The following is a 72,089-nucleotide window of genomic DNA, read 5'->3' as shown; positions in this document are numbered from 1 at the left end:
GTTCAGGCAAGACAACCTTACGCTGATCCTTAGGGCACCTGGTCTTTGCCAGAGCAACCCGGCTTTCAGCTATTTATTAATGGCATACACATCCTGAAAAGGGCTGGGCAATACTGGCAGATACAAAACAAGCCTTGAAGGAATAGTGCACTCAGAAATATTATTGTCCTGAGGGGTCGGGCGTGTGCTTTTAAGCATACGTTGATCGATCGTACAAACATTTCCTATGCACCTTACCATAGTTTTCCTCTTTTGTACACATGCGAAATCAGGCAGCAGGGCGTGGCCATCTTGTGATAATCTTATCCGTTGCCGCATTGCCCAAGGTGGACTGCCCTGGCAGCACTAAATCATATCCCCAGCCCGTGAGGCTGAGATCACTAGACGCGTACCGCCCATTTCGCAACACCAAAGCACGTCTCGTGTCAACATTCTCTGCGCTTCAGCTAATGACATGTCTCCATGGAACTGGCAGGACGCCTCTTACCTCAATAAGTATAAACAGACCACTTCTCAACAGACATCAGATTTGCTTTTCCATTGCTTTCACTGTCTTTTTTTGAGTATTCTGTGCCTCGTTTCGGTGCTCTGGTCAGCTACCTTTGTTGCTCGCAGCCCGTGCAAACAGATACTAGTACCATTACTATCCATTTTGTTTGCCCCATAATGGCAACAATACAGCCCTACCAGTACGAGCCAGAGTATTCCAAGGCGGAATTACTCGAAAGAGAAAGATTCGCAAACGATGGGGCTTCAGACGACAGTTGGGAGAACGATTCAACAGATCAAGAGCCTGAGCCTAGTCGCATTGAAGCCGTTTCCACCTGGTGTACCTACAATCGATGCAAGCTAATTCCAACCGAGGAGGAGAACTGCTGCTGCCGAGAAAACTCTGGATGCTTGTCCTACATATCGGACGGCGAGACATAGCCGCAATGTGTTACCGAGCTGCCAGACTTCAGGGCAGCCTGCCTCACACGGACCGTGTTGAGGATTATGATGGTGCTTATGCACAAACTTCGAGCAACAGTTCGCCCTCGCAATCCAAGTAACGAGTAAGTGTACTCTAGTTGTGATGCCACTTAGGCCACTACCATTTCATGGTTGTCTCCTATATTGTCGTAACTTTGATCTATCAATGCCAAACGAATGTAGTCTTGCAATTATATACATCACTCGCAATTTGGGGAAATCATAGTGCTCTCCTTATGTTTATTTCATGTACAGCCATGAAGCAATATTTCTTTGTGTCCCAAATGTAATGGAATGCATAGTCGCTCAATATTGTACAGTGTCTCAGTAACATTTGTACTGGCAACAATGCCATTGGATACAAGATTTGTCATTGGCAACTAAGGTTTAATACACTTATCCTCTTCATTTAAAAACAGTTTGTATCTTTCTCTTTCACAGGTGGTACAGGCTGGTGGCCTATCGTTCGTTTCCATGGTGGCTTCATGGGAGGTTTGGACACCTCGTTCGATGAGTAATACCCGCCTGTTTCGTTGGTGCCATTAGAGAAACTTTCCCCAGTGGCAGCGGTCAGTACAGGGGATTTTCCCTCACTCTGCTGCAACCAGAACTGTATAATGTCTAGTACATTTGTGCCATCAAAATCAGCAACAAAATAAAACACAACAGAACTTTTATCAATGTTTGTTTCAGTTTTTCAGTGAATCAAGCGTGTCTCCATTCAGCAGTGTTCCGGGCCTTGTCTGCACGCCTCAGGCCCAACCATCCCGCTCCATTATCAAAGGCAGTTGGCACCAGTGGATGTGCGCTGCCAAAGGGGGTTGGCAGGGGTGGGAGCGGCCAAGGTGCCAAACACCATGTACACTTCAAAGGTATCTTACGCGCAGGGGCCATTCTAAACATGCCCTCTCCAGACCCTGTGTCTCCAGGCAGGATCCCCTTAAGCAGGCCGCGCCCCTGCTATCCACATAAGAACACGCCACATACACGTCATTCATTCACATACACACTCTCTTTTCTAATTCTTTAGAAACCACTTGATATTTATCATGAGAACAACTTTGAGCACTGCAAGTCAACTCGTGAACGTGCTACCTGAGAACTTCTGTGACCACTGCGAGTCAGCACCTCGTCGTGCTACCTGTGAACATCTCCCTGTTCTCGTGCCACTAACTACCCTTCTTGCTGAATCTGACTGTTTGTTGGTCAAGGTAAGGGCAGGTCACCTAATCATATCTCCTTGATCTCTAAATTTGATCTCTAAATTTCGATCTATTTCGAACGAACGTACCCAGTAGTGTTATGTTCATTCATCCCATTAGGCCTCATTTCGAGGTTAGCGGAATGGGTTTACCGACACCGGTAATGGTGTCGGTAAACCCATTCCGCCCTACTACGAGGTTCCCTTGCGGGACCCAGTCAGAACGTCTGGTCAAAGCAGATGTCCTTGCGGGTCCCGCAAAGGGACCAAGGAGCTAATAACGGGCCCGTTATTAACAGGCCAGTTATTAGCTCCATCCCCATTTCCATTGAGCTCTATGGGGTCTCAAATGGGAATGGGTATGCGTTTTTTGAATGAGGAATTACCGGGTCCTCCAAGGTTGGAATGACCCAGTAATTCCTCATTCAAGGAACCCAGACCCGGACCCGATTTTGGAGGCAGCCATGGCGCTAATAGCACCATGGTTACCTCCAAACTCGTAATGAGGCCCATTGCCATTGACTTGATTTTAATTTGTTATGTTATCGATATATATCAATTGTCATCAGTGTTATTTGGGATTGAATTGCATCCTTCGTGGACCGTGTCTGTAATAATTATTTATTTTTGATGCACGATAGCACATTCAAGGGACGAGTAACATGTTACGATTTTTGTCACATCAATGAATTGTTTATGAAAGTTATCCTATAATACAGCCGACTACGCTAGGAAGTAGACCCCATGAAGTCTTGGGGGACTCGAGGGGTGATCGATTCCGTATCCGCAGCCTTCACTTTGCCACGAATATGTACAACCAATCGAAGTACACAAGAAGAATCGACTCAGAACGTAAATTGCTTCCAACTGCAATTCCGACTCTATTCATGCACAGGCCGCCTCAAGTGAGTCACGGTTCCTGATTTAGCTGTAGCCCTTGGGGTAGTGAACAGGTAACTAAAAAGACGGATTGGTGTTTTAGGTGTAAATGCCCCTTATAACACTTTTCATATTTACAGATTGTTTTGCTTTATAACTAAACCTCATTTTGCTAAACATCTGTCCCTGGTTTTAGGAGCATCATAGAAAACGGGTTATGGGCCCAGATAACTATGGTATAGTGCACTTTGAAATAAGCATAATCTTTTCGTGATCTGTCTCTTTACATGCCAATTTTTAAGATTAGTATTTCTAAATCAAATTGAATTTTCCCTTTACAACTCCATGACTATGCACTGAATATGAAGGAGCAAGATTCTGTATCCATGTCTTACCTGGAGTCAACAACAACTTCGAGCGCGTATCAGGTAGTCTTATTTAGCTATTCAGTTCCGGAAATGTTTTATGCATGGAATTTGAGATAATATGATGATATTTACGTATCGTGTTGTTCATTTATACAATGTTTCATTCATGGTTTTTTATTGATATGTACCATTGTCTGCCTCACATTATGTGTGTTCAATTTCAATTTTTGCATCCATACTAAAACAAGTACTGTGTTACAGGGAGATGCTGAAGCTTCGACTACAATTACATCGTCCCTTGTAGTTGATCCAGAGCCAGAGGTATGCGTACTGACAGTCCCCTCGAATTAAAGAAAGTAGTTCCTAGATCTGATGCTATTAGACAGTGACATTATTATAAACGAGCAGTTTTTGCAAATTGCTTGAGTGCAACATTTCAATCAGTGTGTTTCGCACAGTCATCTTTAATCGAGTAAACTAGCCATCAATCAGGTGAAATTCGAAATGTATTTTTTGACTAAATGACATACACAGTGTACGAGTGTATATGTGTAAGCCATGTGTGCAATGGAATAATTTGAATTCTAATAGGAATGACATATTTTGAATGGATACTCTTTTCTAGGGATGTGTAATAGATTGGATATAGAAGAAGAGGCACGTGGATCCGAGTCGGTGGACCAGCTTGCTGGTGCTGTTGTTACAGTAAAGAAGAAGGTTTCGCAGAAAAGGAAGAAAGATAATGTAATTTACAAACAATTTCATTTTAAAACAGTGTTTTGTGCTGGTGCCTTCATAACATGCTTTTTTTAATGTAAATTGTTCAATACTGTATGTTGGATTTAGATTGAACATCTTTTTCCAACCTGTCTTCTAGTTGCCCGATGGTGTAAGAACTATGCAGACACAGACAGCTACAGAAATCAGAGATGCTGCATGCCAAACTGATTTCACCATGGCGCAACTATTATTTGAGGCGCAGCATGTTCAAATAAATAAGCAGACTCGAGATGCTTTTCCACAATGGCCAGAAAATTAAGTTCATGTGAACGGCGAAGCCAGCAAAGTGTTGTTGGACCATTGCTACAATGCGACTGCTCCACCAGATGAAGATGAAACGTAATGTAATGAAGATGCTTTTGAATTAGTTGCAGACCACTTGACACAATCGACACCCGCCAAAAAAGGGCCCCCCAAAAACCAATCGACATTGATGTTTTCTCTGATTCATGTTCAAGTAACAGACGCTGAAATGACAGAGACTGAAGCATCAATACAATTGACCGAGGAACAAGACAAAGATCTTGACTACAGTATGTCCAGTTTGGCTGATATGTCAACCACAGTTCAGTCAGAAACAACATTAATGCAGGATGATAGTCTTATAAAGGAGCCCAAATACATATTATCTTACAGCAGCTTGATGGAGATTACAATGATGCTGAAATGTGTGCATTCAGTGAGAGGGGAAGTATGTGGGAAGCCATTGATGAATGTGACTCGTGTATCACAAGGCAGTAACCTCAAAATACATGCCACCTGTGAAATGCTCCATGAAAAATGTTCATGGGCCGCTCAACCGATGCTGGGGAAAGTGCCAGCTGGAATCTACTGTGTGCAGCTGCTTTACTTTTCAGTGGCTCTAGTTTCATTAAGTTGTCCAGTTTCTGTCAATTTGTGGGACTCCATTTCATTTCTAAAACGCAGTACTACAAATATCAACGTCAATATCTATTCCCTGCCATTAGTGAAGCTTGGAAAATTGAACAACTGTCTATTCAAAGTACATTCTCTGAAAAACGGTTCAGGCTAGCTGGCGATGAACAGTGTGACAGCCCTGGATTTTCAGCAAAGTATTGCACATACCACTTTCAGGACACTGAAACTAAAACAATTGTGAGTTTGGTGGTCTTGCAGGTGTCCGAATGTAAATCCTCAGTGGCCATGGAGAAACTTGTTTTATAAAATCACTGGAAGATTTCCAATCGAGGGGAATGCAAATCGACCTCATAGCCACGGACAGACACGGTTCAACAGCCAAGACAATGAGAGAGAGCAGTTTCCAAATATTCGCCATCAGTTTGATGTATGGCACTTTGCCAAATCCATCAATAAAAAAATCTCAGCTGCAGGGGAAAAAAAGGTTCTGAAAATATTTTACAGTGGTCCCAGTCTTTCAGCAACCATCTTTGGTGGAGCTCCAAAACTTGTGATGGGTCTGTGGAAATTCTACTAGAAAAATGGCGGTCACTAATGCACCACTGTTCCAACGTTCACTCTTGGACAGAAAACCAACATTTCCACCAATGTGCACATGGCCCTTTGTCGCCGGAGCAGGAACAGAAGAAGAAGTGGTTGATTCCATCTTCACCTCCACACAAAGCCCTTGAGAAGATTGTGTTTGATAAAACTCAAGAGATCTGAAGGAACTCACAGAATTCTGTCACACAGGAGATTTGGAGGTGTTCCACAATATGTGCCTAAAGTACAGGCCAAAGAGATTGCATTTAGGCATAGACGGGATGAAATATAGGACATTACTAGCGGTATTAGCGCATAACGAGAATGTAGGCCGTGAACAATCGAGGACTGCAGGAAACTTTGGGATGCTTCGCTACACAATGGCCTTTACAAACAGAAGCAAAAAATAGGTGGTCAAGCCAATACATGAGGAAATGGAATTTGATTTTGTGAAAGATCTTATTATGACTGTCTTGGAGATACATACTCACGGAATCGTGCACGAGGACCCATACATTGCCACAAAACATTGCCAACGTGCCCTGTCCACCTAAAGCAGAGCTCGTGGAACAGTTCACTTCCCGGTACAAATGAGTACCATCTGTTTTTTTTAATCAACAATTTTTTTATGAAGTGTCCAAATAAAGCATCAAATTTGTTTTTTGAAATCTATCCTCTATGTCAATTTATTTTTCAACAAGTACCATTTTTACGAATGCCATACAATGTATTGCTGTGCTTTCACACTTCCCAGTGTCGTCGAGCTACTGTGGGACCTTCACTGATTGTGGGAGGGTCAGATGGATAACAGTATGAAAGCAACTTTGTGGTTCTGCAGTTGCCTTACCAAACAGTTGCCCAAATAGCTGAATAACTACTCGTCCCACAAAAGGGATGAGACCTAGGATAGATAAGATACTCAGCACGCAAGAACTACTGACTGTGAGCAAACCAGCGCATCAATGTGGGTTGTTGGTGAGAAATAGAAGCACTCTGACCAATATATTCATGGGGGCATGTGTTGGAGGTCGTTGCTAATGTAAGGAAGGAGTGCGTCGGTTGAGCCCCGGGGCCCCATACATTATACGTGAAAGTGACATCCTGCTCTTGCACTCGTGGGGGGCGCCTCCTTTGCCATTCTGCTGCCATGGGGCAGAAGGCCCTGACATAAGCAGAAGTGGGGCTATTGCTAGACACACTTAGGGCCTCATTACGCGGAAGGCGGTAAACCATGGTGCTACTAGCACCATGGTTGCCGCCGGTACCATACCGGTACCACCATGGAGAAAAGGGGAATTACCACCCCATTCCAAGGTTGGTGGGGCGGTAATTCCCCCTTTCTCCATGGCCCTTCCCCATTCCCATTTTTGCCCCATAGGGCATAATGGGAATGGGGAAGGCGGTAATTACGGTACCGCAAATTGCGGTACCGTAATTAGCACCAAGGTCCCTTTGTGGGTCCCAACTTTAACGGCTGGTCTACACCAGGCGTTAAGGTCGGGTCCCGCAAAGGGACCTCGTAGTAAGGCGGTAAGGGTTAACCATCACCAGTACCCTTACCGGTGACCGTTAACCCTTACCGCCTTCCGTGTAATGAGGCCCTTAGACTCCATTTTGTGTACCCTCGACTTTAGCTTTGGACTAGGCCACATTCTGTCATTGCGAAGTTTCCCCTACCCCTCAGCAGCGCCGCGAACAGCGAGCACTGACACCTCCCACATTTTTCCTCCTGTGCCTTTGCCTCACAAGTCCCTTTCTCATGGGTGTGCTGAGACAAGATGTTGCAAACTAAGAATGTATCTTCATTCTGAGTGAAGGTCACCAGCTTTGAATATTGGCTTGCGAGCTGAGGAAGCCCACGCATCGCACACAGTTTATGGTTTGATTGTTTTTTGACTGTGAGTGAAAGGGACCATTGCGAAAGGAATTGAATTAAGGGAGGGGTGTAATAACTTCAGATATGATAAGGTTCACCATTCAAAAACTGTTCAAAGGAACATGTAATTTCAGTTTATGAAAAATCATTGATCTGAACGGAATCTGGGTTACGGTCTGCATTACGCCAAGAGAATGGAAATGCCAAATATAATGTGAGTTTGACTTTCGACGATTTTATAGACCAACGAGTCAATTTATCATTAGACAACCGTTATTACTGGGTTACATTGTACTCATTTGTTCTGTGTGGCATATTGCAATGAAACACAAGTACAACCTTTGTGTGTACTGGTCTTTCTACCGGACACATGGGTAGTCCAGCATAGAGATGCATGTAGACTACCACTCGGTTCCCCCAGGTTCAACACTAATTTTTTTTTTATTATTATTATTACGAGATTATAATCGCCGAAAGTGATTTTTACAAGTTTCCAAAAGAAAAAGTCAGAAGAGTTTGTAAAAAGAAAAAATGTCAGTGATCTACAGGCGAAGTCACTTTTTCGCTTATTTCAGTAGCTCCATGAGAATATTTAATTAAAATGCCGTCTATGTGTTCCTCGAATTGTAGCGTCAGCTTCCGCATCGCATTTCGAGCTGAACATACTCCATAGCACTATCCTCCGAAGCACATTGTAAACTACTTTCCACGTTGTTTTCTCTGTGTTTGTTACGCTCACCTGACTCCCACGGAGGCGCTGGCCTGGTTCGCGCTGCTGTGAACTCTTCTAAGGTGATGCGCAGGGTTCGGAAGACGGACTGGACCGGGCCCCCAAATCTGGCTTGTCTGGCTCGCAGAAGTATCCTTCTGTAGGCGAAAATAGGGGATTAACTGTCTGCGGGGTAATGCAATCGGCCTCCCACTTTCCCCTCTCACCCTCCTTGAAACCCTTCTGTGATTTCTCGTAGCGTCTCACCTTAGGGTCTGGAAGGACGAGCTCTCCATCCTGCTTCTGATGCAGGGGCGCGTTGGTATCCAGGTACTTCACTGGATTTTCGGATTGGTGAGAACCAAACTTGCTTGGCTTCCAGGTAAGTTTTTTGATAAGAGGTTCCCCTTGTGTCCATGCATTAATGTACTAATGCTAGTGTCTTTTTCCCCATAGGGGCCGGGGTACGGAATGCCGGGGAACAGGCACCGACCCGAGATGAGAGGTGAAATCCTTGTAGAAATCAGGTAAGTCTTTAATGAGGGTTTTTTGGTAATGTCTTTTCATTCGCTCATTAACGCTGATGTCTTTTTTTTCCCCTTAGGGGCCGGGGTCCGGAAATGCCAGGATGCGGCGCGGACCCGAAATGAAGAGGGAATGAATCAACAGGTAAGTCTTAACATGGAGATTTAGCTTTCCTTATTCCCTTCTCTCTCTCACCTTTTGTTCTGGTCTTTTTCTCCCTAGGCGCTGGGGCGTGACTGCGAATCCGGATGATCGCTGCTGAACATGGAGGCGCCCTGTAAAGGTGAGTGGAATATGGCGCTGCAGCGATCGACGCAATGAGCTTTTAAGTCTTCCTTTTCAGGATTGTCGGCGAGATGTCTCCGGGATGCGGATTTAGCAGGTAAGGACTTTTCCTTCTTCTGTTCTCTTCTTCTCTTTCTTTGCAGGTGATCCAGGATGCTGGCAGGCGTGGCAGAAGTCAGGATGCAGGAGCAGACATAGTGAGCGTCCAGCTGCTAGATGCAGAACAACGCGAAGCACGTGTGGCTGTTCGGGTGGGGTTTAAATAGCCTTGGAAGAAGTTTCAGGTATGTATCCTTCCTCCAATCAGGTATGTATCCTTCCCCGACCACGCCCGGATGGTAAATTAGTCCCATAGGTAAAGTAGTTCCTTTCAGGCCTCAAGGAGGCCGGGATCCTGCAGCATGGTCTGCATCAGGTAAGTGCACCCAAGCATTCCCATAATGAGCCTGGCGCCTATGGCGCCAGGACTGATGTCTTTTATGAGCCTGGCGCCATAGGCGCCAGGACACTGTCCAAAGGGCCCCTATATGGGGTTGCTGGGTCCTTCCTTGGGGACTGGATGTCCGCTTTATGGGACGCCGGGCTTGAACCGGCTCCCCGGGAGCGGGCATCATGACAGTGTTCCCATTGTTTCATGTCTGTGTTCATTGTTAGTTTTAACACAGGACCGAAGTAATGGGTCAAATGACAAATTGTAATAAAGATCGGCTACTGAGACACATTTCTGTCATGTTTTTCAAACAACTACATCCTGCCTTTCTGCGATTGTCATCGATTCCAGATACCAATAGACAGGTTTTTTAACCGGCAGCTGCAGATACACTTGAATACCTGGATCACAGTGATGCATTTTTGGGACGATCGCCATGGGCCGATATGCCTTTAGGCGGTACCAGCGATTAGGAGAAACCTAACATCGTTTTGCCCAAGCCTTGCAATTCACGGTGCATCCAAAGCGCTTCTTTTACCCAAAAGGAACACCGCCTGACTCACGATAAACATTTGTGGATTGAGACCGAAGAAAAAAATTAACCATTTGATTGAATATGGCAATCGCCAGATGTTCTCGGAGCATTTATTGTGAATTAAAAGTACTTTACAAATTATACAGTCTTGCTATTTGCTTTAAAAGTATAGTTTTATATTCCGAATTGTGATGCGCTGTTTTGGGAGATGATGTGTGTTGATTTCCGGGTTCTGCGTAACGTCACGTAGGTGATGACTGGGCACGTTTGGCTACGCTGCCCAGTAACGTCCTGGAGATAGGCAGAGAATATCACTAGGTTTGGTGATGTCAGCCTCTGGGACGGGGGATATGATTTTGTGCCGCCAGGGCAGTCCACCTTGGGCGATGCGGCAACGGATAATCACAAGATGGCCACGCCCTGCTGCCTGATTTCGCATGTGTACAAAAGAGGAAAACTACGGTAAGGTGCAAAGGAAATGTTTGTACGATCGATCAACGTATGCTTAAAAACACATGCCCGAACCCTCGGGACAATAATATTTCTGAGCACACTATTCCTTTAAAGCTGAGGAAGGACTTATTACATATGGAAGACTGAGCACATAGTCAAAATGTTAGGGATGACATTTGAGATAATGCCGGTGAGAAAAGGCCCCCTACGATTTTTTAAAGGTAAAATGAATTGTTTATGCTTGATAATAACGTGCACTTTTGATTTTGGAGTGACTGAATTTTATTTAAGATGGAAATTGTACACAGTGTTCGCAGGAGTAGGTAATCTTATTATGCAGGCTAGGATTAGAGTTGTTTTTTAAATCTTTTATCAACAGCTGTGTGATGAACTTTGATGTATTCTCTTTGTAGTATTAATAGACCTGTATGTCTTTCTGTTGTTTGTAATATTGCATTATCGCTGTATAGGAATCCATCGGTGGGTTGTAATATTGCATTATCGCTGTATAGCAGTCCATCGGTGGGTTGTAATATTGCATTATCGCTGTAGAGGAATCCATCGGTGGGTAGTAATATTGCATTATCGCTGTATAGGAATCCTCGGTGGGTTGTAATATTGCATTATCGCTGTATAGGAGTCCACCGGTGGGTTATAGTATTGCATTATCGATGTATAGGAGTCCATCGGTGGGTTGTAATATTGCATTATGGCTGTATAGAAGTCCATCGGTGGGTTATAGTATTGCATTATCGCTGTATAGCAGTCCATCGGTGGGTTGTAATATTGCATTATCGCTGTAGAGGAATCCATCGGTGGGTAGTAATATTGCATTATCGCTGTATAGGAATCCTCGGTGGGTTGTAATATTGCATTATCGCTGTATAGGAGTCCACCGGTGGGTTATAGTATTGCATTATCGATGTATAGGAGTCCATCGGTGGGTTGTAATATTGCATTATGGCTGTATAGAAGTCCATCGGTGGGTTATAGTATTGTATTATCGCTGTATAGGAGTCCATCGGTGGGTTGTAATATTGCATTATCGCTGTAGAGGAATCCATCGGTGGGTTCTAATATTGCATTATCGCTGTATAGGAATCCATCGGTGGGTAGTAATATTGCATTATCGCTGCATAGGAGTCCATCAGTGGGTTGTAATATTGCGTTATCGCTGTATAGGAATCCATCGGTGGGTTGTAATATTGTATTGTCGGTGCATAGGAGTCCATCGGTGGGTTGAATATTGCATTATCGCTGAATAGGAATCCATCGGTGGGTTATAATATTGCATTATCCCTGCATAGGAATCCATCGGTGGGTTATAATATTGCATTATCGCTGTATAGGAATCCATCTGTGGGTTATAATATTTCATTATCACTGCATAGGAGTCCATCGGTGGGTTATAATATTGCATTATCGCTGCACAGGAATCCATCAGTGGGTTTTAATATTGCGTTATCGCTGTATAGGAATCCATCGGTGGGTTGTAATATTGTATTGTCGGTGCATAGGAGTCCATCGGTGGGTTGAATATTGCATTATCGCTGTAGAGGAATCCATCGGTGGGTTCTAATATTGCATTATCGCTGTATAGGAATCCATCGGTGGGTAGTAATATTGCATTATCGCTGCATAGGAGTCCATCAGTGGGTTGTAATATTGCGTTATCGCTGTATAGGAATCCATCGGTGGGTTGTAATATTGTATTGTCGGTGCATAGGAGTCCATCGGTGGGTTGAATATTGCATTATCGCTGAATAGGAATCCATCGGTGGGTTATAATATTGCATTATCCCTGCATAGGAATCCATCTGTGGGTTGTAATATTGCATTATCGCTGAATAGGAATCCATCGGTGGGTTATAATATTGCATTATCCCTGCATAGGAATCCATCTGTGGGTTGTAATATTGCATTATCCCTGCATAGGAATCCATCTGTGGGTTATAATATTGCATTATCCCTGCATAGGAATCCATCTGTGGGTTGTAATATTGCGTTATCGCTGTATAGGAATCCATCGGTGGGTTGTAATATTGTATTGTCGGTGCATAGGAGTCCATCGGTGGGTTGAATATTGCATTATCGCTGTAGAGGAATCCATCGGTGGGTTCTAATATTGCATTATCGCTGTATAGGAATCCATCGGTGGGTAGTAATATTGCATTATCGCTGCATAGGAGTCCATCAGTGGGTTGTAATATTGCGTTATCGCTGTATAGGAATCCATCGGTGGGTTGTAATATTGTATTGTCGGTGCATAGGAGTCCATCGGTGGGTTGAATATTGCATTATCGCTGAATAGGAATCCATCGGTGGGTTATAATATTGCATTATCCCTGCATAGGAATCCATCTGTGGGTTGTAATATTGCATTATCGCTGAATAGGAATCCATCGGTGGGTTATAATATTGCATTATCCCTGCATAGGAATCCATCTGTGGGTTGTAATATTGCATTATCCCTGCATAGGAATCCATCTGTGGGTTATAATATTGCATTATCCCTGCATAGGAATCCATCTGTGGGTTGTAATATTGCATTATCGCTGAATAGGAATCCATCGGTGGGTTATAATATTGCATTATCCCTGCATAGGAATCCATCTGTGGGTTGTAATATTGCATTATCCCTGCATAGGAATCCATCTGTGGGTTATAATATTTCATTATCACTGCATAGGAATCCATCGGTGGGTTATAATATTGCATTATCGCTGCACAGGAATCCATCAGTGGGTTGTAATATTGCATTTTATTTTTTTCATTTTGCTTTTATGACCCATCGTGTCCAAATAAATCTAATATTCACTCAGAATTGTTATACAAAACCTGATATTGTAGCTCCTATAATAGTTCCCGTATCAAGGAGCCAATATTTAAGTGGTGGCTGGGTCTAGGGTGTGGACACTTTAGCGGAAGGTTCAAGCTGAAACCCTGTAGCCTTATTGACATTGCATTTCATGCATAGTCACAGGGCATCTTAGGTGTCAGCCAGTCCTGGCCTAATGTAACCCACCTATTATAAACAAAGTACTCTGTTCATTTCAATCTTTGGAATGTTGCCATTGCTACCTAGGAATGTTGTACCCCTCTGTACCCCAACTTTTTTTCCCTAACCCGTGTACCCCTCCCTGCCCCTGCGCCCATGGCGTTTCCAAGCATTGTTACTCTGGATTGTGTAGGGATACACAGCTTCAAAATAAAATGAAATGATGCAGTCTTACAGGCTGGGCAGGCTGGGAAACGGATGAGCCAGTCAGCCCCCCATCACTACAGGCAATGGTTAAGAATGCCGAGCCATTTATATATAGCTGGCTCATGTCGCACTTATCTCGGCACCTCCACCGCATCACCAGAGGGGCTTTCCAACCCTCCCATCACCCGCGCTGAATTCTGCCACCTAATCAGCTTCCATCCCAGAGTCGCGGGCCGTGGGGAAACCATAAAAAAAGACTACTCGTTAAATCAGAGCTGACATGCCGAGGAGTATAGGAATATAGCACGTCTAAAAATACCGCCCTGCCTGGAAAGGATCTCAGCTGCAGCCTCGCACTCCAGCGAGTCCCTAATTCACTGGCCCCCCCTCGCTCTCCCCTTCTCCCCTCACTCAAAAGGTGGCTTCGCTCTCTTTGCAAAAGCACAAACTACACATCGCTTTCTCCAATTACTCATTACTAGAATTACAATAATGTTTTACTTCGGATTAAATACAAAGAAAAACAAAAACAGTAAAGCTTGGATTCAAACATGTTACAAAAGAAAAATAAAATCACTTTTTGGGATTTTCAGCCCAATTGATCTCAGGACAGCTATTCATGACATCTTCACTGATAAGTGACAAAGATTCACCATAAGGGCTCCATTTCTGATCTCGCCACTAGCCATTGGCTAGTGATGGGCTCTTGGCTAGTAAGAAACGGTGTGCTGTGTGTATGTGCCGAATTGAAGGGCCAGTGACTTTTTATGGCTGGCTACTAAGTTGCATTGAACATTTTCACCCCTGTTCACCATGTGGCCACTCGTGCGGAGGCCATAGACAATATCTGTCTAAAAGAGTGAGAATGTTGGCTCTGACCTCATCATGGTGGGAATTGGAGGCGGCTTCTGAGTACGTCCAGTCTGTCTGAGACTCCACTTGTGCCTATACCAAAGTCAGCGCCAGTCAATGATTACACTGACATGGCAGATGGCATCACAAGCACCTCAGGGGTGCTGGACATATGGGTGAGCCCCTGTTCAACCATTTTGACCTTAGATACCCAAACTCATCAGACTGATTTGGTCCACCACATGTCCTGTGGAAATATTCAAAACACAAGGGGGTCCCTCTGCCGGACATTAGTCCTGGTTACAAGAGCCTTACCCAGAGTCTTTAACTCACCATCTTTCACAGAGAAGACATATCCCAAACATATCAGTCTTTGTCCTGCCCTGGGGCAGTCCAGCACCGAAATGCCAGGCAATTCTCCTAAGTACTAGAGGTGTGGGGCTGATTGATGGTTTAGAAACCGATATTCATCACTGGACCACTGCTGCCCCGGAAGTTGATACGTCACAGGGCAGAATTCGCCAACTTTCAGAAAAGGCTTGCCGCTTTGAGACCACAGCAGACGTGATTTAGTGCATTATAAAAGATGCCTAACATAACATATTACATCCATTGCATTGCATTCTGCCAGCTTTAATTGAGGGTTCTTTTTGCAAACTGTAACTCCAGCCAGAGAAGTGTTTAAGGCTGAGAGTATCATAGCACAATAATGCCCAAGCACTCTAGACCGCTTGGTGAAAATATATATATTTTATTTCTTCATTACAATAATGAGCATCAGTGTTAAAAAATTCTTAATCAATTCTATGCAGACCAGGTAAAAAGCATGATGAGTACCTCACCGGGTGGAGTTCGGCACGCGTTCCGCTCTATTCAAAGAGCTTCGTCAGGCTATTTGTAATCCATTTGGTTGCACTCCCGCTGTTGTTTTTAAAAGGTAACCAAGTGGGCGTTAACGTGCTCCGCGAGCGCTCTGTCTCGCTCTCTACATTGGATCATGTGACCACTACTGCCTTTCTGACCAAACGCGTCATAGAATCATGTGACTGAGTGAGCTGTAATCGAGATGTCTCTAAAGCTCTGCAATTATGCACGGAATAATATCCGCCACCTTGGAATGGTCTTAAAGTTTATGTGATATCCTAATAAGTAAAGGCAAGTGCCTATATCATTAGAAAGGACCTCTCGCACTCACGCAGTTAATACCCACTTGGTTGGTTACTTTACAAATGAAATTTCGCGGGAATATTCCACTAGTGTGATTTCTATTGTTACAATAGGCTCGAGAGGACAGAATTCCAATTTCCGTCCTCCCGCCTATAAAGCTCCCCGGTGATTACCATTACATGTAGAAACAAAGGAATGCAGTCTAAGTTACCTTTTTACAGACTGCCATACACCTAATGGCACTAATATGTTAATATCCTGCACTGCCATGTTATAGTGAACTCTTGCATTGCTTCCTAATTGATTCTTGTAACAATAATCGGATGCTAGTGCTCGTGCCTAATGTAACATATGATTCCAACAATTAGTGGAATCCACATAGGTATATGTACTTCTGAAAGTTGAAATCGTTTTTTTATGCATGTTCAATTGTCTATGCATAAAACCGTGCAAAACTGCATTTTAATAAAGTGCAATAAACTTGTGCAAATTAGCTATTTAAAGTGCCAGTGCATTATTCATAATGTCATATACAATGTGAAAACATAAGGGTCTGACTGTATGTTAGAAGTACTTATCTCATTCTCAAAAAACAGGTACACAATATATAGAATTTTTAGGATACAGTTTAGATGTCCATATGTTAAGTCATATTTTTCTAGTAATACATCAAAAAGAGAAGTCAAGTTCATTGTTATTTTCAAATGGCTTTGAACAGATTTAAAAGAGATACTGGTTGTTTCATCAATTTCATTTTTGTTGCATATTTTCTATTCATACAGGAACACATATAACTCTGAATCAATGTTTAATCCATTCGGTTTTAGTGAATCAAGTTTACAGATTAGAGTGGCTTCAAGTTGGCGTAATTTGAGCTCTCTGTTTCCCATTCTTTGATGCTGGGGAACATGTGCCAAACCCACAAAAGACATTGCTTTCACATCACTATTATGTTTTTCTTCAAAATGTATTGGTAGTGAATATGTTTGGCCCTTGTTTTTAATGCCCCGATAGTGTTGCAAAATGCGCAGTTTTAAGGGGCCTATCGTGGATCCTATGTAATGTAGTCCACAACTACATGTAATAGCATATACTACATACTTGGTAATGCATGTTATCTTGTGTTTATATTTCCATGATATCCCTTTACTGCTTACAAACGGTACTTTGGTTACATGATTACACATTTTGCAATGTCCACATTTGTTGAAGCCCACCTGAGAGCTCCTATTTTGAAGCCAATTAGAGTCATTCTTTTCTGTTCTAACCGTACTTGGTGCTAAAATGTTCTTAAGCGTTGGTGCTCTACGAAACGTTACACTAGAGTTTTCACTCAATACTTTATTGAGATCTGTGTCCGTAGTTAATATGTTCTAATGCTTCTGCATTATGGTCTTGATTTGTTCCGCCTGTTGATTGTATCCTGTGATAAATCTAATCACTTTATCTTTGCTTTTTAACACAGGATTAAGTAAGTTGATTCTTTTAACCTTTTCTGCCTTCACATAACAGTCCGTTATAGTTTTTTTAGCATATCCCCTGTTGATGAATCTGCTTCTTATTTTCTTGGCTTCTCTTTGGTAATCTTCTTCTGAGCTACAAATTCGTTTTGCCCTTAAGAATTCACCATACGGTATTGACCTCTTCAGGGGAATGGGATGGTGGCTATTTGCGTGCAGCGTGGAGTTGGAGCTTGTTTCCTTTCTATACAGGCTGGATTTCAGATTGTTGTTTTCTATATTAAATTGAACATCTAGAAATACCAACTCTTCTTTGTTAATTACGCTGGTTAGTTCCAAATTGAAGATGTTATCAATTAGTGCTTCTTCACACCAATTGTCTAGTAGAGAGAGGAATGTTGTTTTAGTCTCATTCACCTACCTATGCTAACCTCTATATGGGATGGTGGGAAATGAATGTAGCCTGGAGAGAAGAGCTTGAATTCTATACCAAACATATAATAGTGTGGTATAGATTTATGGATGACCTATTCCTTGTATGGGATGGCAGTGAACAACTAATGGAGGAATATATTAACATCCTCAATGAGAACATCTTCAATTTGGAACTAACCAGCGTAATTAACAAAGAAGAGTTGGTATTTCTAGATGTTCAATTTAATATAGAAAACAACAATCTGAAATCCAGCTTCTTCCATATTGACTAAACAGATCAAACTCGACATGTCCTTATCTGAGAGGGGCGATATTTCTCCTCTCTGTTTCTCCGGAGGTTTAGCATATTCCAATGAGAATCCTCACGATTCCTACCTTTGGTGACATCGATCCCATGCTTATAGAGGAATGGACACAACACACTAATCAATGTTCCTTTAAAATGCTCGAAAGCCTTGTAAAGTATGCCAAATTGGATAGGATCAAGCTCCTTAAAGACATAGAAGAGATGGAAGAACAACTTTTCTCATCGGAAGACGGAGACGAATGTAAAAAACGAATGTCCAGAGTTGAAGAAAATCTGGAAAGGCATGAGGGGGAAATCAGGATGCGTAAACAGCATACATTTAAACAAGATCATTTAGATTATGAACAGGGCAGAATATACACATTTGCCAAACGCTTCGATGCCCCCATCAAATGCAGACTGGAACAAATTGCCACCAACAGTCAACCAATAGCTGCTTCATTAGAAGAACCAAGCAGCTCTGATGTGGAGATTTCGGACACAGATGGGCCATCATCAAAAAGGCTCAACTTTTTTAGAAGAATTCAAACTACTGCACTTAGACAGCAGAATGGAGAAGAGAGGGAGAGGCCAACCGTCCGGACAAGGAAGAGGCACAGCCAGAAAAGCAGGAAAAACAAGACAAGGAGGGGGTGCCAACACAAACAACCCACCCAGCGTGATTACACGCTCTGGAAACAAACCGAGGGGAAAACCGAGAGGGAAGAAAACCTACAATTAAAGATTTTCAATATCTCTAACAGAACTTTGACCAACGAAGAAACAGCAGTATTATCTTTAGGCTTATCCTTCAGTCCCACGCACACCTCTACTAGAGTGGATCTTTTCAAATTCCTGAGAAAACTTAAATTTATGAAATTCCATGCAACTAAAGTCAATGAAGGATCAAAAACTCGGGAGAAACACAGAGGAGAAATATTGCCCCTCTCAGATAAGGACATGTTGAGTTTGATCTGTTTAGTCAATATGGAAGAGCGAACGATACGGGAAGATGAAATGATACAGACATATGATAATTCTACATTAGAAGAGCGATTTGGGATATTCACGGATATAGCATGTCCAAGTCATCTCAAACCCAGATCTATCTTCTGTCCGAATATTGCTTGTGGACCAATAGACACTTTTGAGAGTCTCGTCATGCAAGATCTGAAGAAGCTACCCATGACTATACCATCGACCTCTAGGAATTTGAGCTTTGTGCAATACAAAGCACTGGAAAATTTGAAAAATGACCACTCTATAGTTATACGCCCCTCCGATAAGGGGGCGGAATAGTTGTCATGAACAGTGAAAACTACTAAAAAGAAGCTAAAAGGCAGCTGAGTGAAATTAGCAATTATGTGCTGGTCAATAACAAAGTATTAACTGAGATGAATACTTTGTATTTCTCTCTGTTACGAAAATGGTGTGATTATGAGTTAATCAGTGATGAAGAATACTGGTACTTAAAAAATCCTTTCCCTGTGTACCCGTTGATCTACTTTAATCCTAAAATCCATAAGAGTCTAGTAGACTCTCCAGGTTGTCCCATAGTGTCCTCCATGGGTAGTCTCCTTGAAAATACATCTAAGTTTCTAGATCATTTCTTACAGCTATTTATGACTAGTCTTAGCTCATATATACGAGATACCTCTGATCTTCTCAGGAAATTGCATGACATCAATTGGGAACCCGGGTACATGTTGGTATCCCTAGATGTAGTCTCGCTGTACACTTCCATTAAACATGTGGCTGGCATCAAGGCCTGTAAATTCTATTTAGACACTAGATCCATCAGTTACAGACAACACAATGATATGCTCTTGGAAATGTTGCAGTTTTGTTTGGAACATAACTATTTTTTGCATGAAACCTCCATATACAAGCAAACCCAAGGTACGGCCATGGGGTCATGTATGGCCCCCACTTACGCCAACCTCTATACGGGATGGTTGGAGTCACAGATAGCGTGGGCTGATGAAAAAGAAAGATTCACCGAACATATAGTGGTTTGGTATCGTTTTATAGACAATCTCTTTTTAATATGGGATGGGACTGAATATCTATTACAGACCTATGTCAATATGCTTAACGAGAACGACCTGAATCTTGAACTTACATCTGTTCAGGACAGAAAGGAATTGGTTTTTCTGGATGTAAGTTTTACTGTTGTTAATAATTCCTTGACCACCAAACTATTTCGTAAAGAAACCAGCTCTAACTCCACGCTTCATGCTCTCAGTCATCATCCAATAGCTCTCAAGAATTCAATCCCTTATGGAGAGTTCTTGAGAGCCAAGAGAGCTTGTAGCACAGAATCGAATTATCAAAAGGAAGCCCAATACATAGGCCAAAGATGTATTAACCGCGGCTATAAAAGGAAGATTGTGGCTGACTGTTTCGATAAAGCGAAAGAAATAAAAATAACACAATTGTTTAAAAAGCAGACTAGAACCAAAAAGGATGACATTAGATTCATCACTAGCTTCAATTATCAGGCTAGAAACATTAAAAAAATAATGAACAAACATTGGAATGTGCTCCTGGCAGATCCTGATCTCACAAAAGTATTGAATACTGCCCCGAGTGTTGCATATCGTAAAGCTCCCACTCTTAAAACTATTCTGTCCCCTAGTATGGTGATCACAGAAACCACTATGTCTGAAAGTCATTTTGTGAACCAAGAAATTGGGGGCTTTCGTAAGTGTGCTAATTGCAAAATGTGCAATTTTGTTTCCAAGAAACCGTTCATTACTTGTAATGGTCTTAAATGGAGACACAAACACAAAATCACTTGTACCACTAAGTTTGTAGTATATGCTATCACATGTGAATGCGGGTTACACTATATTGGATCAACTATAGGAGCCCTTAAATTGCGTATATTGCAACATTACAGAGCAATTAAAAATGGAGACCTTACCAACCCCCTTATGGGACACTTCATTGAAAAACATAAAGGTGATGTTAAAGAGATGTCTTTTGTGGGGCTTGCCCATATTCCAGTGCATAAGAGACTGGGCAACCGAGAACTTAAATTGCAACAGTTAGAAGCCTCACTTATCTGTAAGCTTGACACACTGAGACCCGTGGGATTAAACATTGACCTGGAAATGTATGTTTTTCTACAATAACTGCACGAGAAGGTACCTGCAACTATACTATGCTGCCTTGTGTTTTCTTTAAACAATTTTTGTATATATACATTTGAGACATGTCTGATGCTGTGAAGAAGCACTGATATTTTACAAGTATGACTATATTTTCTATTGTACTGATTTTTGCGACAGACGCAATATGCACTCTTCCTGTTTACTACGTACTTGAGTACTATTGCATCCGTTTGAGACAATTTGCAAAAAATGCACTGGCACTTTAATAGAATGATCAATTTTATCATTATGGGGAAATTGTTATAAATGCACCATGCACTTTTTCTGTATGTATTGCCCATGTGGGCATTCCACTCGGAAATGCTTTTGGATTTGTTTGTGATCGGTGGGCCAGGATTTGCACAAACAAATACAGCTGGCGCTGTTCGCTTGAAAATAGAACGAGGCCTCTTTAAATAACATCATTGTTAGAGGAAGGTCATGTGATGAGAAAGGAAATGCGCTGCACACTACTTTGGCTTTTGCTTAAGGCACTCCAAGCCAAGGAGTGCAATGGTTTGTTGTTTACATCATGTAGGATGAAAATAAACCATTAAATAGAAATGTTTTGCGCACTGGTGCGAATAACACACATTAATTCTAAATTTTAATAGGTCAGAGAACAGGATCAGGCATGTGTTGTGCAGCCTCTCCCCTCCGCGTATATAAATCCCCAATACAGCATTTGCTGATATGGGGCGAGTATTAACTCACATTGAGGTACTTTGAATCCATTCAAAGATGGCCGTAATTTCGCCCATTTGCGACGCTAGCCACTTGCGATCACATGATCGACCAAATTGCAAGTGCAGGGGAGGAGCCTAACACCAATGCCGGTCCGGTTCCTGTTTTTATAAAAGTAAGTTGTTTTCACGTATTTGGGAAGAAGAAAGCCTGAGGAAGCTTGGTACACAAGCAGAACGTGTGGCGGTTTCCACCCCGGTGGGGTGAGTGTCTTAAAAACCTGTCTGTCAGCAAGGGAGGCGTGGGAAATATGCCTACCCTTTTTAACCCATTAGGTAGTGTTGGTTGCACGAGAATTTTTATAATGAATTAAAATACTTTTTGAGCAAGCGGTTTGGTCGTGTGTGCAGGGTTTATTTTCTACATGCTGTGGTTGGGGGTTTTTTGTAGTGCTACAACCTTCCTCTACACATGTGTATTTTTGTATATTAAGAAATCCGGCCAAGATTTCTGTCCCTAGCACCAGCTACGTGTAGGCTGAGCACTACTTGGCATATCTGTTGTTCCTATTAATGATCCTGTGGGTCTTCCGACAGAGTAACCAGAGAGATCGATGTAGAGGCGTACTCATTAGCATGACCTAGCAGCCAACCCAAAGCTACTTCTGTCACTGTCCCACAGGACCAGATGGGGATCATTCCATTGCTGATTCCACCAAGGTGCCAAGCAGTTATGGCTCATGCAGGCTCTAGATTGCCCCCTACCCCCCTGCCCTCTTTCCCTGCATTCCCCTGTACATGGGTAACTCTTGGTTCTGGTTCTTCCGCCATTCAGCTTGGCACACACAGACTATCCCCCTTGGTGATAGTGGCGGACATTTAAACTTCATCTGCTAAGGACATCTCCAAACTTGAAGAGCGTGCTTCAGCACATCTCAAGTCAATCACACAACCATGTGCTTATTAATTCTAGTATCACACAACAATATAATGTAAAATTACTTTACAGAAAGTGCTGTATATTACGGTGCGGTATTATTCTAGCTTTTCATGATCAGCACTCGTTTTATCAATTATCAAGTATTAACGCATTTCCCCTACTTCCAAAATCAGACATACTCAACCCCTTTGTTCTTTGCAACTGCTTGTCTGTTAGTTTCTACCCTACTCCTGCTTCACCTATACCCTCAAAGCTTTGACCTCGTAATTTCCTCTGTAGCCCACATTCTGGCACGACTGGCGGGGCCAAATACACCGCTATACGGATGAGCCTCTGCATTGCAATGGTTATGAGTGCAGTACAAAAGGTTACTAACATAGCATAACTGAGAATGAAAGAGTGTGAGACTTCTACTGAGAATGTTGACCTTAGAGGCTGAGACAAAGAACCAGACACTGAAACTGAAAGAAACATTCAGACGAACACACTGAGAGACTGAGACAATGAGCGACTGATGCACTGACACTGAGAAACTAGGGGCTGAGACTGATACCGAGAATGACACAATGTCACTGAGACCATGACATTACGATTGAGAGGCTGACAAGCTGGGACTGGTAGCATTAGACGGAGAGATTGAGACTAAATGCCTGTGAGAATGAGCGACTTAAAAGAGACGCTGAAAATGATACACTTAGAGGGTGTGACTGGGACACGTAGAGATATGTGACAGACATTGAGAGACTGCTACTGGGAGACTAAGACTCGTCAGACTGAGTCACTGAAACTGAGACACAGAGTAAGAGACTGTAAAGGTGACGGGCTGGGAGACTTAGAGTGAGATACTCAGACTGAGTGCAACCCCTAAACTCTGCAAGCAGGGGCGTTGCTAGGGTGGGGCTAAGGGGGCTATAGCCCCTGATCTTTTGGTTGTAGCCCCGGATAGAATCTCAGGAGCTACAGCCAAAAGACTGGCTAGCCCCCAGTCCCAACAGTTCCGACATCAGCTTAGCCCCGGGTCTTTTCCAGACCTAGCAACTCCCCTGTCTGCAAGAGAATTAAGCAGGTATACACAGTCTGCTCTACAGTTTTCTTTGATTTGTCAGTATGGGCTTACCCCTAGACAAGCTGAGAACAAAGCATGGTGCTCAGCGCACAACCCAGTTTACAGGAAGCAAAGGATACTCCTATATCATAACACTTGACAGGCACACGTTTAATAAAACAGGCTCTCATTGGTTTATACGGTAGAAAACACAAATGACAACAACACATTCCTAAGCCTATTCGTGCAAAACGAATTGCCATTTGTCATGTCAACCAAGTCATCTTCTTCTCATCCCCTTTCTCCTTTTCTCCTGCCCTGTAGCATTAATTTGACCACAGGATGATGCGTGAGAAACCCCCATGCCACAAAACCAAAAATGGGATTGGGGTGGTGGGGTGGGGGCGGGGGAGGGGTTCGCTTTTCTACTCTTCTTTTTGGCTAACTTTTTCAGTGTGTGCTCTGCATTGACTGCCTTGTCGTTCCCTGAATTTCCACACAACCCCTCCCGAAATCACTATGCCAACATCAGTTGAATTCAGTATTGTTTGCGTGGCTAGCCCGGCGAATCACTGATTCCCAGGTCAAAGCAGCACACACCTTTTAGATGTCATTTCAGGCTGGGAACATATATTGTGAAAATAACCAGGGCTCTGAACTCTGTCTGACTGGTTACTGTACTTCTCCCACCCTCTTTCCCAACTCTCGCCACCACTCTCCTAGCGAGCCTATCTCCTTACAGTCTAATGTATGCTATTGTTTCACTATGGCTATTCCTACCTCCTCGTTTCCAGGCCATGATCTCTATATAGGCCCACCTACTACGTTTTCTTATCACTCTACTCACTTTCCCCACTGCTGGAAGTGGATAGCATTTTCTCTAGGAACCCCTTCATATATGCTGGAGTAGAAAGGGCCAGAGGGGTGTGGGCAGGCCTGAGGTCGCCCAGTACCCGATCTCTTCAATGAACTGAACCAAGTGCAACTAGGAGCGCCACCTGCAGGAAGTGCTGATGCATAAAAGCAAAGAGCGTTTTGGGAACATAAGACTAACCACAGAATTGTGGTGGCCTTTCTCCTCCTTTCATTTGTCACAATACTCACCCTAACAGAAAAAATGCTCTAAACCACAAGACATATATATTATTTTGGACAGTGCCTGGCTATGGATCCAAGGATTGGTCTGTTTCCACACAATCCCTCTCGCGTCGCGTGTCATGAGTCTCCATCAGCACTGCTTATGGGAGACAGGGGGTGCCCAGCAATGGGGAGCAGATATTGGAGACTGCTGGGCTAGCTAGAGTTGGTGGATTGGCACTTGAGCTTCCCGGATCTCCCAAGGTTCCTGTGGCCATGCCTGAGAAGCTCACGCCGTCCTGCTTATTCACTTTGAATTCTGGGACTTGTGGTTTTTTTCTTTCCTAGTAGAAATTAAGAAAAACTACAATTCCCCAAAATATTAAGCAAAAACAGAAATGGATGGCCTTTTCACGCGTAGCCACAGGAAACTTGAGAGCTGTGGGACTACACAGAATGGCACTCTGGCAAAACCAACTTTGCTGAAGTGCAGCTCTGCCCTTATCTGGCGCAATGATTCCCGTGTACATGCCCAAATGCCCCATTCTAGCTGGGAGACACTGGTTCTGTCCAGATTTCTCTGTATTGTGGTCCTGAATCCCCCCCATCAGGTAAGCCTGTGCGCCCCATAATGCAAAGAAAACTGCCAGGAATGGAGTAGTGTTTCCGGGCGGAATAGGCCATGTTGGCATGTATGCGCCCCTAGTCTCTGCATATGTTATCACGCCTTTTGGGGATCCTGGTCGCCCCCTAGCCTTTATGACTAGCCTGACCTCACACGTTTCCCCTCCATGTCTTTCTCCTTTCATGGTTTCGCGCTCTCCGGCCAGGTCCTTGCCTTTGTACAAACGCCCGAGGCACCACCAGCACCGCCCCTTATCAAAGAGAAATATAATGGCAGCTTAACAATAGTTTGACGTAGCGTAGACACCAGTAGAAAAACCCCTAAACAACCCCCACCCCCCTGTCCCCTCGGGCCAGGCTTTGAAATTGAGAGCAGTGTGGACATGGGATCCGTTTACATTTTCTGTTTTCCTTTCGCAAAGCACCCGCACCCCCACTCCCGCCAAGAGTATATATGTCACTCCCCAGCCCCCACCCTGCTGCAGCTGGAGATTGTGTTCTTTTTAGAGTCGTATTTTCAGCTTCAACCGAAAAAGAGACTCAGAAATCAATAGGGGTAAGGGACCACACCCACCACGAACCCGCCTCTAAACGCTGCTGGGGCGTCTGCAAAAACCCACTCGTCTGGTTACACGACCACCGGGACACACGAGATGGATTGTAAACGAAAAATGACTGTTGTGAAAATATTACGAACTTAAACATTATTTGTGTCCAGACCTCTGCTGAAGAATATGCGTGTTTTTTTTCTTTTTGCAAAGGTCCCTGGGAAAGAAAGGTTTTAAAACCTCTTAATTTAGGGGAACCAGAAAGCGGGTGAAATTGGATAGTTTTGTTTTTGGCGGAGGAGAGATGCATTGAGTCTATGGATGGGTACAATGTTTGCCATGGGTGTGGACTGAGTAGAAGGAGGGCGGCAGTAGCCCAGGCGATGTCCAACAGCGCCAGTTTGCGCCGCCAACATGAAGATCAGTGGCATGTGCGAGCGGTAACCGGGTACAGATTGGCAACTGTGGTTGGGGGGATAATGAAAGGCTTAAAGTAGGCTAGCTCTGAGCCCCAGCAGTCTCCAAAAACTTCTCCTGAGAGACTCTGAAACTCACAAGTTGCCCATGCAATTTCTCCTTTGCTTGTGTCTGAAAAGGCACTTCCGGAGACTGCAGTAAGCAAGGGGGAGTGCATGGTTCACTTAAAAGCTTACGACCGAATCGCGAGGGTCTACAACCCCTGGTTCAACAATGACAACCCCACCAACTACAAGCAACAACTAACCACAAACAGCGAAGATTGAACCTCAAAGACCAGGAAACACACCAATCCAAAGAGGTCACCCACTCAAAGGAATACAACCCACAACCCAAACCACCATGTCTCGTCACAAGAAAGACAAAAATAACAGACTGGACTACAGAAATAATAAGGAAACCCCAACCACTCAGGAAAGTGGTGATCAACAAAATCCCACTACTCTGAAAAACTAGGTAAAGAACAGATCAGACGCCCTGAGGACACATACAAACGCCAGAGCAAAGACAGACTATATCGCTCGCTACCTCTCCACATACGACTGACTGCTTGGTAAGCAAAGATGGACAAGCAACAACAAACAGACAGGCAATGAGCGTTACCAATACAAACCCCACCGGGATGCCAAATGCAAAACGAGAATTGATAAACCACCCCAACCCAGCTTACAACGTGGGCAATACCCCAACCAGAATCAGGGACAAACTGGAATCCATTACCCTCTACTGGCCCTACATCATCAAAGACTAGAACAACGGACAGGCACCAACACAATTCGCCAGCCGGAACAAACCGAAACCAACCAATCCTGCCATCAACCTTCTCAGCCTACTCGACGAAGAGACCGACCATCAAATAACTCCACCTCACTGGATGGATGACCTCTTTCCTAATTGACCGTCCATCCCAGGTTATTTTGGGCACCTTCTCCTCACCTACCTCCTTCTCCACTTGTGGTGTCCACCCAGGGCTCCAACCTCTCCCCCTGGCTTTTTAACATTTACCTTGCTCCACTGGCATGCACCATTTCCTCCTTCTCCCCCAACTTCCAGTGCTACGTAGACGACACTCAACTCTTCTGCAAACTTCCAGCTGACCCTCTTGCTTCTTCCATCATCCCAGACTGCCTATCTGCCATCCTGTCCTGGTGCCCTTCCAATGATCTCTGCCTCAGCACCAGCAACCCCTGCTCCCTCTTTCTTCCCCTCACTCTGGCCATCCTCTAGCCATCCGAAGCCAGAAACCTTGGAGTCAACTTCGACTCCTCTCTCTCATTCCTCCCTCACGCCCAGGATGTTTCCAAGAAGTCCAACTTTCAACTCTTTCTTCTCAAAGGAATTGTCCCTTTTCTCACTTTCCCCCAGAAGCTCAATATTACTAGAGCTCTGGTTCCCTCTAGGCTTGACTATTGCAATAGCCTTCTCTTGAATTTACCTTCCTCCTTCCTATGACCCCTCCAGCTAATCCAGAATAGGGCAGCACGACATATCCTTGGCCTCAAGCCCAGGGACCACATCTCACCTGCTCTAGAAACTCTTCATTGGCTCCCGGTTGCTGTACGGATCAAATTCAAATCCCTCTACATCATCCATAAGGCTGTCTGCAGGTGGGGAGCAGGCTATCTGCAACTTGCTATTACTAGATATTCTCCTTCTAGACCTCTACATTCCTGTGGAACCAACTCTATGTGTGTGAAGCGCTTCGCTAAACAGAGGGCTGGAGGCCGATCCCTTGCTTCAGCTGGCTCCCTTTTGTGGAACAACCTCCCGCTTCCTCTTCGTCTTGAGCCAGACGTCCTCAAATTCTGAAAGCTCCTCAAGACCTTCCTTTTCACTTCCTCCTGTCCTTCTTCCCTCCTCTGCTAACCTCACAGTCACTGTGATTGGTGACCAGGACCCTTATGTGTCCTCAGGCCCTGACCTCGCTCACCCAATCACCTCAGCGTCTACCTACACACAGCACTTGCCTCTGCACCCACTGGCCTACGGCACAGTAGGCCTGCGCTTACCCACTTATTGCAGCTCAACGCTCCCTAGCCCTTACTATACCTGGCACTTACATCTGCTGCTCACCCACGAGCAAAGGCACTCCAGCTCTTACCCCTACTCCCTCTCCCCCCTCTTCTCTCTCTGCACTTGCATGTTCTGAATATTCACAAGGCATAGTAGGTTCATCTTTATCCTTTATTCTCCATTGTATATATTGTTTTGTTCAGTCCCATGTTCCCTCTCTATTGCCATGTGGGTGCTTTGAATCACAATTTACTTGTTGTATAAGCGCCTAACAAATGGACAATAAATAATTAAAAATAAACAGGCACAAGCAGGAGAGAACCACCAGCAACTGAAACCCAAACGACAACACACTGAACCTAACCAATAATACAAACCGAAAGGAAAATCAAACAAACTACACTACAGCCTTCTGAATGTCAGATCAATGGCAAAACACTCAATAGAAATCATGACCTGCTAGGCGAAGAAGGTACAGACGTGCTCTTTCTTACAGAAACCTGGTTATTGGACGACTACAAAGCCATTGCGAATGAAGCCATACGGGACAACTTTAAACTAAAGTTGCCAACAGAGAAAACTAAAGAGGAGGCGGAATCGTAATCATACACTAAGAACGTACCTGGATATCTCAACTCATCACAACAGACGTAGAAGACTGCGAATCCCTCCTCATCAAGATAGAACTTAACGACCAAACCAACATAGTATTCCTGCTGATCTACAGACCACCATCTTACAACCACAACTATGCAACAAAATTAGCAGGCGCATCAACCTGCCATGACAACCTAGTTACACTGACTAACTTCAACATCTGGTTCAAAAAAGAAAACAAATCCACAGCAAACTCACTTTGCACACTCCTGGAAACTTTGCATTTCAAGCAAATAGTAAATGGATCCACACCCTGAATTCAGGACTATGCGCATCTGCGCCACCTATACGAATGGTATGGAGCAAGCACTACTTGATACCATACTACATCAAATCCCAAACCCACTTACTGGCCATAAAGGAAATGCTCCATGCCAGCAAGAAAAGAAACTGGAAGAACCTAGACCCAGAGGCCCTAACAAACCTTCTAGACTCTACCCTCCCAAGCAGAACAGAGCCCACCGAAACAACCGTAGGAACAGCAGAAAACACATCAACTGTTAGATCAGCAATGCCTTAGACCAGCTGGCACCAGCAAAAACATTCGAAGCGACACCAAACAAACTGGCAGCAAAATGGTTCACAGAAAAACTGAAAGGACTAAAAAATAAAAGGAAAACAACTGCAAAATGGAAACCAATGGAGAGAACAATACAACCCACAAGACACAATAAAATACCAAAGAAAGCTCAAACTATACAAATCAACAGTCCTCAAAGCAAATAAATACTATTACGCCACAAGAATAGAATTGGCAAACAATCCACAGAAAGAACTCTTCAAAATCATCAGAGATAAAAACAAACTCATCTTGCAAGAATTCCACCGCCCTGACACAGGCACTTTGTGACAACATCAACCAACTGAGATCAAAAATAGATACAATCCAGGAGACCGTCAACACAGCCCAGACAAATACAACCACGACTGCAGGACCGGAGACACCGGGCGAAACGCAACTAAAGCAAAACTCACTTGCCTAGAACCAATCACAGAGGAAGCATTCAATACACTGATCAAGGACACCAACCTTGCAGGATCCCCAAGGGACCCTTGCCACCTGGCATCTTTAAACAAATCCTCAACCACAAAACCCTGGCGGCACACTTCCAGAACCTAATTAATCTATCACTCAAAAGAGGAATAGTACTGGCCTCCTTCAAATCAGCATACATTAAATCGCTGATAAAAAAGGAATCAGAAAGCACAGAAGACCTGATCAACTACAAACCAGTATCCAACCTGCCATACCCAGAAAAGATCCTGAAGAACAATGTGTACAAGATCCTACTTAAATACATCGAAACAAAAGGAATACTCGAGTGGTCACAAGTTGGCTTCAGACCAATGAGAGGAACAGAATCAGCACTCCTATCAATATGGCACGACCTGAAAATAAATACAGATGACGACACCCAATCAGCCCTCATACTACTGGGCATATGAGCAGCATTTTACACAATCAGCCACGCAACACTAATAAAAAGATTGATGGAATGTGGCATACAGGAATCCACACTAAAGTGGCTTACCTCATTCCTTACAAATTGAACCGAAAGAACCTACCTACCTCTGTTCACCTCAAACACCACAAATATATCCTGCGGAGTCCCATGGGGATCCAGCCTCTCTCTGCTTTTCAACATCTACATGTGCCCACTTATGAAAATTATTGAAACCCACGGACTTACCGCCTACAACTACGCAGATGACACACAACTGATTATGAAAGGAAATAGAACCAAGGAACAAAATAACTGCCTCACAGACATCTACAATTGGATGACAACGAACAACCTTAAACGGAACCCTGCAAAAGAAGAAATAATGCTCTCACCCGCAGGATTCGACAGAGGGAACCCAAAACTGGGCTGTCCAGATGGCGTGGGAACGCAACCGTAGTCCAGCGATTTAGTAAATAACCTAGGAATACTAATGGACAAGAGACTATCCCTAAAACCGCAAGTCAACGCAATCACCAAAAAATGCTTTTTCCTCCTAAGACTACTCAGAGGATTACTGCCCTACTGTCATGTCCTCAGTCATGTCCTCAGATCATTCCTTCGGCCATGTCCCGCCAACCACTCAGATAACCACCTTCTCCCAGTCACCTGTTTCCAGGGGCTCACGCAGGCATCCCAGTTTGGCTCGCGCGCTGGCGAAGCAATCGCCATACACCCTGCAGTCGCGCTTGCGGCCGTTTCTCCATTGGCAGTTGCCATGGAGATTAGGCAGCCGCTCGAGCAGGAAGACAAGTGCTCGTTCCGTTGCGACCCGATCACGTGACGTTATGCGGTCATGTGCCCCAGGCTCACGGTCACGTGATTCCATTCCGTGTCATGTGACCAGGAAGTAACCGTATTTAAGCCGGGCAGTGCTGGTATACCGCGCTTCACAGCTGTTTTCCTCGGAGACCCTGTTTTGGCTGAATAAACCCGCTTACCTGGCATCCTTGAATCTGGCTCTTGTTTTCGGACTTCTTGTGGATCACGTTCGGCTACGGCGACTTCGGCTCTCCTGTTTCTCACGGCTTCTGACCTCGGACTGAATCACGGACTTCTTCTGGATCTTGCTCTTTGTTCCTCCACTGGATTCGGACTGCCTTTCCTGGCTTCATACCTTGTTTTTGCTCAACGGACACCTTTGGATTTCCCAGGCCGCATCCTTGTACAATAAATCATACTTCCTAGGTGGTAGTTGTCACCCAACTATCGAGGGACCACAACACTCTCCAGGTGGAGATTGGCTGAAAACATCCTGACCTATCCTTTAGGGTGGGTTCCTTGCCTACGTGAGTCCCGGAACCATCTCTCAGGTCCATCTTCCCTTTCATCGGATATCTGGTAAGACCCTGGCCATTCTTTGTTTTATGCATATAGTACCCTGCTTGCTTGGTATTTAATCATTGTATTTTTTACAGCTGCCTTGGGGCTCCTAGTACTTCGGTTCCGGCCTCGGATCTCTCCACCTGTGGCCTCAAAGGTTGCACAGGGAGTGATTAGTGATTCTCCCTGTGCGGCACTTGGGGACGGAGGTCTCTTATATCTTCACGACTTTCAACGTATAACAGACTGTGAAGCCTGTCGTGTAAGATATGGAGGGTGCCGCCGAAGACCCCCTGGCCGCTGTCATCCAAGCACTTACGGTACTACGGGCCGACATGGTGGCTGCTAATACTGCAGTTCATCAGCGTCTCGACCTATTACAGAGCGCCCAACACCCCTTACCCGCAGATCCGGAACTCGGTGACGCCAATCCAGCACCAGCACCCCTTGCACACCCACTCCCGGCCCCCCTAGCACCCGTTCCGGTGGTTCTTCCCTCTCCCTTTCCTTTGGCCGCCCCTGAAAAGTTCCATGGGGACCCGAGGAAGTTTAGGACTTTTCTTAATCAGTGCAAACTGCATTTTTTGTGCCGGCCCCTTGCTTTCCCGGATCCTACCACCAAAGCGGTGTTTACTCTGTCCCACCTAGCCGGTACGGCTGCTGCTTGGGCAAACCCCCTGTTAGAAACAGATCATCCGGCCCTCTATGATTTTGACCAGCTAGTATCAGAAATGTCCAGAGTATTTGACACTAGATATAAAGCACAATCACATGATCTAGAATTGCTGGACTTGTCCCAGGGTAAGGGCTCCCTCATTGAGTATATCACACGATTTAATCAGCTGGCCGCTGAGACCTCATGGCCTGAAAGTAAAAAAGCGGTTGTATTCTACAGAGGGCTAAGCGACCCTATGAAAGACGCTCTAGCCATGGTACCATCCCTACCTGTTCAGTTTCCAGCTTTGGTGGATTTAGCTCTCCAAGTGGACGCACGGCGTTCTGAACGCAGGGCTGAGGCCGGGTTTTCCCAGACTACCAACTCTGCCGTTACTTCGTCTTACAATGAGTCCGGTGAACCTATGCAAATAGGGGGTGTTAGGAGTCCCATCACCTCAAGAGAAAGGGAGCGCAGAAGGGCTGAGAACGCCTGTTTTTATTGTGGCTTGGGAGGTCATTTAGTAAAGGAATGTCCCCGAAAGCCCAAACCCAAGAAGCAGGATTTTCGCCCAGCTCGATCCTAGATGCGGGGGTAGGATCGAGTTCTCCATGCCCTTCCCCGGATATCACCCCGTCATTTGGTCAAATCAGGCCTATACAAGTAGAAGCCACCATACAGCCTGCCCCTGGTATCATTCATCCCGTACAAATCACTATTGACTCCGGGGCCTCTGGTAACTATATTGACATCACTCTAGCCCACACATTAAACCTACCTTTGATCAACAAATCCCGACCCGAACCAGTGCAAGCAGTCGACGGGACAGAGCTTGTTTCTGGCCCCGTCAAGCAGCAGACCGCCCCTCTCACCCTGACTATCCAATCAGTCCATAAAGAAACCCTCCACTTTGATCTAATATCCATGCCTCAGTTTGGCATCATCGTAGGAATACCTTGGTTACGGGAACATAACCCGCACATCGATTGGGGAACAGGACACGTACATTTTGAATCCGAGCTCTGTCAGACCTTTTGCCTACCTATGGACAGAGAAACGGACACCCCAGCATTGGCCCTTGGTGCTGTTGCCCAACTGGCAATACGGGGCGACGTAATTCCCCCTATTACACACATAGTGGGTTTAGTCACCAATCACATACCTATGGACTATCAGGATTACGGTATGCTATTCGATCAGGGCTCCTCCGAAGTACTCCCTCCTCACCGCCCATATGATTGCCCGATTGATTTGGTTCCCGGGGCGGTGATACCTTCAGGCCGTATCTATTCCTTGTCCCTGTCGGAGGATCTGACCCTCAAGGATTACATCGATAAAGCGCTGCGTCTGGGCCACATACGACCGTCTAAATCATCTGCAGCGAGCCCCATATTCTTCGTGCCCAAAAAGGAGGGCGATCTTCGTCCTTGTGTTGATTATCGTCGGCTCAATGCCGTCACTATTAAGAACCGTTACCCAATCCCTCTCATTTCTCCTCTTTTGGATCGGTTGACCCATGCCTCCGTTTACACCAAGTTGGATTTGCGGGGGGCTTATAACCTCGTCCGCATCCGAAAGGGAGACGAATGGAAGACCGCCTTTTGTACGCGGTATGGCCTTTATGAGTATACGGTCATGCCTTTTGGTTTGTGCAACGCCCCGGCCACTTTTCAACATTTCATGAATGACATCTTCTCGGATATATTAGACATGTTTGTGGTGGTGTATCTTGATGATATACTCATTTTTTCTCACACTCTGAAAGAACACATACAACATGTACGGGAAGTGTTGTCCCGGCTGCGTAAGCATTCACTGTTTGTGAAACCCGAGAAATGTTTGTTCCATGTATCCAACGTGGAGTTTTTGGGGTTTAACATCACACCTGGTGGCCTAGCCATGAATCTCACTAAAGTACGAGCGGTCCTCGAATGGCCAACACCTAAAACCCTAAAAGCCTTGCAATCCTTTTTAGGTTTCGCTAATTTCTATCGGCGTTTTATCTCTGGGTTTTCTTCTCTGGTATCGCCTCTCACATCCCTTACCAGTCCTCTTGTCCCGTTAGAGTGGCAGGAAATACACCAGCAGGCCTTTGAGGCATTAAAAAACGCCTTTACCACAGCCCCGGTGCTCCAACACCCCGACCCTGACCAACCGTACGTTGTCGAGGCGGACGCCTCTTCTTTCGCATTGGGGGCGATCCTGTCACAAGCCTGTCCCACTACCGGGCGGCTTCATCCTGTAGCTTTCCATTCACGCAAATTCAACCCTGCAGAAACCCACTATACCGTCACCGAAAAAGAGCTACTGGCGGTAATGGACGCTTTTCGTACCTGGCGTCATCACCTGTTAGGGGCCAAACACAAAGTTACGGTTTATACTGACCACAGAAACCTGCAAGACCTGGCGGCATTAAAATGCGTAAACAGCAGACAGGTCAGATGGCACCTGTTCTTCGCCGCTTTTGACTTCCAGATTAAACATCGTTCTGGCTCTGAGCATAGCAAGGCCGACGCTTTGTCCCGCTCCCCCGGAGGGGTTTCGTTACCAGTGTTCCCTGATACACTCATACCTCGGGGACATGTCGTCTGCACTTGTACACCCCCTATGACGCTATTGGAGGAGATCCGTTCGTGGGTCAAAAAACACCCCGACCAACTGTCGGAATGGGATCCCTCCTATCACAACGGTCTGCCATATGTACAGGACCGTCTAGTTCTCCCTACCACTGACACCAGAAACCTAGCCCTGGAGTGGTCTCATGACGCCCCGATCAATGGACACCCGGGCCAGGCCCGTACCCTAGACCTCTTGAAACGCTGGTGTTGGTGGCCTTCCATGAGACGTGACGTGGCTTGTTACGTGGACTCGTGCTCAGTCTGTGCTCAGGGCAAACATCGTAGGGGTCGTCCGTTAGGTCTTTTGCGCCCCTTGCCTTTGCCACCAAAACCCTGGCACACCCTGAGCATGGACTTCGTGACCGATTTACCCAAAATCCATGGTTATGACACTATATGGGTGGTGGTCGATGTTTTCACCAAGATGGCCCGTTTTGTCCCTTGCCGAGGAATTCCTTCTGCCCCTACCTTGGCCAAGCTGTTCTTTGACTCTGTTTTTTGTCTTTATGGCCTTCCATCTGTCCTAGTGTCCGATCGTGGCTCTCAGTTCACCTCCCGTTTCTGGCGTGCCTTGGTCACTCTGCTAGGCATCGATGCACGGTTCTCCTCCGCTTACCATCCGGAAACCGATGGTCAGACGGAGCGAACAAATCAATCCATGGAACAGTATCTGCGTTGTTTGTTGTTACAACAGCAATCGTCCTGGTTGCAGAACATCCGGTATGCTGAATTTGCCTATAACAACGCTACGCATTCTGCCACTGGTTTCTCTCCATTCTACACCATGTATGGCCAGCATCCCCGAGTCCTTCCTGTTCCCGACGTTTCTCCCTCCGATAACCCCGCCGCAGCCACTTGCGTTAGGGATATGGAGTCCCTCCATGCCCAGGTCCTCATTCATTTGCAGGAAGCGCAGGCTTCCATGAAGGCCTCCTCAGACGCTAGGCGCACCGTGGCCCCTTTGTATCCCGTTGGTTCCCGAGTTTGGTTGTCCTCCCGGCACCTCCACTTGAAGGGTTGTCGAAAGCTGTTGCCCCGTTTTGTGGGTCCCTAAGTTGTTTCCCGGGTCATCAATCCGGTGGCCTATCGCCTGGTTCTCCCATCGTCCTGGCGGGTTCATCCTGTGTTCCATACCTCCCTCCTCAAGCCCTGTCCCTCCTCGACTCGTCTTCGCCCTTCTCCTGCCCCTGTTTCCCTGGATTCTCCTGATGTTTTCGAGGTCTCGGATATTCTGGGTTCACGTTTCCATAGGGGTCGACTGCAGTACCTGGTCGATTGGTTAGGTTATGGTCCGGAGGAGCGTTCTTGGGTCCCTGCCTCAGATGTCCATGCCCCCCGATTGGTTTCTCGTTTCCATCGGGAGCATCCTTCGTGCCCACGGGGTCGTGGGCCTTTGGGGGGGGGCTCTGTCATGTCCTCAGTCATGTCCTCAGATCATTCCTTCGGCCATGTCCCGCCAACCACTCAGATAACCACCTTCTCCCAGTCACCTGTTTCCAGGGGCTCACGCAGGCATCCCAGTTTGGCTCGCGCGCTGGCGAAGCAATCGCCATACACCCTGCAGTCGCGCTTGCGGCCGTTTCTCCATTGGCAGTTGCCATGGAGATTAGGCAGCCGCTCGAGCAGGAAGACAAGTGCTCGTTCCGTTGCGACCCGATCACGTGACGTTATGCGGTCATGTGCCCCAGGCTCACGGTCACGTGATTCCATTCCGTGTCATGTGACCAGGAAGTAACCGTATTTAAGCCGGGCAGTGCTGGTATACCGCGCTTCACAGCTGTTTTCCTCGGAGACCCTGTTTTGGCTGAATAAACCCGCTTACCTGGCATCCTTGAATCTGGCTCTTGTTTTCGGACTTCTTGTGGATCACGTTCGGCTACGGCGACTTCGGCTCTCCTGTTTCTCACGGCTTCTGACCTCGGACTGAATCACGGACTTCTTCTGGATCTTGCTCTTTGTTCCTCCACTGGATTCGGACTGCCTTTCCTGGCTTCATACCTTGTTTTTGCTCAACGGACACCTTTGGATTTCCCAGGCCGCATCCTTGTACAATAAATCATACTTCCCAGGTGGTAGTTTTCACCCAACTATCGAGGGACCACAACACTCTCCAGGTGGAGATTGGCTGAAAACATCCTGACCTATCCTTTAGGGTGGGTTCCTTGCCTACGTGAGTCCCGGAACCATCTCTCAGGTCCATCTTCCCTTTCATCGGATATCTGGTAAGACCCTGGCCATTCTTTGTTTTATGCATATAGTACCCTGCTTGCTTGGTATTTAATCATTGTATTTTTTACAGCTGCCTTGGGGCTCCTAGTACTTCGGTTCCGGCCTCGGATCTCTCCACCTGTGGCCTCAAAGGTTGCACAGGGAGTGATTAGTGATTCTCCCTGTGCGGCACTTGGGGACGGAGGTCTCTTATATCTTCACGACTTTCAACGTATAACACCTACCTCTCCTTCCCTCACAGAACCCTCACAATCATATCGCTGATACTCACTAGAATTGACTATGCAAACAGCCGCCACCTAGAAATGGTGGAAAAACTCACCAAGAAACTCAGAGACCATATCACCCCAGCACTGAAAAACCTACCCTGGTCACCAGTAAAAAAAGGCATCACATTCAAATCACTCTGCATCGCCCACAAAGCCTTGCACAGGCAAGGAGCTGAATTCCTCCAAAACAAGAATAGCCGGTACCACCCTGGAAGGGACCTAAAATCCAGCAATGGCCTACAAATGGAGGCAAAACATTACACAAAAGTGAAAATTTGGCAGAACATCGTTCCAGAGGTTAGGTGTAACTAACCTCTGGAACACCATGCCCAAAGAAATTAGAACCACAGCGGACTACATCATCTTCGTGAAACAACTCAGCACCTGGTTATTCAACAGACAATGACAACCGCATAGGGACACCAGCAGCAATAACATCACAGATAAACAACTATAGAGGAGGCGAGATAGGCCGACAAACCACAACAAAGAACCTGGGTAGATACTATCATGCAGCAACCAAAGAGTCACACCAGAAGCCCCGAACGAACCAACAGACTTACTGACCCGCTTCCCCTTCGTACTCATCCAACATAACCAACTCCACTAATCCAGACCTTGGGCGAGCCACACTACATATGAACAAACCAAAAATCATTTTTATGTCAACACCCTGCATTATAGAGATGCTGGAAGCACACCTAAAGTGAATGTCCCCACATAGTCTGTAAAATTGTCAACAACGCAAGTACACATCAAGACACTAGGTAATCTTACAGATACGGCCAGCCGTGACTCTGGACCCCTTATGGACACTATCTAACCAGTGCACACAAACACAACCCACCCAAACACCACACAACACATTAACACAAACACTATCAAACACCCGTGGCACTGAGTCTTACCCACAACATAACATACGGTTACAACACACTGGGCCTCCTGTACCAATACCCACATGCAAAACAACATTCACAGACACCAATTCCTCCTTGTTCTGAACCTATCCTCTGATCCTATCTTCACTAACCTCCTCACCCCCCCCCCTTTCTTGCAGAGCTACTCAAGCACATACGTTATTACCGGGACAACCTTCTGCCTGTAGAAGGTTATTATAGATTTAAATGTAAATGTGCCATATTTTCGATGTAGGATGCAACCTTGTCTGGCTAATAGTTCAGTTTTTCGTTCGAGAGTATCAAACCAAGGTTTTTCTAGTTTCGTCTGGTTCAGCGGGATTCCAAGGTATTCAAAGTTTGACACTTCTTCGAGGCAAGTTTTATCAATGATCAGATTCAGCAATCTTTTCTTCTTAAATGGAAGATTAACTAAAGCCATAACTTTTGTCTTTGTGGTATTTATGCGCAGGTCGTTGGCCTTCATGTAGACGCCCATGAGATGTAAGCTTTGCTGTAAACCTGATATAGTTTTATCCAAAAGGATAATGTCATCGGCATAGAATAGTGCTGGAATCGGAACAGAATTCAATTTTGGAGGATTCAGTGCATGGTCATGTAGATGATCTTCACAATCCGATGTGTACAAGTTGTATAAGGTGGCTGCAAGCGGGCAGCCTTGTTTCAAGTCTTTGGTTGTAGTTATCACAGGGGTGATAGTGCCAGCTTTTGATAATCTCACAGTAATTGTGGTATTGTAATAAAGCAATTTTATTGGCTCTAGAATCTCCGTAGGACAGTCGCACCTTGTTAATTTTTGCCATAATCTTGTTCTCGATATTGAATCGAAGGCCATGTGTAGATCTAAAAATGCCACATAGATCAGTGTTTTTTGTTAATGGCTTTGTTCTTAATCAGATTCATGATAAGGAGATTTACCTTGGTACCAATGTTAGACATAAAGCCAGTCTGTCTTGGGGCAAATCGTTTAGTTTTTGTAGCCCATTCCTTCAGTTGTTGCAGAAGTAGTGTTGCAAAGATCTTACCCAGCGGGTCTAATGATGCAATTGGTCTGAAGTTTTGGGGATTATCACGCACACCTTGCTTATAGATTGGAACGATAATTGCTGTTCTCCAGGATGGCAGAATTTTGTTCAACTTGTTAATGATTTCTAGCAGCTGTATCATGAAGAGGATCCATAACTCTGCATTTGGTTTTAAAGCTGTGTTTGACAGGCTGTCTGGTCCCGGGGCTCGTGAGGTGTTTAATTTGTGGAAGATGGAAGTTAGGTCTTCTTTATCATAACAGATCTTCCAATTTTTAGTCGAAGACTGTGGGAGCTCAGGCGTGGAAGGGACAGAAATGTTATATATACTTGAAAAATGAGCTATCCAAGCTTGTTCAGTCACGTTTGCTGTCATAAAGTGTTCATTGTTATAGTTATTATTTAGAAGATTTCAGAGCTGTCTTGGATTGTTGTTCCTGTGGGCCTTCATGATAAGTTCTGCGTCATTTTGCAACAAAATTGCCTGATGTGATTTCTTCCAATTTACATAGGCTTGTTTGATTTTTTTCTTCTGTACACTGCATGATGTACCACTTGTTGGTTTTAGATTGTGGACATTCTTTTACATTTCTTTTTTTTCTCAGCAAGTGCAGAATCATATTGATGAGTATGATTCTTCACAACATTCTTCGTTAACGAAAAAAGGGAATCAGAAAGGTATCGTAGTTTAACTTATCAGAGTCAAGCACCGATGGTAATTGTATGTGATTTGTAAATCCTCTCATTTGATCTTCAGTTAATCGCAATCTACCGTTTTTATCAGTGGCTTCTATCTGCAATGGTGACTTCGTCTACCTGACTTCAGCGAGGCCAAGTCCCATTATTATTATTTGGTGATGGTCGCTCCTTTGTGAGGGCTTGCTGCAGGTCTCTATGATGGATTCCATTAATTCTGAGGTAAGGTATACATAGTCGATTATAGCTGTGGCGTTGCCACTGGACCATGTGGGTAATGATCTATTCATGTGATCCTTGGGGTGCTCTATTTGTTTCAAATGAAAATTTCCTTCTGCCATTTTATCGCGCGGGTTGACAGCTTGTCGAAGTCCAAACGTTGACCAAGTTTGTTGTATAAATGTATATTTAAATCCCCACATATAATGACTTCCACGTGTTGATGGTTTGAGATTGTCTCATCTATGGTTAGAAAGACTCCGTCTAGAAATAAGTTGTCATTCATAGATGTTGGATTCCAATATAAATTCATAATGGATATGAGTCGCTCCCGGTTGTTTGTGTCGGCAGGTGAAATTCTAATGATGGTATTCTGGACCCAGTAATTCACATTTATGGTACTTACAATTGACCATTGTGGTAGAATTTTGATTAATGTCAGTAAACCTGCTACTGGTCTGCCCTGTGCACTTTGTATTGCTGGGTTCAGTAAAGTTATAAAACCTTCACTGCTTGGACACATTGTTAACCAAGTTTCCTGTAGGCAAACTATGGTTAGTAGTTCTAAGTCGAGCGCTGGTTGGTTGAATAAATGCGTATAACCCCTCATAAAAAAAAAACATTGAGACCATGCTGGGTAAGACAAAGTTAATGTTTGCAGGTTCAACTTTAAAGAACAAGCTGGCTTATTAGGAAACCAAGATGTGCTGGATGATTTATTTATTTATTACATTTGTATAGCGCACTGCAGCCCAAAGGCATCAAGGCGCTTTTACATGAAAGTGTGCATAGTCAAGATTACAGTTACAGAATGTAATTGCTTAGTTACAATGAGGAGGTGTACATAGTCAAGATTGCGGTTACAAAAAGTGGTTACTTGGTTACAATATGGAAGATTGGAGGTGCTCAGTTACAAAAATACACAGTACAGTTGGGTATATTTCAGTGTGTACAAGTTGAGAGCTAGGGTTAACAGGTCAGACAAATAGCCTGGTTTTGATGGCTTTGCGGAAGGCTATGTGAGAATCGATTTGTCTGAGGTGCGTAGGTAAGGCGTTCCAGTGTGTGGCAGCCATGGCTGGGAAGCTGGATCCACCTGCACGCACTCTACGGGTTTTGGGCATGGAGATAAGGTTGGTATAGGCCAGTCTGGACGGCCTAGAGGAAGTTGGCATTGTTATGCGCTGGGCCAAGTAGGGGGGGGGGGTGCAAGGTCATGTAGGCATTTGTGCGTGAGGGAGAGGATTTTGAAGATGATTCTCTCCTTAACGGGTAGCCAGTGGACCTGTCTTCTAAGGTCGGAAATGTGATCCTTTTTAGAGAATCCTGAGGCGGCCCTGAGGGCGTTGTTCTGTACTAGTTGGAGTTTAGTAATGTTTTTGCAGGCAGTCCCATCAAGGAGAGCATTGCAATAATCCGGTCTTGAACCAATCGTAGCCCTAGCAATGGTGATGCAATTCTGTGAGGTTAAGAAGGGTCTTGCTGCATTGAGCAGTTTGGAGTAGTAAGCAGAGGAGGAGGCAATGGCATTGACCTGCTTGTTCATAGTGAGATTAGAGTCGAGGTAGACTCCCAAGGTCTTAACTGTTTGGGATACTGCAATGGATATATTATCAATAGTGAAGTGGCAGTAGTTCTTGTCCAGGTTACCCAGAATGGTTGGTGAACCGATTAGCAGAAGCTTGTTTTTCTCGCTGTTAAGGCACAGCCAATTTTCTGCCATCCACGCTTGGATGGTGTAATAAATGGAGTTGAGGGTAATCCTGTCTGCCTCGTAGTCACCTGTGTGTCATCGGCATAGTTGGTGTATGAGTTGCCCAGGGTATTAAGCAAGTTGAAAAGAGGCCTTGTGAAGAGGTTATAGAGGGTAGGCGCAATGCTGGTGCAATGTGGGTGTAGAGCACTAAAGGTTTACTTGCATGGGGGAGAAAACCACCCAGTCCTGTTTTTTTTTACTTCTTGGAATTCTGGGACTTGTAGTTATCCTGAACTTAGAATCAGAAAGAAAAAAAGGATATATCCGAGAATGCTACGAAAAAAACATCTTGCCAGCTTTTGCTTCATCTCCTGGTCGATTTCTCGCTTCACAGATTTAAATAACTCTTTACCTCCTATAGACACACCATCTCTCTCTACCTCCTCACCCGCTCTTGGCATGCATGGCACCTTTTACTACCTATCTAGCTTTTAGCCTTGTCCTTTCACAAGGCTTTGACCCTTGAACATTAGAAAATGTGAAACAATCATTATTCATTCTTGATGGATTTGTTTTGTTCAGGCCATCTCTATGGAATGCCCTGCTGGCATAAGTGCCAACATGCACCATGTCCTTCTGGATAATCTTATCGACTCTTTGTTTTCTTTGGATTTTGAACTTGTAGTTCTGTTCTTCCTATTATAAATTGACATTACAAGTCCCCACTCCAGTATTTGGACCTTTCTGAAAGACTTCCAAATAGGGCAGGCTTCAGTGAAAACTTGATCTCCCAGGACTGTACAAGAGACAGGAAAACTAAACAGCTATAAGATTTCCACGCGCAAAGATCTATCCTGCGGTGTGTGCATTATGCAAAGCAGTGCTTGTCGACCCTTTGCACGGCAGAGGTTCATGGCATGTGCCCCGCCTTTACTCCCAGAGCAGACACGCCTCTTACTCACAGTGAAAGACTCATGGGAGAGAGCACCAGGGTCACCAGCAGTTTAGACAGCCCCTTTACACGTAACTTGTCAATCTATTCGCTCCATCTAACCTTGCTGTGCAGAAAGTAAAGGACGGTTACCTGAACAGCTCCAGACTGTCCCTGCTGGGACACTGTACTATGCCACCCTGCAGAACGTGGTCCCCTCTAGAGATCAGAGGACACTGTGAGGCTCTCAAGTGGACCTGGCAGTGCTAACAGTGTACCTGTACAGGGAAGAACACTCTAGGATATTCCAGTGTGGACATCTGAGGGTGCAGACAGTGCCCTTGCCTAGGTCGGAGGTTTTTGGGACACTGTGGCGGGAGACCAAGGAGGGCAAAAAGTTCCCCTGCAATGAGGCAGAGGCCTCTTTTACACCTGAGGTTGGGCCGATCCCCTTCAGTGCAGGCAGTGTCCCTGTACCCCTGGGTTACTGTAGTGTGAGTCCATGCAGTGTGGAGAGACCCACTGGACACAATGGATGCAGAGAGTAGTGTGGGACTCCTGCCATTGCTAACCACGTTGGATAGGGTTGCATTTCATATAGCGCTTCCTCTCTGTAGACCCCTGTACTCCTGGCAGGCTCCTTGCTTCCTTGGCCCTGGGCACCTGCAGTGCAGACGGCCAATGGACTGAATGAAGGCCGCAGGTCTAGCTGTTTGGCACTGATGTTGTGCAGGACTTCGGGCGAGTGTGTAATATGCGCTACCTAAAGTACTTGACTCGGACATCCAGGTGGGGCTGACACGAATCAGACGTTGAGATCTTAATGAAACATAAGGACACAATGCAACCAAATCAAACATTACCCCATGAATGTGAAAAAAACCACCAATTGGGCGATTTGCAAGTGCAAGCATACTTTGCAGGGATAGCAAGTGAGCCTGAAGGAACTACCCAACCCCCATTGCAGGGGCCGCTAAAAGTACGTCAGGTCTGGTGGGGGCCCATTTCAACATGATATGGAGGGGATGAGGCCAGCCAAAATGATGCGCTTGAGTTGATGTTGAATATATTGCAACTAACTGACACAAGATTCAGCAAGAACACATTCAAATGTTTGTCCGATAGGGTAGAGAACTTGGGATGCACCAGCTCCAGTTTGGAGATTAGACCGAAGCAGGCTCTTCTTAACGCCATTATTGATACTTCGCCTCTAGTATCTGGTACCATGTTTGTCAAACATTTCAGACAAAAACGAAACCGCTGCATCAGCTACCGAGGAAAGGCTTAAAGTTCAGAGGATGTTGAGCAGGAAAGTGATATTGCCGACCTGAAGTCTTAGATAGTTCATGATCCTAGTTTGAAAGCTTGACATCCCAAACTGGACATCACAATTCATGTCTGTATAGTATAGGTTACCTCTACAAAGGTAATCTCCCTCAATTTTTGTTTAAGGGGGGTCAGTATCTCAGAACGGGAGAACAAAAATAGATGCACTATACAAGGATGAGACAACTGACTACCCCACTCAATGTCAATGCAGGTTAGGCTTGCTGATCTATGATATTATCTTAATTGTTCGTTTACACCTTACAATTGGGTGAAACAATCAAATGTTAGTCTAAATACTATCTTATGTGACTAATGCCACACACTCTTGAAAGAAAAAGAACCATATCGCTTTTGTACACTCAAAAATACACTAAAAAATCATTCATAAATGAGTCCATACAAATTTATTTATTTTAAGACCAATTTAGAAAAGTTAAAAAAGAGAGAGAGCAAGATAACACATGCATATAACAAATCAACAATACATGATCTTTTCAGTCTATTCTTAAAAACAGTCTCATCTGTGAGGGGTTAGTTGGATTAATGAAAAACGGACTAAATTCACGTAAGCAGTATTAAGATACAAGACTTCATACATTTGTGAGTCTGTTGTCAGGTGTCGACATGTTTCGGTCGCGTTTCTCTTGGTTTTGCCAAAGGGATCGTAATAACAAGGCAATTTTTCGAGGCGGACCCTGACACGTGATTATTTGGCGTTCCAAAGGGCTGCCCCCTGTGAATGATCGAAGTTCAATCCATAAGATGCTGCTGGTTAACAAATGCTAACATCAAGCAGGACCAAAGTTCCCAATACAGTCTGGGATTTGTGAATGAACCAGGGTTGATCTGTGAATACCCGGCGATAAGAGCAATGATCTGTCACGGCTATGATTGTGCCGTTTTTTTGAGCTCATGTCCATCCAGGATATTTTGCTAAGCCTGTCATGGGGTATATGAAAGAGTTTTTTCCATCACATCTAAAAGAAATAGTCTGTCCTGAAGAAGGCTGTGAAAAACTATTGGGTGTAGAGACACTAGAGATAGTGTTTTAATCTCCAGAAGGGCCGAAACATGTCGACCCCTGACAACAGACTCACAAATTTATGAAGTCTTGTATCTTAATACTGCTTAAGTGAATTTAGTCAGTTTTTCATTAATCCAACTAACCCCTCAAAGATGATAATGTTTTTAAGAATAGACTGAGAAGATCATGTATTGTTGATTTGTTATATACATGTGTTATCTTGCTCTCTCTCTTTTTTAACTTTTCTAAATTGGTCTTAAAATAAATAAATTTGTATGGACTCATTTATGAATGATTTTTTAGTGTATTTTTGAGTGTACAAAAGCGATATGGTTCTTTTTCTTTCAAGAGTGTGTGGCATTAGTCACATAAGATAGTATTTAGACTAAAATTTGATTGTTTCACCCAATTGTAAGGTGTAAACTAACAATTAAGATAATATCATAGATCACCAAGCCTAACCTGCATTGACATTGAGTGGGGTAGTCAGTTGGTTGTATAGAATAGGTGCCACTTTAATACAGAAAAGTAAAGATGCAGACAATGTTTTGTTCTTTGCATCCAAAATGCTCTCTATGTCGGAGCAACTCTATTCTGGGATAGCAACATAGGTGTTTTCTTGTGCGTGGAGCACAACATACTTCAGAAGACACACATGGGGTAGGATGTTCTGCTTCCTAAGCACACATTCCTGGTGCTTATGGTGAGTCCTGGTGGTAGCAAGACAAGCACTCGAGACTGTAAAGAGTAGCGGTCAATTTCAGGAGCGTATATTCACCACTGAACATGCACCAGGGTGGCAGAGGCCCAGAAAGAAAGTGTGTCCCGGCTACCATGCAATGAAAAGCAGCGCTGGCGATTGGGCCGGCTCTCGCCGGATCCGAGATCCGGCACCAGATGTGTAGCTGGATCTTGGCATCCGGCCAGAACCAGCGTTGGGGAAGAAAATTAAAGTAAAGCACCCGGGAGCAAACTGTAACTTCCTCTGGTGATTTAACACAACAAGATGACAAAACACATCTGTGTATGATTATGCTACAGCACAGAGTTTTAGCACAGTCTCCAAGTGGTCAAGATGGGCAAGGCTGTGAGAGAAGACAGAAGGATAGAGCGATTTTCTTTCTAATCCTACCTACTCCATGTCTAAGGCTAGATTGTGCATGATGCACCGCTTATCTAACAGAGACAGCATAAGAAAATAAAGAATTTCTTATTAAATACTTAATGTGTAAAACATTCAGCCTTGTCCTACCTCGACCACACTCTTCCACATAGCTCAATGTGAGGGAAGAGAAAAGATGTTAAAAAAGTACACCTAGGCATTTATTCAGTAATCTATTATGGGTAAATATTGATTTAATAACCCTTAAGATTATCTGATTAACCCTGGGGGAACTTGGGTTAAAATACAAACAAAGGAAAAAGAAGGAAAAGAAGACAAATTAGTCCCCACTCTCTGTTTTATAGTTAATTGTCTTAACAGTGAGTTGGGAAAGTAAAAGATAGCTCAAAGACAAGGGTAGGCCAATTTTAGCCTCTTGGATGTAGAAACCACCCACAAATGTAGATAAAGCCACTTTCATCAGGACAGTCTTCGTAGATAATCTGGTACAGTCAACAAGTAGTGACCAGAAACCTCGAGGAGTGGGTTATATTTTACCACTCTTCAAAATGTGCAAGGGGTCACAAGAGGAAGTTACAGTCCTCAGCCACAGCCCGGTTTATTTATTTATGTAATGTTTGTCGGATACATGAACCCCGGACTATTTATTTACCTGTACAGACAAACATTGCATAATTAAATAAATATACAGGTTTCCGACAAACATTGCATAAATAAATACCCCTATTAACACACGATACAGCCACCCAACTGCTTTCAGAGGGGAGCTGCAGAAGCTGTGCCGGTGTGGTTCAAGATAAGGAAAACATTGCTTATGGCGAACAGAAATCCCCAGGTTTGAATAGTACCCGAAGGGTAGTTTATTTTATAAAATGTGATGCAAATTGTGTATTTTAAAGAATATTTACTCAGCAACACTGGTCAAAACTATTATCTGCATAGTGAAGTAACTCATCACCAGTGCATGGAAGTGGTTTAAAATGGAATTGATATATATAATTTGGAAAAGAAGCAGCATGAAAGCAATAGCGCTGTTTTAAACTATTTTGGACATGGTCAACTGTCAGCGCCTCCTCGGGCACTGCCCCCCAAACTCCGCCCCTACTCTGGCCCTTGTGGGATCCCCCACCAATTCTTTTCCATTTCCACTACTGATGAAAAGACCCTAACCAGAAGATGGAAGATGAACGTGAAGTAGACTCAATGAAAATAGGCAATACATTAAATACAGTGTACAGACGGTCAGATCTGACAAACCTTTCCAAATCTTTGCAACTGTTCGGGCACAAAGTCCCTGAAAGATTTGTAAGAAGGTATTATTCTGAGTAGACCGAGTCATTGCGCCTCATAGAGTTCCGTCAGAACGCATGCAGGGCTTTTAGGAACTACATTGACCAACCACAGAAGAAACTACAGTGACCAGCCACAGATTGAGTGAAGTGTAGTAGTGCGTATGGGTACTAAGAGCTGCATGAATCTATCAATAAGTGTTCAAGCAGGACAGTCTGCAGCGCGTCACCACCCTGGGCAGTAGGAGGAACTGTGCCGGGTCTCAAAGGCGACCAATATTTTGAAGGGTCAACTATTTGGTGCAGGTCACCTCCACAGATAAGGCAGCCTGTCTTCCATGAACTAAGGGTCGCTAATGCGGTGGCGCAGAACTGGATTTAATGTTGTTAAGGGGCATATAGTAAAAATGTGTAACTGCTGTGTGACCTATATTCCCGTTCACTGGCAACAGTGTCCGCCCACCATACCTCTCTTAATTTGCAAAATCTCGAGGCCTAGGGACTTTCACCCAACCCAAACCGCAGCATCCAGTGCATGAGTATATAATATCATGATTCCATATGAACCCCAACTTTCCCCTAACCCTATCAAGGCCCGTCGAGATGACAGGAGAAAGAGTGACTCTCTCAAAGCAGATATGCCCAAAAATATGAGGGCCAGCCAAAGGAGGCCGCTTGCCCTTCAACAAACAACCACAACAACATGGTAGTTTAGAAAAACACCCAGAGCAATCGCCTGTAGATAAACAGAGATGAGTGCTGGCAATCCGTGGGCATTCGCTTGCAGGACCCTAATGCCCGGGTTGACTATTACTCGTCAGTATACCATGACTTCGGGCAGAGGCGGAGCCAGGGACTCATGGGTATTGAATCTGTGGTAGTTCCTCAAGCCTGCGGATCGGCCTCTTTTGGGGTGATGGTCCTGTGCCCCGTGGTCAGTGTCAATGTTCTTGGTTATATTGCTCATTTCTAGACTGTTGCCCTCTGCCTTTAGTCGTTTTAGGACCACGTCTGCTGCTTCTTGCGTGGTGACTGTGTATTGCTCTCCGTGATGCTCGAAAGTCAATGCAAAAGGGCGCCCCATAGATAGCGTATGCCTCTTTCCTGCAGCTACTGGGTCAGCGGGCTGAATTCCCATCTCTTGTCTAATGTCAGTTAGGAGAGAGTCTGATAGATTCTACTTTGTGACCCCTCAAAAGTGAAGTCCTCTTTCGTTCTGGCTCATTGGAGTATGTCCATTATCTGTTTGAAGTAGTGGCCCTTTGCTAGGACCAACCTAGAGCCAATGGACGGTCCCGTCCTCGATGAACTCTATCATTAAAAGGGGTAGGGCTTAAGGAGACAGTGGCCATTGGATGGGCCCAGTATGAGCCAGTCTCCAGTGATTGGTAAATGGGAGAAAGGCAGTTCTCAAGCTTTTAAAGCAAGACTGCTTTCTTTTTACTGAGGATTCCCAGCCTGACAACAGGGAATATTCATGAGCATCTAAATCCATGCCAGACCCCATGCTGGAGAAAGTCAACATACAGAAGCTGTTTCGTATAATAAGTGCTGAAGTGATTGCAGAAAGGAACACTCTATGTGAAGTATTAAAAAGCCTGAAGGGTTACAAAGTTAAACTGGAACTATTATTAAAAGATGAGAGATTTGAACTGTCTGTGGTTTTGAAGCTACAAGAGCTGATTTCTTGGGGAAGGGAACCACACGAATGTGTGAACTGTGCTTAACTTGGGGAAGGAAACTCAGAGGTCTGTTGGAACTGTATTGAACTTCGGGAACAGAGCCTTGAGGTCTGTTGGAACTGTGTTGAACTTGGGGAAGAGAACTCAGAAGCCTGTTGCAACTGTTTTGAACACAGGGAAGAGGACGCTGAAAAGCAAGCCAAGAGCGGGAAGAAGCTCTGAGATTTATGTCAAAACACTGTTTCATTTGTTGCTGCCATCCCTACACATTGTATGTCTTAATGAAACAGGCTATCTTTAGTTTCATTAGGTAGGGAAGTCTTACCCTAGCATAGGGCAGGGTAGGCCCTACCCCCATCCTGACATTGAAGAAGAATAAACCTTTGTGTAGAAAAGTGAATCTGTGGTTTGTGTCTAACTTCATGATGCCTTTACAGTGGGCTCTGTCTGCGGTTGAAGAGCTGCGGGCCTTGCGTGTGATCTTGCCGGCCCTTCTTTCTGTGCAGACGGACCCTTGAGGCTATATTGGCAGATTAGGCTAGGTGCGGGCCTTCTAGGAGTCAACGTGTTTTATTGCTGTTCCTTCACAGTTCTATACCCTCAGAATGGTTGTTGGGCTGACATGCCAGGGCTCACCGGGTCCAGCGATGTACGAGCCCTTGCTGCTCCCTGCACTGCATAGCGTTGTGTGCTGAGCCAGCCTTCTGGGCAGTTGACCTTTAATATTATCCCCTGCTTTCCTAATCCACGTGTTGTCTGCTGTCTTGACTCGCCTCAGGGACCAGCTTCATTCAACGCATAGGTGGTCTGCACCCAGAGCTCTTCTGATGGGCCTGAGCGCCAGTTGGAGCCCCCACCAGTACCACGGGGCTGAGGTAATCAGGCTGTGGGGATGTGTTATGGGGGTACCACTGTGCGTTCTCTGGTTCCATTCTCCGCCGCCCCTAAAATTGTGTGCTGGGGTAATCACTGACCTTATCAATGCGGCTGGGGCTTATCTAGGCCGTTGAGGTCTGCCAGAGCAGCGCAACCCTTGCGGCTCCTGAGTGACGCCCCCACTGTCTGCCGGGCCGCTCCCTCGCACATGTCTAGTGCACGCTTTACTGGTGCTCCAGCTGGCCGCGCCGCTTCTCTGCCAATTTCTCTAGGGTCCCTGCTCTGATCCTTTCCAGACTTGGTGTGCTGCCATGGTGCCTCTTCCTGTTGAAAAATCTTTTCAACTTTTCATTATCTTTGCTCAGCCATTAATGCGTTTATTTTCGGGCTGTTGCCGTTGGGTGAGGGAGACGGTGGATTAGGGTTCCATTCCTGCTGCACCCCCTGGTGATCTCCCAGTTTCTTCTCTTTAAGAAAACTACCCACTTTTGGGTTGCTTTCTCACTCACCTTCTAAGATACTGACAACTGTAAAGGCATCATGAAGAAGGACACAGACAACAGACTCCAAATTCAAAACAACCAATTTTATTAACTCAAATGTCAGGATGGAAAAAGGCCTAGCTTGCCCCATGCTAAGGTGGGATTTCCCAACCTAAATAAACCTAAGGAAAGTCTGAGTCAAAGAGTTACATTTAGTAATCTGCCTGTGTCCAAATCCTATACTTGCCCTCACAACTATATCTGTACAGTGTGTAGGGATGTCAGCAACCCAACGAAAACAGTACTTAACACAAGGTTCTGGGCTTCTTCCAGCTCACAGATTCCTTTCAACTCCCTTCCCCAAATATAATACAGTTCGACCAAGACAAATCTCAAAGTTTCCTTCATTGGATTTAGGATGCAATAGTCCTCTTCAGGTCTCGGGTTTTCCTTCCCCAAGTCAGGATTCAGGGTTCCCTTCCCCAAGTTCCAAGTCACACAGTTCAAACAACCTTGAAATGAAATGCTCCTGGTCAGATCTCATGGTTCCCGTCGCTAAGTTCCAAATCACACAGTTCAAATAACCTTGAAATGAAATTCCCCTGGTCAAAACTCAGCGTTCCCTTCTCCAAGAACCAAGTGACAAAGTTAATAAAACCACAAAGTATCCTTGTCTGCACCGTTCAGTTAATGTTGTTTAAAATATTTGTTCAGATAATTTGTAGCTTTCGTAAATCAGGCTTCAGTATCTTTTGTTTGCATGTTCTTTAAAGTCACATTAGATTTCACCATACTGTGGTTTCTTTAGAGTTATATTCATATTAGCACTCCAACATATAATGGTTTGCTTGGATTCAAATTTTCTTTCCCCTTTGGGTTGCCAAGGTTTTAATTCTGTTTGGTAGCAAGGTTTTAATTCAGTACTATATTCAATAATGATACCACCAATGAAGAAACTTGGAGAAAGACTGTAATGACAAACGGTGTGGGTTCGTATGGAGCAAAGTAATGGAAATGGCTTTCTTAATTTTTGCTTTCTTTTTAAAGGTGTCTTTGTGTAAACCACATAAAAAAAATTAAGAAAATAAATAAATAAATAATGATACCTCTTGCTTATGGTTCATTTTCACTTCATCTGTAGTTCAATATTTGTTTGTTCCGCTTTAATTGAATGCCTCAATGAACGGACACCTTCAAAAACGTGTTTCTTGACACACACCACCACTCCGATACAAAATATTCTCATCTGTATGATAATTGACAATGAAAGGATCAGAGATTTTCGAAAACGTGCTAATATGAAGAACGCGGCCACTACGATACAAAGAATTCAGCAAATAATGAAGTTCACACACGCGCGCACCGGGTTTCTTATTCACGAGAAACTCACTGGTTGCTTTAATAGATTGTGCTGCAGTGCGAATCACACAGGCTTCTGACTTTGGGGGGCACTCCTGTGGTAGTCCTACAACACAGGGGAACAAGCACTTTGAGCAGAAAGGAAAGGGGGAGTCTTCCCGCACGGCTCCCTTGACCTTTTCAATCTGCTCCAGGGAGTCCCAACTCCCACGTCACACTGATGGGTTCTCTGCTGCATGCACCAGTCTCTTAGTCCTTCACCAGGCGCTCCCCTTTGCCACTGGGCTGGCTCCATTTATACACCTGCAGCCCAATGACAGGCTGCAGGTGTGGATAACCAATCAGCCTTGCCTGACCACAATTAAAGGGGCATGCCTGACCTTCACTGCTCTTAGCAGGCATCTTCCTCATCCCAGTATTAGAGTGGTAAAAGATCATAGTCTTCATTGCTCTTAGTTGCCACTTCTTCGTCCCAGTGCTTACATGTCAATCGTGGAGAAATGAGGGGAACTGGCTTATAACATCCCATAAAGGTTGGAGAAGGGTTGTAATGGTTATTTGTAGGGAAAGGGGGATACCATGTCTCACCCATTTTATATTTACCCTTTTTTACCCTTTTCCTGGTACGTCTGGACTGAGGGCATATCAAATCCTTTTCTTGACCAATGGGACATGGATAATAATATCCCATAACTGCTCTTGGAATAGAGGATTCTTCCTGAAAGGGAACTGTGGAGTTCCGCGCCTCACCTGAGTATGTCTCACTCCCAATCCACAAGGACCCTCCATCCAGGTGATCCTTCCTCGGTTCTCCACCCCCATGGACAGGGTCCAAGAGCGATTGCCTTTCCATGTCCACCTTAGAAGAAGACCCAAGGGAAGTATTTATTTCATTTTATTTTATTGAACATTTGTATGGTGCCTATAAAGCAAAACTTGTTTCCAGGCGCCATAAGACAAAAGAGGGGGGGTGGAAACAGGAGATAAAACAAACTAGGCCTTGCGTCATTCAGATTGTGCAATTGCAGTATTAAGAAGTGCAGGGGGGTGATCAGGGCGGAAAGATGGGCTATGGAGAGGGAAAAGTGTTGGAAGGAGGGGGCCCAGGAGGGCAAGTGCCAGGGAAAGTCAGGGGGAAGGGGTCAAATAGTGCGAGGACAGGGGTGAACCGGTCTCAGAAGGCTAGTCAGGGAAGGGTTCCCGAGGGCAAGTGCTGGTAGGAAGGGGTGCGGGGGAAGACTGCTCGAGGGAGGGTCTGACCCCAGTAAGATTCATAAGGGAGCACAGGACCTAGTTGTAGTGGCAGGAAGAGACTAGCACGGGAGGTGGAGAGGTAAGAAGGAGGAGAAAAATAAGGTCTTGTGAAGATTCTGATATTTAAGGTGATCCAGCTCAAGTGGGACAGGGTCAGGAAGACTAGCAGAGAGAGGCTTCTGCCGAAGAGAGATATCTACCCCCGCCCCCCACTCTCTGCTTGGAGAAAGTTCTGTTCTGCAGAGAGTTGGACCAAGAGGACTGAAGGACTCTAGCTGGGAGGTATTTAGGGAGAAAGAGTTGGATGTAGTGAGGTCCCAGGCCCAAGAAAGCCCTGTGGATAAGGCAAAGGGTCTTGAATGTGATTCGTGCAAGTACCACAGGGAACCAGGGGAGAGATTTTAGGGCTGGAGAGATGCGGTCCCTGGGCTTGAGGCCAAGGATAAGTCTTGCGGTCCTTTTCTGGATTATTTGAAGAAGGCAAAACAAGGAGAGAGGCAGATTAAGGAAGGTGTTGTTTCAGTAATTAAGCCTTGAGAGAACCAAAGCTCTGGAGACATTGAGTTTCTGGGATAAGGTGCAGAAAGGGAGAATGCCTCTGAGGAGGTGAAGCTGAATGTCGGCCTTCTTGGCAAGGTCAGCGGTATGAGATGAGAAGGAGAGAGAGGAGTAGAAGATGACACCCACGTTTTTAGCCACGGCCGAGGGTGAGGGGAAGGGGGCCAAGAAGTGGGACCAGAGTGTAGGAGTGAAGGAGGGGATAGGAGTCCAAATGAGAAGTATCTCAGTCTTACTGGCGTTAAGGCAGAGATCGTTAGCAGCACACCATGCCTGAATAGCAGTCAGACAGTTGGGAATGAGAGAGGAAGTAGAGGAGGGAGAGGAGAGAAGCTTAAAGAAGATCTGTGTGTCAACAGCGGTACACTGGAAATGGGGAGAGAAGGTGGAGATCAAGTGGGCAAGAGTAGTAACGTAAATGTTGAAAAGCCACAGCGAGATGATAAAGCCCTGAGGGATGCTGCAAATTGAGAGTGTGGTGGAGGAGAGTAAAGGGCTCACTTGCACTTGGGAGGGCCAATTCAAGAGGAAAGAGGTCAAGCAGTCCAGTGCCCAGTCCGTGATACTCCGGGTATCACAGAGGTGATTTATTAGGATGGAATGATTGATTGTGTCAAAGGCAGAGGACAGATCAAGGAGGAAAAGGACGGAAGGAGTGTTGGAGTTGAGGTTTGAGAGCAGGTCACCACAGGTGTTCAGGATAGCAGTTTCCGTGCTTGTGGCTGCTCTGAAGCCAGACTGGTGGTCATGGAGGCAGCCAACAGATTCAGTGTGCTGGATTAGCTGGGAATAGTGAGAATACCCTCAGGTTTCTCACACAAGGAAAACTCCCAACTAGATCCGTCTGTTTAAACAGAGTGCATCTAAACAACTGCTCGTAAGTAGTACCTATCAGAGTATTGAAACCCCTGGCGGGATAACATTCAGGACACCTGTTATAAAAACAACCGTTGAATTCATAGGCTGTTTTCACACCGTGAACCAAAACATATCCGTCCAGCCAGTATTTACTGTTGCATTTCTCACCACTATCAGTTAGGGTGTTTTGTATCACAATGTTTTCTGTTTCTGCTATGTATAAGAGCTATTGAATATCCGCTGTGGAATACAGTTTTTGGAGCAAGTGGTATGAAAACTGAGGCAGCAGTACGATTGTTTCAGGCCTTAGGTAGAATTGTCTGTAGATCTGCAAACAGCAACTAGCCAATGTGACATTTTTTTTAAAAGGATCTATGTATGGCACGTGTAAACCATTCTGCATGGGTGTTTCCCGCTAGTCATTTGAATGATCCCATCCCTGAACAACTTACAAGCCTGTAAACAGCAACTAGCCAATGTGACATTTTTAAAAGGATCTATGTATGGCACGTGTAAACCACTCTGCATGGGTGTTTCCCGCTAGTCATTTGAATGATCCCATCCCTGAACAACTTACAAGCCTATCTTAAAATGTTGACATCTTCTTTACAGTAAGCCCTTAACACATGGCCAAAGATAAATACGCTGTGCTCATTTGCGTTATACCATGAACTTGTCTTTCTCGCTGTGTATCATGTACTAAACACCATATTCATCGAGGCCAGGAACGGGCCTACATAGTTTTGATTAGCCTCTGTGTTGAAACAATTTCGAAAGAAGCCCTTTGCACCAGGAAAACTAAAAGCTTTTGGGAGTTTACTGTGTTTGATAGGTAGGAAGTTCAAGGAGCTGATAAAAATGTATTTGCAACATTACCACAAGCATTCACATGTGTTTATCATCCAGTGTGATAATTAAACTCTAATTCGCTCCTTCACCAATTCTTTGAGTATAAACAAGCCGTCTTACCCTTTGGAACTATGAGCCAAACACACATAGCCTGTCAAGTTAGTTGGTGCAAAAGTGCTAACAAAATCACTCACACACAAATCACCCTCGAACTCCCAACTACTATCCCCGTTAAATGTAAGGCATAAATGTAGTGTGTCTGGTGCGCTATATCCTCCTGCCTGTCTTCCATGTCATGCACAATAAAATCCTCACTTTTCTTTTGAGGTCTACCAGGTGTCATATAACACAGATGCGTAGCCATGTTGACAACAAGCAGTTTGCACACTGGGCAAACTAACCCTTTACACTTATGACTCTTGGGGGTACAGTCAAAACGAGGATCACACACGACAGCGATCTCACGCAACTTTCTGAATGTCAATGTTTAGACAAACACACAAACTTGCAAAGGTGTGACATTGCAGACATTTTGAAGGCTGCTCCTTAAGCGCTTTGCACTTGTCTCTTAAGCACAAGCGACAATGAAACTGATAGCTGTGTTTATTTTTGTTGTTGAAAATATGGAGACAAAGAAGGAGACTGACATTTTGTGGGCTTTAGACCTTTATTAAATCAATAAAGAAACCTATCTTTCCCTACTTCTAAGGGGCGTGCCCTGCCTCACCATAGAAAAACTTTTGTGAATTGTCAGAATGTCCATCAAAATGAAATGTTCTCAGTCCTCCGTCAGAAACCAACTAATCTACCCCTAACACTATAAACATAAGTATTTAACTACACTGAAGTTCATGTTTCCTTCACCAGGAGAATGACTCCCCTTTCCTGGTGCCTTGCTTCCATCTTAAAGTAGAATTAACTCTTTCAATGTTCCATCTAAAAGTCTAGTCTAGTCTTTCTATAAAAGTACCCCATAGTGGTCTTTAAGCACTCTTGCAGAAAACTTGGATTGGTCTCTTTAACTCCTTCCAGGAAGTAGAGAAATGCATATCCTTTTTTGGTTTCCCTTTACCACTCTAATGAGGAAGATGGCTCTGGTTCCACTTTACTTCGGCAGCCGCATTTGGTAGACCACTGAGATGAGGGAGATGGCTCCTGATACACTCTGCTTGGGCAGTGGTGTTTGGCTGACCACTGCAATGAGGGAGATGCTTCCCGATGCACTAAGCTTGGGCAGTGGTGTTTGGCTGACCACTGCAATGAGGGAGATGCTTCCCGATGCACTCTGCTTGAGCAGTGGTGTTTGGTTGATGACTATGACGAGGGAGAGGATTTCTGATGAACTGTGCTTGAACACTGGTGTTTGGCTGACCACTGTGATGAGGGAAATTATTCCCAATGCACTCTGACTCAATGGTATGGTTTGGGATGTCAACACTGTGACAAGGGAGATACATCCTGATGCCCTCTGGCTCAATGGTATGACTCAGGTTGTCACCACTGTGACGAGGGAGATAACTCCTGATGCACTCTAGCTTTTGGATTTGGCCTCCTGGACCCCTCCGGTTTTTCCTGCCATTTGCGGTCCCTTGTTCTCTGTTGGGACATGGCTCTGTTTCTTCCTGGGATTGCAGGCTCCTTCCTCTGTGATTTCAGACACCTGCGTGGCTCTGTGACAGGTTCTAGCTAATGGTCTCAGCACTGTTTCCAGACCCCAAGGTCGATCTTTCTGTGATCGTGCCACCACCTCGATTGCTTCTTCCTTCTGGCGAGGCAGCTGCCAGCCGACTCCTGGGACGTTTTGTAGTAGCATTGCGTTCTTTGCAGAGTCCACTTGGAGGAACAGCTTCTCCCCATCTCTGGTCCTCCCGCTTTGAATCTACCGGGCAGAACTTGCAAGATGCTGGCTTTCCACCAAGAGAGCTCTCCAGTCTGTACTTGCTTTCTTCTTTATGTTGTTGACTCCATCCTGTCGCAAAGTCAACACCATCTTGGAAAGTCTCTTCGGCACTCTTAATGCCTCCAGTGAGCCAACTCGTTGCGGAACTTGACTGGTTTTGCATATGGGTCCTGATATCTTGAATGATGTCTCCATATCAGTGACACCTTTGTGAATGCCCTATCTGCTTTACTATGTAACATTTTTGTATGCTTCCAAAATGCACCCAGATACCTCAGGGTTAGGTGCGCTTTATAAATGAATAGATAAACAAATAAATGTGCTTCTTCGTTCCATTATGATCGACATTTGTCACAGTCATGGCTGTACAATATCACATGGTTCCACTATCAATGGTGGGGGAAAAGGGTGACCATGAGGGTAGGGGGTTTTGTGACATAGTAGTAGAGAGGCTTTTCCCCAGATGGACGTAAATTATCCCCACAAGTGGAGTCCCTCCCTATGAGGTCCTCCTGAATATTACCACCCCTAGGGGGACTATTGGGTAGAAGACTCACCTCCCTCACCTCATATGAAAGGGCTCCCCTCTGGGGAAAAGTGACAAGACCTGTTGAATCATCACACAATGCTTACAGAGGTTTTTAGCCCCTAGGAAGTTTTGTATATTTGTTATACCATAGAAATGGTTGTCATGATGTAAAACATACGTGTTCTTTGCTGTTTTAGCCATTAGCGGGAAGTATCGCCATACACCTCTGTACAGTATTTTCATGGATCTAGCGAAATACTGCTCAAAGAGAACCAACTGTCCAAAATGTACCGGTGTTTCCAAATAAATACTCAGTTCTTTATGAATTTTTAATGCTTTGTTATATATATATCAGCGTCTGTAGAGCACTGCGGTTTGATTAAACCTAAGAGACTAGACGCATGGCACAGATTTAATAGCCTGTGATTGAAATTTAATAGCCATCTGCTTTTAGGTTTTATTATATCACTTTGAATTACTTTGTTCAAAGGTTTGTAAATACCTCCAGAGCGGGGCCTGACAACTACCGCAATGATTCTTAATGGTGCAAAAGACATATTTTAGGTCTAACTCTGCATGAGCCTCCTCAGATTTTCCAGAAATTATAAAACACAGAAGACATTGGGCCTCATTACAAGAGTTGCCGTAAGGCAACAACGGTGCCAGTAGTGCTACTGGCGCTGTTGTTACCTCGCTGCAACCTTATGAGTTTGCTTGCGGGTGCCGCTCTGGATGCCTGGTCAGACCAGACGTCTAGAGTGGTACCTGCAAGCAGACCAGGATGAGACCATCCTCCCCATTCCCAATGAGCCATATGGGGGCTCAAATGAGAATGGGGAAGTACCGGGTCCGGGGAATGGGAATTACCGGGCCTGTAAAGGTCAGAATGCCCGGTAATTCCCATTTTTTGGGACCCGGACCCGAATATGGGGGTAGCTATGCCGGTAAAAATGGCATGGCTACCTCCAAACTCGTAATGAGGCCAATTGTGCGTGGATCGCCTTGTAAATAAGGGCATGGTTAAGCCATCAGCATCCATTCGTACCTGGATTAAACCATTGGTTCCACCAGTTTCTAATATACGCCTGCCCTGGGTTTCTATGGCTTCTGTTATAACAGCTAGCCTGTGTCCCACAGACTGTAACTGATCCAAGTTTGCAAATCAAAATTCCTCATAATACTCGACGGCTGCAAATGTTGTATATGTCTGTTGATATGTTTGCACCCTTTCCAAGTACATAGGAGCATCAAGCTTTGGGGTTGTGATATATTAGGACGATTGCGCCTGGATATAACAACCTAGCCTTTCTGAAGATTTTAATTAACTGACACTGCTGGTTTCTGGATCTACACCATTTTTAGGATTGCTTGTTGTCTTTACGGTCCCTCTGAACTGAGTATCTACCCCTACTCTGTAGAAACATACGGACTGTAACAGTGCCTGTGTTTTCAACTTGACACAGTGGATCACTCCTGTTACATAAGGGGCTGGCTAAATACACACATTCTCTAACGGTTCACTGGCTGCTTAAAAGACATGCCTGTTTTGTAATGGGCCATTTCGTTTTCAGGTGTGAGCTATTTACTAGTATCAAGCGGTTGCTGTCGTTAGACCCTGTTACATCTGATGATTGTGATGCCCCTTAAGCGGGGATTGGTGGAGTAGTAGCTGTACTAGAGCTAAGTATCACTACACCATCATTTTCAATTGGTATCAGTGGGGTAGAAGATGTATTATGGTTTTCAAACTGACTGGGCCCTTCAGCCACTAGAATGCTATGTTCCACATTTTAGCATTGCATTTTGGGTATATGGAGAAGAAAATCAGGGAAAAAAACTAACAGGAGAAAATGCCGAATTCGCCACTGTAAAAAATAACTTTAAAAACATGTTGTGTAAGGGAAGCAGGGGCTGCGGGGGTGTCCCCTGCTCCCCTTGATAGATATTAATGGAATTTGGGGGTGATGGGGGTTGTAACAGATTTTATGACACGGCACACTCCAGCCAGGGACTTCTTCCACTGACACTGAAAACGCCTTTTATATTTATTTGAACTTTGGTTCTTTTTTTGAGAAGGCACCCACCCCGTCTCACACTGACCTTAACAAATACCCTGTGTCGCAATGGACCATGAACCAGGCCGGTGTGTAACAATGGAATATTTATTTATTTTTAGAATTCAAATTAAAAATCAGAGGAAAACAAAATGTAGGGCAGCAGCAACCACGTTGTGGCAATACAAATGCAAAACCTTATAGCACAGTTAATTCAACTTCTAACACTAGATACATACACATTTAGAGAAATAGCAACAAAATAACTTTTCTTCACAATCACAGATGGCAAATAGGTTATGAACTCCCCCTGCAACATTTCCCTCCCAAACACCTGCTGACTAAATTCTGTGTGGATGGAAAGCAGTGGCAAGGAGTCAGTAAGAAGAGGGATTAATCGGATTGAAAATTCAGCCAACCACAAGGCCAGAAACAAAATGAAAAATGTTTAAAAATGAGCAAAATGGCATACTCAGATTGTACTGGTTACTTATAGATCAGTTTACACTTGTGGTTGGATAGCTTGGACAGAAATGTGTGTTGCTGCACTACAGATACAAGGAAACTTACAGGCTACTGAGCAGGGCACTAAAGCAATGTGAACACAGGTGAGAACATCGATTTTGGGAAGGAAAACAATGCAGCAGAAATCACGTGCAACAGAATTGCAATTCCTTATTACACAGGCTTTAACAGGCAAACTCCTTAGAAATTGGGCTTAGCAGTCAAAATCGAAAATCGGTTTTTGGGATGAGGAATAAAGGCACAGAACAGGTAGGATACTGAGGGGAAAGGACGACGCTTTATAGGAAGATAGTATGGGTTTTTCTATAAGAAATGCAAATCGGATTTTAAAGAAAAGCAAAATTCACTGGCAAATTCGGTTTTGGTAGCACAATGACTAGTTATACCAAGACTATATTTTAAGGACTATTATTCTTAAAGAAAGGTACTTGACATGAGGTGGTTGGGTTCAAAATGCAACCAGCTCACTGTGAATCTCTTTATAGGGGAATTAATTAATTATTTCAGATGATACTAGGGACTTACACAGATAACTGAAATGATTATAAAAAGGAATACGCTAACAGATATGGAGTAACACAGATTCTTCTAAGGAAAGGGTAAACAGAGGATAATGGCAACTTGGGAAATGACTAGGGTTTTTATGGGATTATTATAGGATATGAACAGGATACAAGGTAAAAGAGCGGGATATGCAGTTTCTGGGTACTGGGTAATGTGATACTTACAAAGTACACTTGAGTTTGGTCATTTGGACAGCCAGCAAGGTCTCTGGACAGCTTTGCTAAGGATCTGGTCACTGGGCAGTGAGGTCAAGAGATCTGGTTACTGGGTCAGCTGGGATCTCTGGGATGGGAACAGCAGGACAAGGTCTGGTCACTGTGGACAGCGGGATGGGTCAGCTGGACAATGGGTCTGGTCACTGGATTCTCCTAAAGGGGATCAGCAGCCTCTCGTCTTTTCTCCCTGGATTATTGGGTATTCCTGGATCTAGATGGGTGGTTCTTCCTGGATCTAGATCGTCCTGTCTGGATGGACTCAACTGCCTCTCGATCTGGTTTTGGAGTCTTGGAATCTCGAATGTTGAATGTTGAATATCCCTTATGTATCCCTGTCTCCACCTTAAATAGCCATAGTGACATCATAAAGTTTTACAATCTGGGCAGAAGTACTCTGGACTTCTTCCCTCAAATGGTACAGACCAGGCTACAAGTGTCCCCTTCTCCCTCCGGACTGATTGATTCAAGGGAAGTGACATTACTTTATGTGGGTGCCATTTACGACTCACTTTGTCTCACAAGCCTATTTTTTTACAAAAATGAGTTATGAAACAAAAACCTCATATTTACACTAGTCACCATCATAAAAATCAGATAGGCATATCCCATATTTCACAGGGAATTGAATCGTCCAATCTCCAACTCTGTGCGAGGTAGCATCGTTTTTGGGCACAATTTCATTGTTTTTAGGAAAAATATAATATTTACAGTTCTGCAAATGGCTACAAAAATGCATACTAGTATTTAGCATAGTGGGGATGACAAACTCTGGATCAGTTGGGCGCTGGTAGGGTATGGTGGCCCAATGGTCGCTTGTTGAGCGATTAGATCAATTATATGGTCGAGTCAGGTCATAGTCATTAGTTTGTTTATTTTTGGTTAGTTGGCACCAAAGAAAAGTTTTTGACATGGTAACTCGCTACACAGCCGACGCGCGTTTCAACCTTAAGTCTTTTTCAAGGCTGTGATTTGGTGATGTGGTGATGTGCACCATGAAGTGACATAGTGATAACCATTGTTTATTTATAACACATATATACCATTCAATAAGCATGTATTTATTAATTTGTTCCAGTCATGAGGAAAGGAAGCACATTGTGGTAGCAGATTGGTAATTAGCGAAACCCGTGATCGTGAGTGGTGGTGATGGGGTGAATAACAGGGCAGCACATATAGCAATCAATGGTTACATTTAGGCATGACAAGATGTATAGTTACAGTGTGAAGTCAATTGAGACAGAATAAGAGAAATGTACCAAGGGAGACAAGGAAAAGGAGGAGAGTCAATTAGTTGAGTCAAGGCCCAAAAGAATTTGGTAAAATAGCTCAGTTGGGTAATTGTGGAGGAAGAGGGATCTTACCCAATTGAGGTGAGGGGTGGACTTCAATTGCAGTAAGCTGGTCCTCCCAGATAAGGCCGCAAGGGGGGCTGGATAGCCGATCTGAAAAGTAGATAGATAGGGTTCTCAGCAGGGATGGGACCCATGGACTAGTGGCCGATGTTGGACACATGTCAATGGGAGAAATGGGGTGCTGGGTAGTAGCAATTGGGCAGGATGCCGGGGAGGGACATCTAAGAGGGGGCGTCTGGTGGGAGGCTTACCGTTGGCCGAGTCCAGCGAGTTTGTTGCGTGAGAGCGTTCTCGGGAATCCGTGTGCTGTGGATCAGCCCTGCTTACGGGAATTTATAGTAGCATGGCGCGGATTGGTTGGTTAATCAAGCAGTGTGATTGGTCTAAAAAATGGCCGTCCCGGGATGGAACCGGTCATGGTTTACGTCACAGGGGTAAGAATAGAATGTAGGGGAATCACCCAAACCGAGCCTGACCAGGATTGGTACATGGAAGGAAGGTACCACAATTGTATCCATAATGTATGTATGGGCAGAAACTATTGCATGTTTATGTGCTGCTGATTTACAGGAAAACATGGAACTCATGGTCACTGTTTAATCCAAAAGTAACAGCGTGATATTTGCATATCAGCTTTGCTTCTTTCTGGCATAGTTGTAGTTCTCTATCTCCACCCATATGTCGGTTGATATTTTCTCCAGTCCCACGAAGGTGATGTCTTCCTTGTTGTCCCACTGGTGTTCTTCCTGCCCGTGTAATGCCAGTGAAGTCTTAGTTACTTACCTGTAACTGTATTTCTCCAGCATTGGTATCTTTCATAGATTCACATGCTTGAATATTCCCCGTCGTCAGACTGGGAATCCTCGGTGATAAATTTAATAATAAATTTTTTTTTTTTTTTTAAATATATACACATTGCTACCTAGCAGTGCATGTACATAGCCCATTATGGCCTATGAGTCATTTCATTGTGTAGTCCCTCCACCTCACTTTGGTCCTTTATGGCCCCAGCCAATGAGGTGGCAGGGCTTAAGCTCCGCCCCCGGCAGCCATCTTTAGATTTTGAACCGTAGAGATTACAGTATGATGGATGCCGAGCCTAGAAGCAGCCTCTCAGGGGAGGCGGGCGGGCGCATGTGAATCTATGAAAGATACCAATGCTGGAGAAATACAGTTACAGGTACGTAACTAAGACTTCTCCAGCATTGGATCTTTCATAGATTCAGATGCTTAAATAGAATACCAAGCAGTTAAAACATGCCACCATTATATATATATATATATATGCATAAATACAGAAAAAACATATTTCTGATCAAACCTTTACCATGCAGCAACACAACGGTTACATACTTCGGGAAAGGTGGGAAAAGAGGCTGGTCCTACCTTATACAAAGAGATGGCGGAGCACTGCCTGTCCAACTGCAGCTTCTTTGCTGGTATCTTCAGCCAGGCAGTAGTGTTTGGCGAAAGTATGCAGAGTGCTCCACGTGGCGGCTCTGCATATGTCCTTCAATGCCACCCCTGCGTGGAATGCTGTTGACGCCGCCCTTCCTCTGGTGGAGTGCGCAGACGGCGGTCTAGTTAAAGGGTCGCCTTTCAACTGATGGCAGTGGGTGATGCAGGACGATACCCAGCGTGCCAGACTTTGTTTAGATATATGCTGACCCTTGGTATGGCCAGAGAAAGAAATGAATAGCCGGTTTGAGGAGCGGAACTCCTTGGTTCTTTGCAAGTAAAACTTCAACACTCTAGCAACGTCTAGAGAATGTAATGTTCTTTCCGCTTCAGAAGCGTGATTCTGGAAGAAGGTTGGTAAAACAATGCGCTCAGTGAACGACATCTCCGAAAGTACCTTGGGGAGGATCTTCGGGTGAGGCCTTAAGATGACGCGGTCCTTCTGGAACAAAGTAAACGGGGGTTCAGAAGACAAAGCTTGTAACTCACTGATCCTTCTGGCTGATGTGATGGCTATCAGGAAAGATGTCTTCCAGGACAAGAATTTCATTTCGCATCTGTGAATGGGTTCGAAGGGAGGTTGCATGAGGGCTGTTAAGACGGTTTTGAGGCTCCATTCCGGAACTGGTGTAGGTGTAGGTGGATAAGTACGCATCAGTCCTTTCAGAAAGATTTTAACCGCTGGTAAGGAAAGTAAGGTTTGCGTCTCCGCGGTTACTGTGTAAGCCGCTATGGCTGACAGATGGACCTTGATAGAGGACAGTGAGAGCCCTGACTTAGCCAGGTGCAACAAGTAGGGCAGAATCTGATTAACCGAGGCCGTGAGGGGATCGATTGCAGAGGTCTCGCACCATTTGGAAAACCTGGTCCATTTCCTGGTGTAGGTGACTTGCGTGGACGGGGCTCTAGCGGCCCTGATGATATCCCAGCATTCCGATGGTAACTTTAGGTGCATCAGTTTGCGCTGCTCAGGAACCATGCTTTGAGAGACAGGCTCCTCGGGTCGTGGTGGAGGACCTTGCGGTTCTGTTGCGTCAGTAGATATTGATGCGTCTTGAGACGAATCGGGGGTTGACAGGATAGGTGCCTCAGCGTCGGGTACCAGACTTGCCGTGCCCAATCCAGTGCAATTAGAATCAAAGAACAATCATGTTCTTTTACCCTGCGAAGTACCCTCGACATGAGGGGAATGGGTGGGAAGGCATAGAGGAACTTCCCCGACCAATTCACTGAGAACGCGTCTCCCAGTGATTGGTGCTCCGGGTAGCTTGAAGCAAATCTCTTGCATTTTTTGTTGTTCCTGGTGGCAAAAAGGTCGATCTGCGGATGGCCCCATAAGGCAAATATCCGTTGGGTTTCTTTTTCGTCCAGCTCCCACTCGTGGGACGCTGAGTATTCTCTGCTTAGCCTGTCCGCTAGGACATTGTCCACTCCTGGAAGATGCTCTGCCCTGATCTCCACCCCGTAGTGCAAGGCCCATGCCCAAAGCTGTTGGGCTTCTTGCGACAGGATCTGTGACCTCGTGCCTCCCTGCTTGTTTGTATAGTGCATGGAGGTCGTGTTGTCTGTCTGGACTGTAAGAACTTGGCCAGCTATAACCGGTAGGAAGGCTTTCAGCGCCAACCTTACGGCCCTGAGCTCTAACACGTTGATGTGGAGCTGGGACTCTTGTGTCGACCAAGAGCCCTTGGTTTGGAGGCCCGCCAGATGAGCGCCCCAACCTGATAAGGAAGCGTCCGTCCTCAGCAGAAGGGTCAATGTCGGTGCTTGAAACGGCATCCCCTGCAGAAGATTCCTCGGAACATTCCACCATCGAAGGGCCTTGTGCAACGTCGATGGAATCTGGACAATGTCTTCCCAGCCTCCGAAAGCTTGTTTCCATTGGTGGTCCAGAGCTTCCTGCACAGGTCTCATGCGAAGCCTGCAGTTCGGTATGAGGAATATGCATGATGACATCATGCCCAATAGGGATTTGTAAGAGCGTACGGATGTTGTCTCTTTCTGTAGGAAGTTTGAAGTTGAGCGTAGAATCGCTGCTATTCTTTCTGCGGATGGCCTCACTCTGGGAATGCTGGTATCGAGTTCGGCTCCCAGGAAGAGAGCTTCCTTGCTGGGAATAGGGCAGGATTTTGTCTGGTTTATGGAGAAACCTAACTCTTTTAGGAAGTTGACAGTCCTCGACACTGCCGAGCGAGCCTTTGCAGCGGAACTTGCCTTTATCAGCCAATCGTCCAGGTATGGAAAAACGTCCGTTCCTGCCCTCCTGAGACTTGCTGCTACCGGCGCCAAGCATTTTGTGAAAACTCTCGGAGCTGTTTTTAGCCCGAACGGGAGCACTCGAAACTGAAAGTGAAGCTCTCCCACCGTGAACCTGAGGAACTGCCTGTGCGCTGGATGGATCGGTATATGGAAGTATGCGTCCTCCAAGTCTAAAGTGGCTAAGAAGTCGTGCTTGTTTAACCAAGGTAGCACCCCTTGTAAAGCTACCATCTTGAATGTTATGCGCTTGATAAATTTGTTGAGTGCCCTCAGGTCCAAGATGGGTCTCCATTGACCGTTTTTCTTTCTGACGAGGAAGAATCGGGAGTAGAAACCTTTTCCCCTCTGAGAATAAGGAACTGGTTTTACTGCTGCCTTCTGGAGCAGTTTTTGCACTTCGGACATGACCTGTCTTAGCATATGCACTCTGCGAGATGTTGGAGGCAGGGAAGGAGGCTGGTCCAGAAATTCTAAGGTGTGACCCTTTCGGATCACCTGCAACACCCATTTGTCCGATGTAATTGATTGCCAGCGCTGGAATAACTGGCTCACCCTGCCCCCCACCGGGGTGTGGTGAAGAGGGGAAAAACATTGGTCGTCAGTTTTATTTGCCTTGTGATTTCCCTTGGGCGGAGCCACGTCTGCCTCTATGGGCGTATCTGTTGGATGACTGATATTTATTGTCTTGGTACGTGCCGCCTTGTGCTTTTTGACCATACGAGCAACGACCGTATCCTCTGAACTTGGAAGATGAGCCTCTAAAGGGACGAAAAGACCGATGGTCCTTACTTTTGTCCTTTAAAGAACTGATGGCTCTGGCTGTGTCTGTGTTTGTCTTGATTCCCTTCAGATGATCGTCTATCTTCTTTCCAAAGAGATCTTGTCCATCAAACGGCATGTCTAATATCTGCGCCTGGACTTCAGGTCTAAAGTTAGTAGCCTTCATCCAGGCTTGCCTTCTGAGCACTGTGCCGTGCGCCATCTGCCTGAAGCCTGATTCAGCCACATCAACCGCTGCGTCGATCATGTGATCCGATGTTGCTTCACCATCCGCGATTATCGATTTTGCCTCCTGCTGGAGCTCTGGTGGTAATTGTGTCGCCAATATAGACATGCGGAGCCAAAGCTCGCGATCGAACCTTGCGGTCATGGCCAGCGCATTGCCCGCTCTGATTGTAAGCGATGCAGAAGATGATACTTTCCTGCCCATGGCTTCCAGTTTACGTCCGTCCTTATCCGGTGGTGCCGACAACGGTGAGGAGGGGTTGGCGAGTTTCTTTCTGGCCGCCACTGTGATAACCGAGTCTGGTTTCGTATGACCTCTCAAACAAAGAGGTGCCGAATCCGGAGCTTTATATTTCTTTTCTGGCCTGGACACCAGCGCCGGAGTCGATAAGGGTGTGGATAGGATCTTGGATCCGGAATCCCAGATGGTATCGAGGAGAGGAATTGTGGTAACTGTCCTCCTTCGTTTGTCCCTGTGCTCATAGAGCACTGATTTCCTTTCTTCAGAAGAAACCTGAATTTTAAACAATTCTGCGGCTTTACCTATAATGGTGTGGAAAGAGACGAGATCATCCGGCGGTGAGGCCTTGCCCGGCGAGTCTCTCCTCCTTGGCTTCTCGACTACGTAGTCATCCCACTCACTGGATGCGTCTGGCTCCTGCGTTATTTCTCCTTCTTCTGGTTCCGAGAATTCTCTAAAAGGATCCTCCTGCCAGTCTGACACCGAAATGGTGGACGGTACCATAGTGGGGTCCACATCCGGAGATCGCGGTCTGCGCGATGACTGTGGGGACGGGACTCTTGTAGGTGAAGCACTGTGGGTGCTGCTCCTTGGTCTTCGAGCAGGTTCCGGTGATCCCATCCGTTTTTGCGGTCTACTCCTGTGAGGAGAACAACCAGATGTGCCTGGAATCGGAGATGACTCTCTAGGAATAATTCCTGATTCTATGGGATCAATCGGAATTTGCTTCTCCTTTTGCCGCCTGTAAAATTCTTCTACAATCCTCTGCACGGATAACATGAGTATCGGGTCATGAGGGTATTCGGATTCTCCCGTGGACGGTTGCCAAGGAGGACTGTATTGTTTAGGTAAGGGACCGGTGGACTCTTCCATCACTTCCGAATCAGAGAATTCTTCCTGAAGAATTACATCCGGAAGTTCTGTCATGTGACCCAAAGGTGAAAATTGCTGTACCAGTGGTTCAGTTTCAGTATTCTTCTCAATGACATTGCTTTCAATGACAGGAGTTTCAAATGTGGAAGGCCGCAATTCCTCCGTAATTTGCGGTGCTATCTTCGTCAACAAACATCCGGTATGAGATTTCGTCGACGACTGAGATTTTCCCGTCGACGAGGGCTTCGCCAAGAGATTACAAGACAATCACCAAATCATAATCAAGGAAGCTGATAAAGGGGGCAACGTGGTCATACTGGACAGATCTGACTACGTCAAAATGGCCCTCACCCATTTGACTACACCTGGTTGCTATGACACCATAAGGAAGAATCCAACAAATGAAGTCTGAACGGAAGCTAGTAGCCTGCTGACCAAATGGCTGACCAAATGGCACAGGTGCGGACTTTTGTCAGATGACGAAACGAAATATCTACCTACCACACCCTAGGATGCCGACGATCTACTTTTTGCCTAAAATCCACAAGATATTTGACCCTATACCAGAAGGACGCCCAATACTGAGTGGATTAGGATGGGTCACTGAACCTTTGGATAAATACATCAACAACGTCCTGGCACCTGAGGTCCCAAAGATACCAACCTTCCTACGTGACACAATGCACACCCTACTAATTTTGCAGGATATCGTGTGGAACCAAGGCTACAACCTGGTAACTCTGGATGTTAAAGCCCTTTACACATCCATAGACCACGGACTAGCCTTAAAGGCAATTTATTTTGCCTTCACAAAAGCATCAGCCTCATTCTGGTCACATATGGAACTGACTAAAGAACTTCTGGAATTCTCACTGAGCAATACGATCTTCTTATTTGACCCACAATAATACAGGCAAACAAAAGGCATAGCCATGGGTGCAATTTATGCACCTTCAATGGCCAACTTATTTATGCACCATTATGAACAAGTACATGCCTTCACCAACCATGACTTCAACGAACTAATCCACACTTGGATGCGATACATTGACGACATCCTGATGATCTGGCGTGGTACAGATGAAGAACTTGAAACATTCAAACGCTATTTGAATGAGAACAATTTTGGGATCGAACTAATGGGAACCTCAAGTAAAGTGAGCATTGACTTCCTGGTTATCACTATCACGCCAGCTGGCACAGAACCAATGACCTCAACTTATAGGAAACCGACAGAAGTCAACTCAGTTCTGCATGCATCCAGCTGCCACAAAAGATCTGTAATCAATAATATCCCCAACGGTGAATTCCTCCGAGCCAAAAGGAACTGCAGCACCTAGCCATCATATGGAAACGAATGTGCAATACTTAGCAGAAGCTTTTATGAGAGAGGATACCCGGACAAATCAATACAAGCAGCCATAGCCATGGCTAACAGTAGAGAACGCAGCTCGCTTTTGACCCCCAAGGTACCCACCAGTAAACGGGTAACAAATGATAGCCCAATAAAATACATTACCCAGTTCTGCAGTGATAGCCATCAAGTACAGAAGATTCTGAAAGACATTGGCATATCTTATCAATAGATGAAGATATCAAGGCATGGATCCCAGACAAGCCAATCCTAACCTATACCAAGGCCAGAACACTCAAACACATCCTTAGCCCATCATTCATGGCGCCAATTCCAACAACTGATGGCAACTGGCTCACCAGCAACAAACCAGTGGGCTTCTACAAGTGTGGAAACGGCTCCATGTGCAAATTCGCTACAACGACGAAGACTTTGATCCTTAGTACCAGTGACACACATTCAATCAGAGAATACATCCACTGTAGATCCAAATTTGTGGTCTATGCTATTAACTGTGTATGTAATCGCAAATATATTGGGAGTACTAAGAGAGAACTCAGAACAAGGATCAGGGAACATCTCAATTCCCTACATTCCCAGGACACCAGATATCCACTGGCATTACACTGGCAGGAAGAACACTAGTGGGACAACAAGGAAGACATCACCTTCGTGGGACTGAAGAAAATATCAACTGACATATGGGGCGGAGATAGAGAACTACAACTACGCCAGAAAGAAGCAAAGCTGATATGCAAATATCGCGCAGTTACTTTTGGATTAAACAGTGACCATGATTTCCATGTTTTCCTGTAAATCAGCAGCACATAAACATGCGATAGTTTCTGCCCATACATGCATTATGGATACAATTGTGGTAACTTCCTTCCATGTACCAATCCTGGTCAGACTCGGTCTGGGTAATTCCCCTACATTCTATTCTCACCCCTGTGATGTAAACCATGTCAGGTCCCATCCCGCAGGACGGCCATTTTTAGACCAATCACACTGCTTGATTAATCAACCAATCCGTGCCATGCTGCTATAAATTCCAGTAAGCAGGGCTGATCCACAGCACACGGATTCCCGAGAACGCTCTCACGCAACAAACTCGCCGGACTCGGCCAACGGTAAGCCTCCCACCAAACGCCCCCTCTTAGATGTCCCTCCCCGGCATCCTGCCCAATTGCTACTACCCAGCACCCCATTTCTCCCATTGACATGTGTCCAACATCGGCCACTCGTCCATGGGTCCCATCCCTGCTGAGAACCCTATCTATCTACTTTTCAGATCGGCTATCCAGCCCCCCTGGCGCCCTTATCTGGGAAGACCAGCTTACTGCAATTGAAGTCCACCCCTCAACTCAATTGGGTAAGACTCCTCTTCCTCCACAATTACCCAACTAAGCTATCTTACCAAATTCTTTTGGCCCTTGACTCAACTAATTGACTCTCCTTCTCCTTTTCCTTGTCTCCCTTGGTAAATTGTCTCTTATTCTGTCTCAATTGACTTCACACTGTAACTATACATCTTGTCATGCCTAAATGTAACCATTGATTGCTATATGTGCTGCCCTGTTATTCACCCCGTCACCACCACTCACGATCACGGGTTTTGCTAATTACCAATCTGCTACCACAATGTGCTTCCTTTCCTCATGACTGGAACAAATTAATAAATACATGCTTATTGAATGGAATATATATGTTATAAATAAACAATGGTTATCACTATGTCACTTCACGGTGCACATCACAACATCACCAAATCACAGCCTTGAAAAAGACTTAGGTTGAAATGTGCGTCGGCTGTGTAGCGAGCTACTATGTCAAAAACTTGTCATTCATTTCTACAATGATGTTTTCTTTGGTGCCAACCCACCAAAAATAAACAAA

Source organism: Ambystoma mexicanum, chromosome 14 (assembly GCF_040938575.1).
Source record: "Ambystoma mexicanum isolate Mex_15411 chromosome 14, UKY_AmexF1_1, whole genome shotgun sequence".
NCBI classification, from domain to species: domain Eukaryota; kingdom Metazoa; phylum Chordata; class Amphibia; order Caudata; family Ambystomatidae; genus Ambystoma; species Ambystoma mexicanum.
This window is presented reverse-complemented; position numbering follows the sequence as displayed.